At 38.8% G+C, this 72,089-nt stretch overlaps 1 protein-coding gene across 3 annotated transcripts; it reads right to left on the bottom strand.

Annotated features, from left to right (window-relative positions):
- Nucleotides 1–434: 434 nt before the first annotated feature.
- Nucleotides 435–55,107, bottom strand: LOC136174796 (interferon-induced very large GTPase 1-like). Of its 3 annotated transcripts, none has more exons than XM_065945002.1 (3): nucleotides 54,985–55,107; nucleotides 42,809–42,878; nucleotides 435–9,578 (listed from the first exon to the last, which is right to left on the bottom strand). In XM_065945002.1, exon 3 carries the CDS (start codon nucleotides 9,293–9,295, stop codon nucleotides 2,297–2,299), a length of 6,999 nt encoding a protein of 2,332 aa, XP_065801074.1. In that variant the 5' UTR covers nucleotides 9,296–9,578; nucleotides 42,809–42,878; nucleotides 54,985–55,107; the 3' UTR covers nucleotides 435–2,296. The 3 variants fall into 3 exon arrangements, with proteins under 3 accessions (XP_065801074.1, XP_065801075.1, XP_065801076.1); XM_065945003.1 differs by having other exon boundaries at nucleotides 435–9,561; nucleotides 42,802–42,878; XM_065945004.1 differs by lacking the exons at nucleotides 42,809–42,878; nucleotides 54,985–55,107 and adding an exon at nucleotides 15,835–15,863.
- Nucleotides 55,108–72,089: the final 16,982 nt, after the last annotated feature.

Raw genomic sequence — 72,089 nt, forward strand, 5'->3', positions numbered from 1 at the left:
TGATCCACATTTTCAGTGACTCTGAGACACTCTACTGATCAGGTGAACCTTACCTCCAGTGACCTTACAATGCTGGCCATCTCTAATCCCTGTGACCTACACTGACCCCAGCATCTCCCACTTTTGATGACTATATAATTCTCACCCCTATGAACTCTATCACCCTACTCCAGTGTTCCTAAGATCTCCCTCACTGACCTCAACCCATTGACACTTTGATCCTGACCCCACCTTGATGGTACTTTACTCTCCACTACTATCATAGAAAACCACTTTCATATGTTTCCGTCTACCTTCATTCCCAACTTATGTCTATGCCATTTTGTAGGGAACACTTGACACCGTCTCTGAATTGCATTTAGTAATCACTCTCCTTAAATGCCTGAGGAATTGATAAAAAATTTGTTGTTTATACATAAGAATTTTGCCTGAAAATCAAAGTTAATCATGATGCTTCTTAGTTAAAGGTTTTAATGGGCTTATTGAACAAATATGAAAAGCATTGAACAAATGTTAACATTGCACAGTTATCAAGGATGCAGTGATGTCAGAGACAGGGGCTATATTGTGCATGGGTTCTGTTTTTGTCACTATTTCAACTTTTTCCTATTCGGAGGCTCCTCCAACTCTCAGTGAGACTATTTTTAAAGAACAAAAGGAAAATCCATCTATTCAAGAACATCTGCTTTCTGTATAGTTTTTCTGTTTCATGATTTCTTCTGGAGACATGGTCATTTGACCTGAAACTGAAGAGTATGCTTGGGGCACAAAGATAGAGTGAGCACTCTTGTCTCCCAGCTCCGAAGATCCAAGTTCTGTGATTGTTCTTCTTTGTACTGTATGTTTTCATACAGGCTGTGGAGGGGTAGAGAGTATGACCTTAAATGGAAGCCAATGAATGGCCCTATGTCAGACATGAGTAACTTTTTTCTTTGCTTCAGGGTTCCTTCAGATCCTCAGCTTTGAGAACCTAGCATAAGTCATTGTTTCAGAAGGTATAGGTTTGCAGAGTAGAGATTTCTCCCCTCTCAGGTCCTTGGTTGGCTTCAGTGTGTTTTCCTTTTTTATTTCTGATCATGACTCTATGGCTCAAATAGTGTGAAAAGTCACAAAGGTGCTGGATTTGGAGATAAGCATTTTATTACATTTTAATATACAGAAACATTTCTTATTGAATTATCACTATGGTTTAGTCACTAAGATGTATCTGACTCTTGTGACCCCATGGACTGTAGCTAGCCAGGCTCCTCTGCCCATGGGATTCTCTAGGCAAGAATACTGGAGTGGGTTGCTATTTCCTTCTCCAGGGAATCTTCCTGACTCTGGACTCGAACCCAGGTCTCCTGCATTGCAGGCAGACTCTTTATGACTGAGCTACGAGGGAAGCCCCGACCTGGTCCACAGCCTTGATTAAAATGGCCCTTTTTCCCTGGTCATAAATCTTGTTCTATAAATGGGTCCTTGTCAGACCTGTACAGAGCTCTAGGTCATGAATACCTAAACTCTTGTGAATTTTTTCTTAACCTTTTTAAAAAAACATGCGTAGGCCAGTGCCAAAGTGCCCAGGAAGAAGAGAAAAGTGGTTAAATTAGAAAAAATTATTTAACTTCTATTTTTCATATTTGTTTAATATTGTTTCCCAAATTGATGCAGGCTCTATCCTGGCCAAGTTTCTGGTTTTTGTTTTTTTTTTTTTTTTATTCCTATAATAGAATAGCTGTAAATGGCATTATATTTGAGAATTGGAAATCTTGAATTTCCTATGAATTTTTTTGCATTCAAGCATTAATACTCTTCCTCACAATTTAAGAGAGTGAAAAAAATACACTTACAAATGAAAAGTATTTGTAACTTCCAGTCAATAACTGTATATTGATAAAAATATTTGTATAGTTATTCTATAGATTTTGTAGCAGCCTGCAATGATTTTAATCTTCCTTTATGAAAATGACTTTCTTGAAGCTTTATATAACATTACATATTTAAAAATAAAAATATTCAGAATAATAATATAAAATATGCAGTCGGTATATTGAATGGGCTTTATTGGATTTTATCATGTACGCATGTATATCAGTTATCTGTTTTTAAAAAAGAAGGAGTTGAGGCAATGAAAAATAAGGTTCTTACTCAAGAAATCTTCAACTCTTGCTATCATTGATTTAGTTTTAGATGTTTCACTTGAGAAAAATTGATACAAGGAAGGTTTTCATTCTGAGTGGGTGGTATTTTAGGCTTGTTCTGGTAATGTGCCTTCTTTGTTTAGATACTGGACCTCTTATCTGGTCATTGAGTATTATTTTGTTTTCAAGTCATCAAGCACCTCCTGCTTTGTGATTTTCTTCCAGGCATCAGGAATTTCACCTTTATTGATAAACTTTTTGTGATATATTTCTTCTAGCTTTGATCTGAAGTGACAGACAAACCATTTCCAGTATGGCTGGATGGATGTGTCTGGGGTGATGCTCCATGTGGCATACTCCCCTCCTGCCTGTCGATAGGTCTTATATGGGATTCTACTGCCATCATTCAAAATAAAATTGCATTCACTTGCTACTAAACTAGTGCAGTAATCAATGACAAAATAGTCTGTTTGAGACCACCGCCATCCATCGAGAGCCTGTGGACGGTGGAAGGGAACACTGTGGTCTCCTTCATGGGTAGGGATTGTGTTCGTACAAATTGCTTTACAGAAGGGACACTGTTTCCAGCAGCCACAGAGATGTTCAGAGAGCATTTTCTGGATTTCAGAAATCATTTCTACACATCTAGACAAACAGTTCTGTTCTACCTTCTTCATTTCAGGATCTAAAGCTTTACTCATGGCCTCTTTGATAAACTCGATATCTTTTATCTCCTGGTGTTCAATGCTTATCAAGTCTTTTCGTGGAAAGATCAAGGTACTCCCCAGGTGATCACAGAACAAATCTAACCACCCAGACACTGTGCTGCTTTTATCTTTGGCTTTTGCTGTAGATTCATGCACAGCTGAGAGGATGGCATTCTTGATGTCATCTAAACTGATTTGTAGAAAAGTCTTTATTTTTTTACTTCCTGTGTCAGAAAAATATCTTTTAACATGGTTTTCAATGTAATTCTTAAAAAATGATTCTGGATGATGAAGGTACTGCCAGTAGTTATCAAAATTTTCCTCTTCTGCCAGAGAGATGAGAATGTGTTTCTCCAGGTTAGCTCTGTTTTCATTGAATGCCCGGCAGGTGGTTCGAATGTCCCCAGCAATTTTGAGGACCATGTTTTTCCTTATGGTGCTGGAGACAGCAGGTGTGAGTTTGTTCCAGAGAAAATCAACAAATGTTTTAATTGAAGTTGCTCCTTGACAAGAGATCTTAAAGCTCATGAAGAAATCATCTTTCTTGCTTTGCAGATAGTTTACAGGATCATTTGCCCTCTTGAATGCCTTGTGCATCTCCTTAAACTTCACTGATGCTCTTTGGAATAAACACAATGATAAGTCTATTTCATATCTTCTTGTAAATGTGTATCTTTTCTGAGTGGATGCAGACTTCACCTCCTCATCTATTATTCTCAGGATTTCATAGAAATAAGTTGGATTGTAATCATGCTTTTGCTGAGATATTTTGTTAACAGTTTCATTAACTTTTGAAAGAATGCAGTCAGTAGTCATATTTATGGAGTGTATATCCTGGGTCTCTACTGTGATTGTAGAGAGTCCCAAATAATTCCTGTTCATCTTAACATGTTTGTCATAGTTGATTTCAAACTTTTCTCCAGAATAGTTCTCAAGTATGCTTGCCATGTTTTTTACCTTTTTGAAATACTCCAAAAGGATGCTTTCAGAATCCACTTCAATTTCAGGCTCTTTGACTGGAGGGAGATTTGAGGACACATAATAGACCCATTTTTCCCAAAGTGGGTTGAATTTCTCATGGAGCTCTTCCTCACTCAATTCGGTGCCATTTAGCAATAAAGCCAAATTCCTGCTTTTTTCTAATAATTCCTTTTCATAACCTGACTTTTTGTTATCTAGTTTTTCTTGATTTTTTTTGAAACTAATAAGTTCTTTGGCTTTTCTTTGGTTATCTAAAATTAGTGCTTCTTTAAGGGTTATTAGTTTATTTTCAAAATTTCCTTTCCACTGAACCAGCACTTCACTATCTGGGTCTTCATTAAAATATTTTTCAAGTTTTTGCTTGATGGCTTCATATATCTCTGTAACTGGAGCCTCCAGGGCATATGTTTTAAGTGTCTGGATTTTTCCGTTCTGAATCTGGTTAATCAGCTGGTCCTGTAATTTCTGCACATGACTCCTCAGCTCCCACGTCCAGGAGTTATACATGGTTTCCAGTTTGCTCATGGCCATGACTTCTTGAGTGTTCCTGAAGCTGAAAATAAAGTTCTCATTCAGTAGGGCTCTCCACAAATCTTGAACTCGGAATTTTACATCTGATATCTTCATGATTCCTCCCCTACATTCCTGTTGGGCAGTCACAAGAATTCTGCTTTTTAGTTCCTGGACATTGTGGCTATAACGAGGATTGGGTGGGGCCATTGGGGGATTGCCATCCCAGAGGTGAGCAAAGTAGTAGACGTGGGTATTGGCATCAAACTTAATGACATCACTAAAGCAGGTTACATCGGAGCACTGCTCTTCTTCAGCTGCCGTTGCTGACGTTTTGTCCAATCTCTGCTCTAGCCGCCTTCTTCCGTCCATAATTTTGTCTTTAGCTGTAACTTCCCCCACATTCTGATGGACAAAGAGGCAACTGGGAGAGATTTTTACTTGTTTCATCCTCAGAAAAGCTTGGACAACTATTTGTAGAATATCTTGCATTTCTGATGGATTTTCCCCCATAATATTGATCAGAGTCAAGTTTCCAAGTCCGATGACAAAGGTTGCCAACTCATTGTCATGATTCTGGGACGTGTTGCTGAGTTCTGGGGCTCGAAGTCCCTCTGTGTCCAAAACAAGCACAAAGTCAAAGCCAAGTTCCTCTGTGAATGTGTCCTTCACTTTCAGAAGCTGCATGTAGGCCCCCCGGGTACACCTCCCAGCACTGACAGTGAACTGCAGCCCAAAAAGGGCATTCAGCAGGGTGGACTTCCCTGAACTCTGCAGGCCAAGGACAGAGACAAGAAAGAGCCGCTTGTTTCCAAGTTTCTCAGAGAGCCTGTCAAAAACAGCTGCCACCCACCTCAGGGGCACATATGAAACATCCCCATCCATCAGCTCAATGGGAACGCCAGATATCATCAGATCTGCAGCAATGTGGGGAAGGGAGAGAAATAGGGTATCTTTCATGGGTGAATCTTCTTCCAGAGCTTCATAGATCTGGCCAACTTCTCTGAGAATGTGCTCAATTCTCAAGGTACAGTCATTAATCTCTCTGGAAATAGCTTCTATCTCATGTTGCCTGACTTTCAGAGAGTTACTGTTTCTGGCCTCTTGCTTTTCTGTTTGAACCAATGCCTTTTTCTTCTCATTTAGGTTTTCCAAGTGTCCTGCAGTCAGGTTGTCCAAAGCTACTTTCAGCCATTGGAGGAAGTAGAGTTTGGTGTCAGTTTCTGAATGATTTTGCAGAATTTCAAGGACAGAACGCATTAAATCATTGAGAGGAAAGGCTTTTTTCAACTGTTTATGTCTTATCATTTGTTTCTCTGTCTCAGTCTCACTTTTGTGTTGTTCAATGCTGCGATTCCCCTTTTCTCTCAGATGATAGAGTTCTCTGTCCTTTTCACACCAATGTTGCCACAGTTTTCCCTGAAGAGGTAGTAAGTTTTCCTTGACCTGAGATATTTCCATTTCTCTCAGTAGGGTCATTAGATTCTCTGCCTTTTCTTTAGCTTCCTTGCAATCTCTCTGGTCTTCATCAATAAGCATTCCTTGCTTGCGAGCAACTTGGGCACAGCTCTCCAAGCTGAGTGCACTGTTAGAGAGCTTCAGTAAACGTCTGATTGTAGTTGTGAGCTCACCTATTAATTCTGCCTCATTTCTGTTCCTAATCCCAATTCTCACTCTTGGGCCAGATTTATTGACTGTGACTTTTCCTTTGTCATCAAGCAACAAGATTAAAGGTTTTGTTGACTGACACATGTCATGGACTATTTTTCGGTTTCCTTTATTGTCATCAGAAGTTGACATGAGGACCACAATTATGGAAGAGACCTCCTGCAAAAAGGCGAGTTGCTTCTCATGTTCTTTTGCATCTCCATGAAGATTGGTAAAGGTCAAGCACTTGTCAAATCTCTCCTGCTCTTCCCCCCCAGGACAGAACCAGGCAACCTCCACCACTCCTTCCATCAGGAGACAGTCTCTGCTGCTGCTTTTGCAATGTCGGTGAAAAAAGACATCATGTTTCCTTTCACTGAGAAGACAGTTCATGATCTGAGATTTGGAGGCAGAGAAACCAGTTCCAACTCTAATAAAGGACACAATGGGGACAGAAACATGACACATCCGTTGATTCGTGTAATTGTCCTTCTCCCCTTTTACTGATTTCCCTTCTTGCTGCCAGCTCCTTTGAATTTGACTGAGAGACCAGAGAGAGAATTCAATTTGAGCATTGCAAGGATTCGGTATGAGAAGGGGGAGGGCAAACTGACAAATGGAAAGTTTGTCCAAAATGTATTGTCTGGCAAAATCATCTGCACAGTGAAGAATTGCCATCTGAATATCCATAGGGTGAACATAGGGTCTGACATTGGTGGCTGCTGAAGGCTTAGTAGGACTAACACTTTCTTCAGGTAGATCTTCATATGGATCAAAAGTCTCCTTTTCTTGGTTCAAGGTGCTTGAATAGACTTGGTTCTCTGTGTATTCTTCATGTTTGATGATCAGGTATCTCAGCCCATAATCCAGCATCAATAGCTTCTGTAGGAAATAAAAGGGAAGTTCTGTTTCAGAGCAGGGCTGGGTGTTGTACACAGAAGTCTTGTGGATCAGTTGGAAGTTAGCTCTGCTCATTTTTCTTGGGTAGTAATGTTCTAGGCCTAGACGTTCGAGCAAGTCTCGGAAAGCTCCATTTTCTATGACTTCTTCCTTTTTATTTTCATTATGGTGTGGTTCATGGAGCTCTTTCTTTTCATGGAAAACACTTTGCAATTGTTTTCTCACCTCCTCCACTTGGAATGAAGAGACGGTGGCCTCATAATTCCCATCAATGAGCAGTCTCAAGTCTTTTTCTAAGTTTTCCCAATCATAATTTTCAGGTTTGGTGAGGACATATACAACTTCTTTAGTCAAAGATTGTCCCATGTGATGTTTGATCAATGCCAAGCGTTGTGTTTTCTCCTCTGGAGAAACAGCTTTGATGCCCACTGTTGCTGTCAGACCTGTGAGCACCAGGAATGCCTGAGCCCCGTAGTTGCAAATATTTTTGAGCTCTTGGTATTTATTTTGTGCAGTTTGCATTTTACCCAATAGGAAGTTTAACTCATCATGCCCCAGGAGATACTGAAATATATTGTCAACCACATGATATCCTGTACCAGACGCTATCAAAAGTAGCAAGATGTGTGTGTCTGGCTTCCCTGTTTCTCGGAGGTATTTCAAGAAGGAGCCAAGAGACACGCTGACCTCATAAGTCAGCTTTCTTTGAGCTTCCTCCACCAACTCTGTGGATTCGGAATTGGCCTTTACTTCCCTAAGGTTATTCTGTGTTTTTTTAAATATTTCAGTTAACTCAGAAAATTGGGTGATATGAACATTGTCTTCCCTTGGTTCTGACTGAAATATCCACTGCATAATGGAATGAGCCTGAGGAAAGTTTGTTACTGTATAGATGTGAGGATCCAAAAGACTTCTCAACTGAGATTTAATAAATTTAGTTCCATAATTGGAAGATTTTTTGCAAAAGTTAACAGTGTTTACCAGAAAATTCTGCAGACCCCAGTCTTTGAGGCATATATTAGTCCAAATGGTATAGCTTTCAGTTTTTTGACTCAATCTTTGCATGAAATTTATCAGCCTTTTAAGCTGTTCTTCAGGATCAAAAACTTTCCAGGATTTCACATCCTCTAGGAAAATCCTAACCTCCCTCTCAATACTCAGTAATTCTTCTCCCTCCTGGATCTGGGCAGTGAGTTCAGTCAGAACAGTATAGTTGTCTTTCAGGCAGTTAGCTACTTTAAGAGGATCCTTAAAATCACTTCTGTGGCTAGAGAGGACAATGTCCCAAATAGGTACCAGCTGAAGTCCACGGTCAATGACACACCAGGTTTGATTACTGGCAACTAGACCAGCTTTCCAGTCCAAAAAGTCATTTGCTTCTGGTGGGCCACCTGTCTGGGCCACAGATAATTGGACTTTGGTCTGGAGATTTTGGAAGGTTGTTCTCTGAGAGGCTTTTTTCGAATGAGAGTCTGACACATCCAAATCTGTACCAATGTTCACTCCAAAGCCCCTGTAACTGCCCCTTATGTAAATATCCAGGGCCTCTGCTGCTTGCTGTTTCACTTCTGCCAGCTGCTCTTTTTGGAAACCCTCTGAAATGGCTTTCCACCAGTAGATTCCTCCCAGGTGCAGAGGGCCCTGGTTAGCATGAGAGCCAAACCTCTGGAAGAAGGCTTCAGTCCTATGCCTCAGCAAGAGTAGTTTGTCTGGGTCTTCTGGCTGACTCAAAAGGTCTTCAATGTATTTTAAACCCTGGAGAGCAGCATTGGATAGTTGGAGTTGGTCAATGGGAAAGATGCAGGAGGCCAGTGGGATATAGATGAACTTGGTTGAGCAGAAATATGAGTGTTTAGAATGTGACTGTTGTATTTTCTTGGATTCTGAATGCATGCTCTGATCCATACCAGCTTCCAGGCTAATCCCCCAACCTCCACCCTTTGCTAAGGTAGTTACACTGAAGCCCAGCTTCTCTACAGTCTGAGTGAACATGGAGTCTTCTTGAGAAGATGTAAATTCCTTCACTTCCACCCGTGTACCCTGATTAGGGCCACGGAGTACAAACTCCTTGGGGACACAGAGTAGCTCTTCTTTCTTCTCTATAAGACACCTTTGGTCACTGGTTTTGTAAATTCCCTGTAGGGCTAGTCCTCCAGATGCGTATCTCACCAATTCTCTATCTGAGAGATCTTTCCTGTGAGAAAGTGCCCCTTGCATGAGGTTGAGTTGTCTCTGCATATCTTCCATGACTTCTCCTAGGGGCTTTTCCGGAGATGGCTTGAACTCTTTGATCTCCATTGTTTGCCTCAGTTCTGCTTCCTTTTTCCTCACTGCCTCTTCTTGTTGTTGCTTCCCTTCTGACAGCATTTCTCTTTGTTCCTGCAGAGCCTGTTCTGCCTCCTCCTTCTGTTTCTTTAATGATTCCATCCAAGACTCCTGTAACTCTGAAAGAGTATTTGAGTATGATAGGTTAAGCAGTTTCTCCAGGGCCCTTTTCTCCCAGGAATGTTGCACCTGGCATTTCAGTTTCTGGAGGTCTTTTTCTTCTAAGTGTTGTAAGGCATGGGCAGAAGTCACACCCAGGTGTTTCTGCAGCTTTGACAACTTGTACTCAACTGCCAGTCCTATTCTCTGAGCATCTCTTGGAGATCTTGTCTATTTTTGCCTCTAAACAGGGGTTAATTGGGCATAGACTCTGCTGTGTCCATGGCTGTGGGAAGAAAAGACACTCAGTTAGCCTGTGGCATGTTAATATGCGGAATACTGTGATTCATTTAGAGATATCTGTTGCTTTTGTATACACTAATAATGAACTATCAGAAAAAAAATTCAGGGAACAATTCCATTTATATCACACTAAAAAGAAAAAAATACCAGGTGAAAATCTTAACCAAGAAGGTGGAAGACCTATATTCTGAAAATTATAACCACTGATTAAGGAATATGAAAATGATAAAAAGGAATGGAAAGATATCCTGTGTTCCTTGATTAGAAGGATTAGTGTTGTTAAAAATGGCCATCTTATCCAAAGCAATCTATAGATTTAATGCAATCACTATCAAAATACCCAGGACACTTTCACAAAAGTAGGAGAAAATGATTCTAAAAAATTTTTTGGAACTGCAAAAGACTCAATTGCCAATGCTGACTGGAGAAAAAAAAAAAAATAGCTGGCTGTACCATGTTCCCTATTCAGACTATACTACAAAGCTACATTAATCAAAAGAGCATGACATTGGCATAAAAGAAAACACATACATCAATGTGTTAGGTAGTTAGAATAGGGAAAAAGAGCCCAAAATGGCGATGGCTAAAAGAGCTGGAAGAGAAAAGCCCACAAAAATAAAACAAAGGAAGGTCTGCGGACCGGAGTGAGGACCTCAGGTAAAACAAACAGCACTCCTGGCTGGCCCAATTTACATAGGACAGGCCCAGGGAGAGAAAAACATATAAAAAGAGGAGCCAAAGCTAGCTCTCTCTCTCTTTCTCTCTCTCCCTCCTGTGCGCTGGGGCGCTCTTCTCTTCACATCTTTGGGTCGACATGACCTCACGCCTCGAGGATGATTTTCCTGCTATTATCTAAATAAAATAGAGATGTAACACTGATTTGTCTAAGAGCTATAACATGGTCCATTCAAGACTTGAGAGCTATAACATGGTCTGTCCAAGACCTGAGAGCTATGACATTCCAAGGGGGCTTTAATCTCCATCACTCCAAATCTTTGTTGTGACGAGACAAAAACTGAGGAGCAAAAACTCGCCTGACAAATGAAACAGAGTAGAGAGCCCAGAAATAAACCTACACAGTTATGGTCAATGATATATGACAAAAGAGGTGAGAAAACAATGGAAAAAAGAAAATTCCAATAAGTGATGCTGGGAAAATTGGATAGCTACATTAAAAGAATATTAGGAATAAATAGGCAAAGAATAAATAGATGTTTCTCCAAAGAAGACATACAGATGACCAACAGGCACGTGAAAAGTCACTCAACATTGATAATTGTTGGGGAAATGCAAATCAAAACCATAATGAGGTATCACCTCAAGCCAATCATAATGACCATCATCATAAAGTCTACAAATAATAAATGATAGTGAGGGTGTGGAGAAAAAGGAACCCTTGTATACTGTTGCTGAGAATTTAAGTTGGTTTAGCCACTATGGAAAAGATTGTAGAGTTTCATCAAAAGTGAAAAATAGGATCACAATATTACCCAGCAATTCCACTCCTGGGTATATATGCAAAGGAAGTGAAGGCGGGATATTATATGCACCCCCATGTTTACTGCATTGTTATTCACAGTAGCCAAGATATGGAAACAGCCTAAGTGTCAGTCCATGGGTCAATGGATAAAGGATATGTGACACAGCATGCACAAGTGTGCACACAGACACAAACACACAATGGGATATTATATAGTCACGAGAAAGAGGGAAGTCCTGCCATTTGTCTGTGACAACACAGATGAACCTTAAGTGCATTATGCTAAGTGAGATAAGTCAGACCAAGAAAGAGAAATTCTGTATAATATTACTTACATGTGGAATCTAAAAAAGCCAAACTTGTGAAAACAAAGTTGTATGGTGGTTACCAGGGGATGGAAGGTGTAGGAATTAGGGAGATGCTGCTTAAAGGTACAAATGTGCCATCAGTAGATAAAAAGTCCTATATATCTAGGCTTCCCTGGTGGCTCAGGTGGTAAAGAATCCGCCCGCAATGCAGGAGACCTGGGTTTGATCCCTAGGTTGGGAAGATCCCTGGAAGAGGGCATGGCAGCCCACTCCAGTATTTTTGCCTGGATAATCCTTATGCACACAGGAGCCTGGTGGGCTACAATCCATGGGGTCACAAAGAGTTGGACACGACTGAGCGACTAAGCATAGCACATAGCACACATAGTGATTATAAACAATATACTGTATTATAAACTTCAAAGTTGCCAAGAGACTTTATCTTAATTGTTCTCATCGCAATAAAGAAATGGTACTGTGATGTGATAGAAGTGTTAGCTAACTCTATCTTGGTCATATGACAATATAAAAATGTATCATATGAGCACCTTGTATACCTTAGACTTATGCAAGGTTATATGTTAATTTATCTCAATAAATAAAATGCACTTCTTAGCTGATTTATACTTGACACCCACTACTCACTCTTCCTCTAACACTAGTTAATATCATTATATTATATATACTTATTTTATATTATAAAATATATATGTATAATCAAATTCTCTTTATCTATTGATGCCATCGTAATGTGGGTATATAGAATCAAATATGCTTATATTCAATGTTTTCTCGATGCTGTTTCTAACTCCACTGTCTTTGAGACATATTATATGAGATGAGATTTCACACGTTTCAACTTCACACATAATTCAGGTTTCCTTTCTTGTATTTCCTGTCCTACTGAATGTCACTATTATAAGCCTATGCATCCTCTTCCTCCTAATGTGAATGTTGTTTCATGTTCTTTCAAATTATCCTTTTCAATCTCTCCTAAATCTCAATTCTTTTTAATCCCCTACCAGCTCGCCCTTAGATTTTTCCTTCATTTTGTCCCTATCGAATCACTATAATTGTCATCTCATCTTACAGTCATTTTGATTTTGTGCTTTCCATCTTCACCAGTGTCACTAAAAGTTGAATCTAAATTACTGGGAGGACCCTGAGGAGTCGGGTGGGGAGGGAGGTGGGAGGGGGGATCGGGATGGGGAATACGTGTAACTGTATGGCTGATTCATGTCAATGTATGACAAAACCCACTGAAATGTTGTAAAGTGATTGGCCTCCAACTAATAAAATAATATTTAAAAAAAAAAAAAAAAAGAAAAAGAAAAATAAATAAATAAATAAATTTAATGGCAGACTCATTAATTAAAAAAACAACTTTTCTGGCCTTCTCTGGTGGACAGTGGTTAGGAATCTGCCTTGTAATGCAGGGAACACTGGTTTGATCCCTGGTCCAGGAAGATTCCACATGCCACAGAACAGCTAAGCCTGTTCACCACAACATCTGCACCTGTGCTTAGAGCCCGCAAACCACAACTACTGAGCCCATTTGCTGCCACCACTAAAACCCATGTGCCCTAGAGACTGTGCTCCACAATAATAGAAGCCAGCACAATGAGAAGCCCTGGGTATTTATGCAAAGGAAGTGAAGACTGGATATGGATGAGATATATGCAGTGTGCATGTGCACACTGCAACTAAAGTAGCCCCCACTTACTGCAGCTAGAGGAAGCCTGTGCACAGCAATAAGGACCCAGCGCAGCCAAAACATAAATTAATTAAAAAAGAGAACAACTTTTCCAACTGAGTTATCTAAAATATCTAGATAAATTTTAAGACATTCTTTGACGTCTCAAGGAATTTAATAGATAGTGAAATAATATCTGATGGAAGAGGTAAATAAATTTGAAGCAAGAGAAACACTTCCATTACAAATTAAAGACAACTTTTAGGATACCTTGGCATACACCTCGGAAGACAAGTAAAAGAAATTCACACTCAGACATATCATCGTGAAATTGCAGAAAATACAATAGGAAAAACAAAGCATTTGGAGAAAAGCAGATTTTTAAAAATTAATGTATTTTAACTGGAGAATGATTACTTTACAATATTGTGATGGTTTGCCGTACATCAACATGAATCAGCCACAGTTATATAGGTGTCCCCCACAAATCTGAACCCCCCCTTCCCACCTTTCTCCCCACCCTTTCCTGGGTTGTCCCAGAGAATCTACTTTGAATGCTCTGCTTCATGCATCGAACTTTCATTGGTCATCTGTTTTACATATGGTAATGTACATGTTTCAGTGGCATTCTCTCAAAGTCATCCCACCCTTACCTTCTTCTGCTGAGTTCGAAAGTCTGTTTTTTATATTTATGTCTCCCTTGGTGGCCTGCATGTAGGATCATTGGTACCGTCTTTCTAAATTCCATATATGTTATTATACAGTATTTGTCTTTCTCTTTCTGACTTACTTCACTCTGTATGATAGGCTCCAGGCTCATCCACCTCATTAGAATGGACTCAAATGCACTCTTTTTAATAGCTAGAAATATTTCATTGTGTATATGTACCATTGTGTATATGTACCACAACTTCCTCATCCATTCATCTGTCAGTGGACATCTAGGTTGCTTCCATGTCCCAGCTATTGTAAATAGTGCTACAGCAAACACTGGGGTACATGTGTCTCTTTTAATTCTGGTTTCGTTGGAGTGTATGCCCAGCAGTGGGATTACTGGGTGGTATGGTAGTTCTATTCCCAGTTTTTTAAGGAATCTCCACACTGTTCTCCATAGTGGCTGTACCAGTTTGCTTCCCTACCAACAGTGTAAGAGCATTCCCTTTTCTCCACACCCTCTCCAGCATTTATTGTTATAGACTTTGATGATGGCCATTCTGACTGATGTGAGATGATACCTCATTGTGTTTTTTTTCATTTGCTGTTACTTTCTCCATTCTGAGGACTGTCTGAGGTAAGGGATTTTATCTTCAAATAATAATTAGAGAGAATGATGACCTCAAGGCAGTAGGATGGAGTGTTAAACCTACCGAAAGAAAACAGCTGGTAAAGTAGGATTCTATAGAGAGTTAAAAATATCCTTAAAGAATTATGGTGGAAGAAAAACATAATTGAAAACAGCACAGTAACAGAATTTGTTACCTGGAAATGCACACTGAAGGAACTACTATAAGGCAGAAGAAGAAGGAGAAGGAAAATATCACCAATGAATAGTTAGAGTTGCAGGAAAAGATGGTGAGCAACAAATGAATAAGGTTATGGCAAAATCTAAATAAATGCATAAAACAGTGGGGTTTAAAATACATGATGGCAATTGCATTTAGGCTGGAGTGTGCAGCCAAATGGATTTAAAAGACCCTCAGTTCCTTGAGGTATTTGAGAGGAAGGTCAGAGATTCTACTGATTTTGTAGAATATATGTTGCAATTTCTAGAACAATCTCAAATATAAGAGTCAAGAATATATAACTGTCAAACTAACACAGGAAAATAAAATAAGAAACATTTGTGTATACATCTTATCAAAATTTGTGGGCTACAGTGAAAGCCGTGCTTAGAGGAAAATTTACATTGAATGCATACAAAACTAAAGAATAATTGTATGAAAACAATAATCTAAGTTTCCATCAGAGGAAATGAAGAGAAAGTTAAATCCAAATCAGCAAGAGAAAAGAAATAAGAACTAAACAAACCAATAAAATTGAAAACAGGAAATCAATAGAAAAAAATCAGTAAAAGTATAACATGATTCTTTGGAAATACCAACACGACTAATAATTCAGACTGTGAAAAGAGGGAAGATGCAAATTACTAATATCAAATAAAATATGGATTATGGATATGAATTCTATAGACATTGAGGATGAAATAAAGAGTAGTATGAAAAACTGTTTGCTCTCACATTTAATAGCCTAGATAAAAGGCATCAATTCCTTGGAAGACAAACTATTAAGCTTACATGAGAGGAAATAAATAATCTGAATAGGCCTGTGTCTGTTTAAAAAATTGAATCAATATTTTACAACCATTCAAAACAGAAAGCACCAGTCCCAGTGGGATTCACTGGTGAATTCCACCAAACATTTAAGGAAGAAACTGTACCAAATATCTACACTTTCTTTCAGAGGACTGAAGCAGAAGGAATACTTCCTAATTTAGTTTATGAGATCAGTATTAGCCTCATACCAAAACCAGTTAAGGACATTACAAGAAAGAAAACTGAAAAGCTACATCTCTGATGAAAAAAAATTAACAAATTAAATCTAATGATGTAAAAAGGAATTATATACCACAACCATTTGGGATTTACCTCAGGTAGGCAAAGTGGATTCAACATTCAGAATCAATGCATGTAATATACTACAATGATCTAAGAAGAAAAACCACATGGAGAGAACCCATTTGACAAAATCCAATACTTACTCATTATTAAAACTTCCAGCAAGCTAAGAAAAGAGGGAAACTTACTGAACTTGATAAAAGACATTAACAAAAGCCCTACTATTAACATTAAACTTAATGGTAAGAACCTAGAAGCTTTCCTCTTAAAGAAAAAAAGGTTAATGATATCCCCTCTCATCACTCCTATCACACATTCTATTGGAAGAGTTAGTTAATAAGATAAGGAAATAAAATATACTGATTGGGAAGAAATAAATAAAACATGTCTTTGTTTGTAGATGACACTATGTAAAAAATGTCAAAGAGTCAACAAAAAATCCCCTGGAAGTGATAAGTGACTACAACAAGGTTGTAGAATATAAGGGTTAGAATACAAAAACTATTGTTTTTTAATATGCTAACAATAAGCAATTGGAATTTGAGATTCAAAACAAAATACCATTTAAACTATCACCCTCTCAAAACAAATACTTAGATATAAACCTAATAAAATATGTGCAAGATCTATATAAGGAAAACTACAAAACTCTGATGAAGGAAATCAAGCAATATCTATATAAATGGAGAGATATTTATGTTTAATATTGTTAAGGCATCAGTTCTCCCCAACTTAATTAATAGAGACAATGTCTTCTTCAGCACCACAATTTGAAAGCATCAGTTCTTCAGCTTTCTTTATGGTCCAACCCTCGCATCTGTACATAACTGCTAGAAAACCTATAGCTTTGACTATATGGACCTGTGTTGACAAAGTGATGTCTCTGCTTTTCAATATGCTGTCTAGTTTATTATTACTGTCTAGCAAAAAAAACTAGAAAAGAATTGAGCTGTAAAGTTATGAAAGACACAGAAGAATCTTAAATCACATTGCTGTGTGAAAGAGAACAGTCTGATATGCTACAAACTTTATGATTCCAACTCTATGAAATAGTGGAAGTCAAAAATATGGAGACTGTAAAATAGATCAGTGGTTGCCAGGGATTTTGGAGAGAAACAAAAATTGGTGCCTATAGACTTGCTTAATGCAGGGTTGCCCCAAAACTTCAGTTTGTAAACAACACAATATCTACAATGCACAATAAAATGAGATATGCCTGTATAACTATTCAGTTCAGTCACTCAGTTGTGCCCAACTCTTTGTGATCCCATGGACTAGAGCACACCAGGCCTGCCTGTCCAACATCAACTCCCGGAGTTTACCCAAACTCATGTCCATTGAGTTGGTGATGCTATCCAACCATCTCATCCTCTGTCGTCCCCTTCTCCTCCCGCCTTCAATCCTTCTCAGCATCGGGGTCTTTTCCAGTGAGTCAACTCTTCACATGAGGTGGCCAAAGTATTGGAGTTTCAGCTTCAACATCAGTCCTTCCAATGAACACTCAGGACTGATCTCCTTTAGGATGGACCGATTGGATCTCCTTGCAGTCTAAGGGACTCTCAAGAGTCTTCTCCAACACCACAGTTTGAAAGCATCAATTCTTCCATGCTCAGCTTTCTTTACAGTCCAACTCTCACATCCATACATGACTACTGGAGAAACCATAGCTTTGATCGATGGACCTTTGTTGGCAAAGTAATGTCTCTGCTTTTTAATACGGTGTTTAGGTTGGTCATAACGTTCCTTCCAAGGAGTAAGTGTCTTTTACTTTGATGGCTGCAGTCACCATCTGCAGTGATTTTGGAGCCCCAAAAAATAAAGTCTGACACTATTTCCCCATCTATTTGCCATGAAGGGATGGGACCGGATGCCATGATCTTAATTTCTGAGTACTGAGCTTTAAGCCAACTTTTTCACTTTCCTCTTTCACTTTCATCAAGAGGCTCTTTAGTTCTTTTTCAGTTTCTGCCATAAAGGTGTTGTCATCTGCTTTTCTGAAGTTATTGATATTTCTCCTGGCAATCTTGATTCCAACTTGTGCTTCATCCAGCCAGTGTTTCTCATGATGTACTCTGCATATAAGTTAAATAAGCAGGGTGACAATATACAGCCTTGACGTACTCCTTTTCCTATTTGGAACTACTCTGTTGTTCCATGTCCAGTTCTAACTATTGCTTCCTGACCTGCATACAGGTTTCTCAAGAGGCAGGTCAGGTGGTCTGGTATTCCTATCTCTTTCAGAATTTTCCACAGTTTATTGTGATCCACACAGTCAAAGGCTTTGGCATACTCAATAAAGCAGAAATAGATGTTTTTCTGAAACTCTCTTGCTTTTTCAATGATCCAGCAGATGTTGGCAATTTGATCTCTGGTTCCTCTGCCTTCTCTAAAACCAGCTTGAACATCTGGAAGTTCACAGTTCACATATTGCTGAAGGTTGGCTTGGAGAATTTTGAGCATTACTTTACTAGTGTGTGAGATGAGTGCAACTGTGCAGTAGTTTGAGCATTCTTTGGCATTGGTATACCTATTAGAATGACTAAAATTCAGATCACTAGTAACGCATATTGCTGGCAAGGGTGTGGTGTGAAAGCAACTCTTATTCATTGCTTCTGGGAATGCAAATGAAATGGCTACTTTGAAAGACAGTTCGTTTCATTGTTACAAAGTTAAATGTTCTTTTTCCATATGACTAGCAATCATGCTCCTTGGTATTTATACCTAAATTATACTCACAAAAACTAGTACAAAGATATCTATAGCAACTTTATTTATAATTTCAAAAACTTGGAGACAACCAAGACATCCTTCAGTAGGTAAGTGGACATTTTTCAAAACCCACAGAATATGCAAGATATATATAAACTATATGCCCTGGCTGATATTGACATTTCAGTGTGGGTTCATCACTGTAACAAATGTGCCACTTTGTTTGTGGATATTGATAATGCAGGAGATCATGCATTTGTGGGGCGAAGAAGTATATGGGGAATCTCTGTAACTTTTGCTCTTTTTTGTCTAAACCTGAAACTGCTCTAAAAAATAAATTCAATAAAATTAAATCAAAGTTTACAGACTTGGTGAAATTGAATCTACAACTACTTTAGGAAAGATTTAGTGTTACCATATATTTTGTTCCTGATAAAACAGACCAAGAAAAAAATCAGTAAATACAAAGAGCACTCAAACAATATGATTAACAACTCAACCTAATGTCCTCATTTAAAACTGGTCACATGTTTGCATTGTGTCTCTAATGACTTTTGGGAAACTTCTAGGCTTGGCACAAACAGACTGCTTATCTGGACAGAGGACAGACACATATTTGGGTACTGTTTGTGGACAGTTGAAAGGAGAGAAGAAAGTTGAATACCTGGGTTGAGGGCATGAAGATATGTATTTGGAGAGCCAATCTAGAGATCTGCCTAAGACAGCAGTGTGGTCTTCAGCAGACAGGACTCCCCATGAAGGTGGATCAAAAAAGGATGTCCCAGTTTGCACTTATCACTAGACTTCCAGACCTCTTCCTCCTTTTGTTTTCCCATCACATTCATCCCACTCTAATTTTTCCAGTGTTTCAGTTTCAAAATAGTTCTCTTTGACTTCTGTGTCTCTTTAGCTCACTACAGTCAGACATCATATTCTCAAATTTTTCCATCCTGTTCAAACCCATGTACATATCATAGACTATGTATCAGATTGAAAATGGGGTTATAGGTATGAATAAGACATGGTCAGAGAAGGTTCTACATCAGTCTAGGAGGAAAGAAAATCATGAGTAGTCTAGGAGAAGGGCGAAACAGAGCTTTAACTGGAGCTCCTCTAATCCTCACTAGACTAATTTTAGTTCTTGATTCTCTAGAGAATGCATAAGGTTCATCCACCTTCTTTGAGCCTTGCTCTCTCAGTTCAGTTCCATTCAGTCGCTCAGTCATGTCCAACTCTTTGTGACCCCATGGACTGCAGCATGCCAAGCTTTCCTGTCCATCACCATCTCCCGGAGCTTGCTCAAACTCATGTCAATTGAGTCAGTGATGCCAACCAACCATCTCATCCTCTGTCGTCCCCTTCTGCTGAATCTTTCTCAGTGACAGGGGCTTTTCCAATGAGTCAGTTCTTTGCTTCAGGTGGCCCAAGTATTGGAGTTTCAGCTTCAGCATCAGTCCTTTCAATGAATATTCAGGAATGATTTCCTTTAGGATAGACTGGTTGGATCTCCTTGCAGTCCAAGGGACTCTCAAGAGTCTTCTCCAACACCACAGTTCAAAAGCCTCAATTCTTTGGCTCTCAGCTTTCTTTATAGTCCAACTCTCACATCCATACATGACTACTGGAAAAACCATAGCTCTGACTAGATGGACCTTTGTTGGCAAAGTAATGTCTCTGCTTTTTAATATGCTGTCTAGGTTGATCATAACTTTTCTTCCAAGAAGCATGTATCTTTTAATTTCAAGGATGCAGTCACCATCTGCAGTGATTTTGGAGCCCAAGAAAATAAAGTCTTTCACTATTTCCATTGTTTCCCCATCTATTTGCCATTAAGTGATGGGACTGAATGCAATGATCTTTATTTTTTGAATGTTGGGTTTTAAGCCAGCTTTTTCACTCTCCTATTTCACTTTCTTCAAGGAGCTCTTCAGTTCCTCTTTGCTTTCTGCCATAGGAGTAGTGTCATCTGCGTGTCTGAGATTATTGATAGTTGTCCCGGCAATCTTGATTCCAGCTTGTGCTTCATCTAGCCTGGCATTTTGCATGATGTACACTGCATATAAGTTAAATAAGCAGGGTGATGATATACAGCTTTGATGTGCTCCTTTCCCGATTTGGAACCAGTCTGTTGTTTCATGTCTGGTTCTAACTCTTGCTTCATAAGCTGCGTACAAATTTCTCAGGAGGCAAATAAAGTGGTCTAGTATTCCCATCTCTTTAAGAATTTTTCAGAGTTTGTTGCAATTCATACAAAGGCTTTAGTGTAGTCAATGAAGCAGAAATAGCTTTTTTTCCCTAGAATTCTGTTGCATTTTCTATGATCCAACGGATGTAGGCAGTTTGATCTCTGGTTCCTCTGCCTTTTCTGAATCTAACTTGAAGATCTGAAAGTTCGTGGTTCATGTACTGTAGAAGCCTGGCTTGGAGAGTTTTGAGCATTACTTTGTTAGCTTGTGAGTTGAGTGCAATTGTGTGGTAGTTTGAACATTCTTGGGCACTACCTTTCTTTGGGATTGGAATGAAAACTGACCTTTTCCAGTCCTGTGGCCACTGCTGACTTTTCCAAGTTTGCTGGCATATTGAGTGCAGCACTTTCACAACGTCATCTTTTAGGATTTGAAGTAGCTCAACTGGAATTCCATCACCTCCTCTAGCTTTGTTCGTAGTGATGCTTCCTAAGGCCCACTTGACTTTGTATTCCAAGATGTCTGATCTAGGTGAGTGATCACACCATCATGGTTTTCTGGGTCATGAAGGTCTTTTGTGTATAATTCTTCTGCGTATTTTTACCACCTCTTCTTAATATCTTCTGCTTCTGTTAGGTCCATACCATTTCTGTCCTTTATTTTGCCCATCTTTTCATGAAATGTTCCTTTGGTATCTTTAATTTTCTTGAAGAGATCTCTAGTCTTTCCCATTCTATTGTTTTTCTCTATTTCTTTGTATTAATCACTGAGGAAGGCTTTCTTATCTCTCCTTGCTATTTGGAACTCTGCATTCAAATGGGTATATCTTTCCTTTTCTCCATTGCCTTTAGCTTCTCTTCTTTCCTCAGCTATTTGTAAGGCCTCCTCAGAAAGCCATTTTGCCTTTTTACATTTCTTTTCCTTGGGGATGATCTTGATCACTGTCTCCTATACAGTGTCACGAACCTCCGTCCATAGTTCTTCAGGCACTCTTGTCTATCAGATCTAATCCCTTGCATCTATTTGTCACTTCCACTGTATAATCATAAGGGATTTGATTTAGATCATACCTGAATGGTCTAGTGGTTTTCCCTACTTTCTTCAATTGAAGTCTGAATTTGGCAATAAGGAGTTCATGATCTAAGCCATAGGCAGCTCCTAGTCTTGTTTTTGCTGACTGTGTAGAGCTTCTCCATCTTTGACTGCAAAGAATATAATCAACCTGATTTCATTATTGACCATCTAGTGATGTTCATGTGTACTCTTCTCTTGTATTGTTGGAAGAGGGTGTTTGCTATGACCAGGGCTTATTCTTGGCAAAACTCTGTTAGTCTTTGGCCTGCTTCATTTTGTACTCCAAGTCCAAATTTGTCTGTTCCTCCAGGTTATCTCTTGACTTCCTACTTTTGCATTCCAGTCCCCTATAATGAAAAGGACATCTTTTTGGGTGTTAGTTCTAGAAGGTCTTGCAGGTCTTCATAGAACTGTTGAGTTTCACCTTCTTCAGCATTACTGGTCAGGGCATAGACTTGGATTACTGTGATATCGAATGGTTTGCCTTGGAAACAAGCAAATTTCATTCTGTCATTCTTGAGTTTTCCCCTAAGTACTGCATTTAGGACTCCTGTTGACTATGAGGACTACTCCATTTCTTCTATTAGATTCTTGCCCACAGTAGTAGATAGAATGATCATCTGAATTAAATTCATGAATTCCAGTCCATTTTAGTTCACTGATTCCTAAAATGTTGATGTCCACTCTTGCCATCTCCTGCTTGATCACTTCTAATTTACCTTGGTTCATGAACCTAACATTCCAGGTTCCTATGCAATACTGCTCTTTACAGCATCGGACTTTACTTCCATCACCAGTCACATCCACAACTGGGCATTGTTTTCGCTTTGTCTCCGTCTCTTCATTCTTTCTGTAGTTATTTCTTCATTCTTCTCCAGTAGCCTATTTGGCACCTGCTGACCTGGGGAGTTCATCTTTCAGTATCATATCTTTTGCTTTTCATACTGTTCATGGGGTTCTCAAAGCAAGAATAGTGAAGTCATTTGCCATTCCCTACTCCAGAGAATGCATAAGGTTCATCCAACTTCTTTGAGCTTTGCTCTCTCATTTATCCTTTATTTCTTACTTTGCATCCGTCTTGTTCCCCTGATTGTTTCATATTAGCCTCCAGAGAAGCTCAGGCACTGCTATTCTAAATAAATGCAGGTTAGAGTTAGTTTGTCTCCTCTTTAAGTTCTCAGTCTCTTTATTCCTTTCACTATAGTATTTCCCAACACTTGAAACATTATCTTAGTAAGTGTGACTATGTGTGCTGTGCTGTGCTTAGTCAGTCAGTCATATCTGACTCTTTGCGACCCCATGGACTATATTCCCCCAAGGTCCTCTGTCCATGGAATTCTCCAGGCAGTTCTCCAGTGGGTAGTCATTTCCTTCTCCAGGGGACCTTCCCAACACAGGGATTGAACATGGGTTTCCGACACTGCAGGTGGATTCTTTCCTCTCTGAGTTATCAATATGAATGCGCTTAGTCGCTCCTGACTCTTTGTGACCCCATGGACTGTAGCCCACCAGGCTCCTTTGCCCGTGGGGATTCTCTAGACAAGAATACTGGAGAAGGGTTGCCATGCCTTCCTCCAGAGCATCTTCCCAACCCAGGGATCAAACCCAAGTCTCTCACACTGCAGATGGATACTTTATCATCTGAGCCATCAGGGAAGCCCTCAAATATAAATATATGATAGCTAAATAAGTTAATGAACATTCAGTTTACTATTTTTTCATAAGTTTAGGTTGTGCTATATGACTTTTAATAACACAATCCTGTCCTTCAGTCTTTGGTTGCTAAGTTAAATAACATATTTTTGTTCTCTCTCTTCATCTTACTGATTGCTAAGACCAATGAAACCCTTTTCTTCTTTCTTGTGTTTATCTAAGCTAGTTTAATCCAGTAAATATTATAGACCAGAGGGAGTAAAAATAAACCAAAGTGTGCTGTGCTGTGCTTGGTCACTCAGTCGTGTCCAACTCTTTGTGACCCCATGGCCTGTAGCCTGTCGGGCTCCTCTATCCATGGGGATTCTCCAGGCAAACAAAACTGGAGTGGGTTGCCATGCTTTCCTCCAGGAAATCTTCCCAACCCAGGGATTGAACCCAGGTCTCCCACATTGAAGGCAGATTTTTTTACCATCTGAACCACCAGGGCAACCCAAACCAAGAATGCCCCACATTGATTTCAGTGTTTACCAATACTGGTCTTTTGCCAGTAATGTTCTAGGTTCTATAGATTGCTCACTGAAGAAGACAGAGATGGCCTTGCTCACCCATGGTAAGGAGAAAGATAATTCATACATAAACTGATATAATATAATAAATAATAACAATGTAATGTTAATTATAGTATTATTACAATGTTATAATAAATACAATAGCATTATAAGAAGATGACTACTGATTATAAGGTGTGTTATCTTGTGTTTGTATGTGTGTGAGTGCCCCTGGGTGGAACATCACACATATAAGCCTTATTCATCACCCAGCTGTCAGGGTGAGCCCCTCCTTTACTTCTACCCACTGCTATGGAAATGCTTTCAGTTTTCTTTCTCTTTCTCTCACTTTCCAGAAACAATAGCTTTTCTTTTCTTTTTTTTTTTAATTCAGCAGTGCCTTGGCAAGGATAGAAAACTTTTCCACATAAGGAAATATTGTCATGTACTATAAACTTTGTCTCAACTTCATTCTTGCAACAGAAGTTTAGTTTAGAAATAAACATTTTAGTACTGTTTTTATATCCTATGACCCTAGTCATAACTATAATGTTTAAAATGATAACACTGCCTATGAAACTTTGGTTCATACATTTTCTTCTACAAAGCTTTGACTTAGAATATTATCTGACATTTATGTTATGATACTGCAATATTTTATTACTTTGCCTGCTGAAAGGAGCCTAAAATCTTCAGGAGTTTTGATAACTGAGAGCTAGAGCAGGTAAGGGTTTATGTTGTGAGAAAGTCTCATTGAGATTAGAAGTGGGGTATGTGCAGTGGACAAGAATAAGTGATAAATTCGTTAGAAAAGCATACAAGAGCATTTTCAGGGAGGAATAAAATCTCAGTCATATGCCTTCAATTCTTGACTGATTTGGGAAACTTTTCTTATAGATTCCCTTTTAGTGCCTTCTCAGAAACCTCTGTAAGCATCTGTTATGCCTTCAGTGACCATATTTCATGGTATCATGGAATCAGGTTATACTGTCTTATGAGAAAATTGGTAAATGTTCAAGATTTTGTAAGGCAGTTATTAAGCACAACCATTATGAAAATAAATTACAAGGGAGCACATCTACAAATATGAAGGGATAAATAACTCCAGGGATCCATCCTTCTACTGAAACAATAAATGAGGAAAAAACATCAGATTCTACTTTGTGAAAATCTGGAAAACAATTAAAGGTGTATGTGTGCTGACCAAGAAAAAGGCAACTTAAAAATGGGAGGGGAGTGTTGTGGCACTTTTACTTGCCTTTAGGCCACCTTTCTCCCCTACTTGAGAGAGTCGTGAAGGTATAGGCCACATTCCCATTGTGAGAACTTTGTCCCTGCTTTCAAAGGGAAAGGAGAAGATTCTGATCTCAAAGATTGTGTTTCTCTACTTGGAGCCCTCTGGGGTTATTGAAAGACTGAAGAAAGGCAATTTGGCTTTTATTTTGTGCAGCACAGAGCTCCATCAGAATGGAGCCAAGTGGAGGGCATTCCTTGCAAACAAGAAAGGTAAATAGACAGTCCCTCCTATCTGGGGGAAGATGTTAAGGTTGCGGTAAACAATAGACATGTTGAAAACTTGGTAAGAAAGACTGAGAAAAGACATTTTGTGGGGAAGTGGAACAGTAAAATGTTCCCTGTGTGTAGGATTTATACCTCTAAATGATCTTTAGGTTCAAGAGAAGCAGAAACTAAAGGCTAAAACGGAATTGTAAAGGACCTGGTTAAGCACTGAAGGATTTAGAAAAGGCACAGGAAGCAGCGATCAAATTGCCAAGATCATTGGATCATAGAAACAGCAAGAGAATTCCAGAAAAATAGCTACTTCCTCTTTACTGACTGCACTGAAGCCTTTGTGTGAATTGCAACAAACTGTGGAAAACTCTTTAAAGAGATGGGAACACCAGACCATCTTACCTGTCTCCTGAGAAACTTGTATGCGGTCAAGAAGCAACAGTTAGAACTGGTCATGGCAAGTGCTCGGGCCTGGTGCACTGGGACGACCGAGAGGAATCGGGTGGAAAGGGAGGTGGGAGGGGGGTTTGGGATGGGGAATACATGTAACTCCATGGCTGATTCATGTCAATATATGACAAAACCCACTACAATGTTGTGAAGTAATTAGCCTCCAACTAATAAAAATAATTGGAAGAAAAAAAAAAGTGGTCATGGAACAATGGACTGGTTACAAATTGGGAAAGGAGTATGTCAAGTTTGTATAGTGTCACCTTGCTTATTTAACTTATATGCAGAGTACATCTTGTGACATGCCAGGCTGGATGAAGCACAAGCTGGAGTCAAGATGGGCACAATAAAGGACAGAAATGGTATGGACCTAAGAGAAGCAGAAGATATTAAGAAGAGGTGGCAAGAATACACATACAAAAAAGATCTCCGTGACCCAGATAATCACGATAGTGTGATCACTCACCTAAAGCCAGAGATCCTGAAATGAGAAGTCAAGTGGGCCTTAGGAAGCACCACTACGAACAAAGCTAGTGGAGGTGATGGAATTCCAGTAAAGCTATTTCAAATCCTGAAAGATGATGCTGTTAAAGTGCTGCACTCAATATGCCAGCAAATTTGGAAAGCTCAGTAGTGGTCATAGGACTGGAAAAGGTAAGTTTTCATTCCAATCCCAAAGAAAGGTAATGTCATAGAATGGGTGTGAGAGTTGGACCATAAAGAAGCATGAACTCCAAAGAATTAATGCTTTTGAACTGTAGTGTTGGAGAAGACTCTTGAGAGTCTCTTGGACTGCAAGGAGATCCAACCAGTCCATCCTAAGGGAAATCAGTCCTTAATATTCATTGGAAGGACTGATGCTGAAGCTGAAGTTCCATTACTTGGGCCATGTGCTGCGAAGAACCAGCTCATTAGAAAAGACCCTGATTCTGGGAAGGATTGAAGGCAGGAGGAGAAGGGGACGACAGAGGATGAGATGGTTGGATGGCATCACTGACTCAATGGACATGAGTTTGAGCAAGCTCTCGGAGATGTGATGGACAGGAAAGCCTGGCATGCTGCAGTCCATGGGGTCTCAAAGAGTTGGACATGACTGAGTGACTGAACAACAAGGCATTGAAGGCATGCTGAACACTGAGCTAGTATGCAGAGAGGCGGTTTTTTTCTTGCTGTTTGGGTATGTTTTTGTTTTGTCTCCAGGCAAAAAAATTCAGTTCAGTTCAGTCACTCAGTCGTGTCTGACTCTCTACGACCCCATGAACTGCACCATGCCAGGACTCCCTGTCCATCACCAACTCCCGGAGTCTACCCAAACCTATGTCCATTGAGTTGGTGATGCCATCTAACCATCTCGTCCTCTATCGTCTGCTTCTCCACCTGCCCTCAATCTTTCCCAGCATCAGGGTCTTTTCCAACGAGCCAGCTCTTTGCATTAGGTGGCCAAAGTATTGGAGTTTCAGCTTCAACATCAGTCCTTCCAATGAACACCCAAGACTGATGTCCTTTAGGACAGACTGGTTGGATCTCCTTGCAGTCCAAGGGACTCTCAAGAGTCTTCTCCAATACCACAGTTCAAAAGCATCAATTCTTCGGTGCTCAGCCTTCTTTATAGTCCAGCTCTCACATCCATTGGGCTTCCCTGGCGGCTCAGAGGTTAAAGCGTCTGCCTGGAATGTGGGAGTCCCCGGTTCGATCCCTAAGTTGGGAAGATCCCCTGGAGAAGGAAACAGCAACTTACTCCAGTACTCTTGCCTGGAGAATCCCATGGAGGGAGGAGCCTGGTAGGCTACAGTCCATGGGGTCGCAAAGAGTCGGACACGACTGAGCGACTTCTTTCTCTTTCACTTTCTTTCACTTTCTCACATCCATACATGACCACTGGAAAAACCATAGCCTTGACTAGATGGACCTTTGTTGGCACATTAATGTCTCTGATTTTTAGTATGGTGTCTAGGTTCATCATAACTTCCCTTCCAAGGAGTAAGTGTCTTTTAATTTCATGGCTGCAATCACAATCTGCAGTGATTTTGGAGCCCAGAAAAATAAACTCAGCCATTGTTTCCACTGTTTCTCCATCTATTTTCCATGAAGTGATGGAACCAGATGCCATGATCTTAGTTTTCTGAATGTTGAGCTTTAAGCCAACTTTTTCACTCTCCTCTTTCACTTTCATCAAGAACAACGCATAAACTTACTAGAAGATAAAGGACACATTTCTGAGAGCACATACCACTAATACTTTTACAGAAAAAGGTAGAAAAGTGCTAGACATATAACCAAAACTCACAGGAACCAACCAAATCAAGCCCTGAGCATGAGAAAGTATATGATTTCAAAAGTTATCTTATTAGAACATTCAAAATGTCCAGTTTTCCACAAAAAATTTTTAAAAACTTGCAAAGAAACAATAAAATATGACCCCTTCACAGAAAAATTAATAGAAACTATCTATGAAGAATCAAATCATAGAAGTTATTCAGCAAGGCCTTTAATTCAACTGGCTTAAATATGCTCAAAATACTAAAGGAAATCATGGACAAAAATTGTGTAACTCCAGGGGAATGATATTCCTGAAACAGTGTACACCACTAAAGAGATGCAGATTATAAAAATGGACCAAACTAAGTCTAGGTTAAAAATTACAATATAGGAAATGAATTCACTAAGAATTTCAATATCAGATTTGAGAAGTCAGACTTGAAAATCAGAGAACTTGAAAACAAATCATTTAAAATTTTCCAGTCTGAGGAACATAAAGACAAGGGAATGAATAAAAATGAAGAGAGCCTATGAGATCTGTGAGACACCTTCCTTCAATAATAGAACATACAAATTATGGTAGTTTCTTAAGGAGAGAATAGAGAGAAAGGGATGTAAAAGAATTTTGAAGAAACTATGACAAACATGACCAATACATGAATCTATATATTCAAGAAGCTCAATGAACTTTAGAAAGGAAAAACACAAGAGATACACACTGAGACATGTTATAATAAAACTTTTAAAGGCAGAGACAAAGGAAGAACCTTGAAAGCAGCTAAAGAGAAATGACTGTCGTATATAAGGGAGACTCATGAAGCAAAGGACTGTACATCTTAGCAGAAACCATGGAGGCCAGAAGGCAGTGAGGTGACATATTTAAAGTACCTAAAGAAAGAGAAAGCCCATAACTCTATACCTGGCAAAACTATCATTCAAAAATAAAGGAGATGTTAAGACATTCCCAGATTAACAAATGCTGAGGGAATTCATCATTAGTAGATGAGTCCTATTTATCAAGTCACTGAGTTGTGTCCAACTCTTTGTGACCCTGTGGACTGTTACATGTCAGGCTTCTATGTCCTTCACTATTTCCTGGAGTTTGCTCAGATTCATGTTCATTGAGTTGGTGATGCTAGATGTGTCCTATAGGAAATGCTAAAAAGAGCCCTTCAGGCAGAAATGAAAGGACACTAGACAGTAAACTTAAAGCCATGTGAAGAAATAGCACAGATAAAGGAATATATAAGCCAGTATTATGTATTTTTCATTTCTGACTCCTTTTTCTTTCCCAGTTTGATCACAAAGACAAATCATAAAATGATAATGATAAGGCTATGTTAAATGGGCACACAAAGTATAAAGATGTAATTTGTGACACAGTAACATAAAGGGGGGAGGGATGGAGAAGCATAGGATCAGAATTGTTACATACCTAGGGAAGTTAATATGATATTAATTCAAAATAGATTATTACATGTTTGTGAGGTTAATTGTAAGCTCCAGCACAACCAATGCTAAAATAACTTTTAAATATACAGAAAAATAAATTAGAAAGGGATCAAAATCATACACTACAAAAATACCAAACACAAAAGAAGGCAGTTAATGGTGACATTGAGGAACAAACAAGATATGAAACATACAAAAGACAAAGCAAAATTGCAGAAATAAATGTTTCATTATCTTTAATTATAAATGGATTAAACTTTTCTATTAGAAGGTAAATATTCTCCAAATAGATTAAAAAGCAATATTCTATTATATGCTGTCTAGAAAAGACTCATTTCATATCCAAGACAAGTAGGTAAAAGTAAAAGAATGGAAAAGGACATTCCAGGCAAGTAGTTACTAAAAGAGAACTGAGATATCAGTGCCAAGATCAGATAAAATAGACTCAGTCAAAATTGTTACAAGAGGCAAGGAGGAACACTAAATGTTGATTAAAATGTGAACCCATAAGGAAGATATAAACCTAGGAACCTAACAACAGAATTCTAACAAATAGGAAGCAAAAATTGAGACGTGAAAGCAGAAATAGACAGTTCTAAAATAATAATTGGAGATTTCAGTATATGTGCTGCCGAAGCGAGCACTAGTTGGAGATTTCTATGCTGTACTTTCCAAATGGACAAACAGTTAGAAGATCAGTAGCAAATGGGGGAATTGAACAATATTCTAAATCAGCTGACAGACATAAACATACACTCTCTCCAACCTCAGCTTAGTAGTGTTTCTGCTGAACAGATTTTCTCAAGTACTTTGTGGATCTTCTGTAATTGTCAATGGGATTCACTGCTCTAGGCAGTAGCCACATTTATAGATCTTTTCCAGACAAACCCTTCTAAGCCTTGTCCTCCTGCTGAAATAGTAGGAAACAGTACCCTTAAGCTTCCTAGAGGACTTCTAGTTTGGTTGATATCTGTAAGGCAAACCCAAATCCTCTTTTTTGGGGAGGGTGTGGTTAAAATGATTTTTACTTATTTATTATTATTTTTAATTGGAGGATAATTGCTTTACAGTATTGTGTTGGTTTCTGCCATATATCAACATGAATCAGCCAAGTAACAATATATCTCCTACCTCTTGAACCTCCCTCCAACCTACCATCCCACCCCTCTAGATTGTCACAAAGCACTGGGTTGAGCTCCCTGCATCATATAGAAAATTCCCACTGGCTATCTATTTTACATATGGTAATGTGTGTTTCCATGCTACTCTCTGAATTCATCTCAACCTCTCCTTCCCCTACTGTGTCCACAAATCTGTTTCTATTCAGTTCAGTACAGTTGCTCAGACATGTCTGACTGCAGCCCCAGAGCTTACTCAAGCGCATGTCCATTGAGTTGGTGATGCCAACCAACTATCTCATCCTTTGTCGTCCCCTTCTCCTCCCGCCTTCAATCTTTCCCAGCATCAGGGTCTTTTCCAATGGATCAGTTGTTTGCATCAGGTGGCCAAAGTATTGGAATTTCAGCTTCAACATCAGTCCTTCTAATGAATATTCAGGACTGATTTCCTTTAGGATGGGCTGGTTGAATCTCCTTGCAGTCCAAGGGACTTTCAAGAGTCTTCCCTAAAACCACAGTTCAAAAATCAATTCTTCAGGGCTCAGCTTTCTTGATAATCCAACTCTCATTTACATACATGACTACTGGAAGAACCATAGCTCTGACAAGATGGAACTTTGTTGGCAAAGTAATGTCTCTGCTTTTCAATATGCTGTCTAGGTTGGTCATAACTTTTCTTCCAAGGAATACGCGTCTTTTTTTCATGGCTGCAGTCACCATCTGCACTAATTTTGGAACCCCGCAAAATAAAAGTCTGTCAGTGTTTCCACTGTTTCCCCATATGTTTGCCATGAAGTGATAGGACCAGATGCCATGATGTTAGCTTTCTGAACGTTAAGTTTTAAGCCAACTTTTTCACTCTCCTCAACTTTTTCACTTTCATCAAGATGTTCTTTCATTCTTCTTCACTTTCTGCCATAAGGGTGGTGTCATATGCATATCTGAGGTTATGATATTTCTCTCAACAATCTTGATTCCAGCTTGTGCTTCATTCAACCTGGCATTTCACATGATGTACTCTGCACATAATTTAAAAAAGCAGGGTGACAATATACAGCCTTGATGTTCTCCTTTGCCAATTTTGAACCAGTCCACTGTCTATGTCCAGTTCTAACTGTTTCTTCTTGACCTGCATACAGGTTTATCAGGAGGCAGGTCAGATGGTCTGGTATTCCCATCTCTTTCAGAATTTTCCACAGTTTGTTGTCATCCACACAGTCAAAGGCTTTGGCATAGTCAATAAAGCAGAAGTAGATGTTTTTCTGGAACTCTCTTGCTGTTATGATGATCCAGTGGATGTTGGCGATTTGATCTCTGGTTCCTCTGCCTTTTCTAAAACCAGCTTGAACATCTGGAAGTCCATGGTTCATGTACTGTTGAAGCCTAGCTTGGAGGATTTTGAGCATTACTTTGCTAGCATGTGAGATGAGTGCAATTGTATGGTAGTTTGAGCATTCTTTGGCGCTAACTTTTTTTGGGATTGGAATGAAAACTGACCTTTTCCAGCCCTGTGGCCACTGCTGAGTTTTCCAAATTTGCTGGCATATTGAGTGAAGCACTTTCATAGCATCATCTTTTAGGATTGTTTCCATTGCTACCCTGTAAATAGGTTCATCAATACTGTCTTTCTAGATTCCATATATATGTGTTAATATACCATATTTGTTTTTATCTTTCTGACTTAGTTTACTCTGTATAATAGGCTCTAAGTTCATCCACCTCATTAGAACTGGCTCAAATGCATTCCTTTTTATGGCTGAGTAATATTCTGTTGTGTGTATATATATATATATATATATACATATATATATATGTATATATATATATATACACCACAGCTTCTCTATCCATTCATGTGTCAATAGACATCTAGTTTGATTCTATGTCCTAGCCATTATAAATAGTAGTGGAGTGAGCACTGGGGTATGGGTTTCTCTTTCAATTCCAGTTTTCTTAACGTATATATAGCCCACTAGTAGGATGGCTGGGTCATATGGTAGTTTTATTTCTAGTTTTCTAAGGAACCTTTATCCTTAAAATGATAGGAAGGCCTATTTTTGTGCCTGATTCTTTCACCTTTTAATCTTTCTGAAATTTTAGGGAAAAGTTGTACAATCATGCTAAACAGAGATTAAGACTGTGAATCTCTTAATTCTTACAGATGGTGAGAAATTTCAAACTCGTATGGTCTTGATTTCTTTTTGTTTAATAGTTCTTTCCTCAATTTATCATTCTCCTCTCCCATATTATCATAAATAGAAAAAAGAATTCAAGAGTCAATTTTAACACTTTACTTGGAAATCTCCCTATGTAGAAAACCAGCTTTTAAGTATTTTCTTGAACATAACTCCAGGATATAATTTTGCTAAGTTTTTTTTTTTTAAATCACTTTGTAACAAGAATCTTCCTCCTTCTGTTTCTAATAACATGTTCCTCAATTTCCTCTGACTCTCACTGTGGCACACTTAAAGATTAGATTTCTACCAACAGTCTGTTGAAAACATAGGCTTTCTCTCAAAGATCTTCTAGTCCCTGCTCAATTGACTGATTTCAGAGCTATTTCCAAGTTTTTAGGTACCACTTCTAGGCATCAAAATCTGTATTATTTTTATATTGTTTTATAATGGATTACCACAGACTTAGTATCTCAAAACACAGACATATCCCAGTTTCTGTCAGTAGTCTGGCATGACTTAGCTGGGTGCAGTACTTGAGGTTTTGTAAGGCAGCACTCCAGGTGTTGACTGAACTGTATTTTCATCTAGAGTTTCAACTAGAAAAGCTACTCTTAGCTTATACATATTGACAGAATTAATTTACTTGTGATTTTAGGACTGTTCACAGTTCCTGGCCACCTTATCTTTTTCATAGGCCTTCCTTCACCATAATAGCTTACTTCTGTAAGTCAGCAGGAGGGAAAATTATCTCTAAAGAAGGGCTGAGTCTCTCTTTAAGGCCATTTGCTTGATTAAGTTGAGCCTATCCAGGATAAACTTCCTTTTGGTTAAAGCAAAACCAATTGGTTTGGGTCCTTCATTTTATCTGAAAATTTCTACATCTATGCTACATTCTATTGTTTAGCAGCAAAAGGAGGTCATTAGGTAGGCCTGGAATCATGGAGCTAACCTCATCTGCATGCCAAATTGTTAAGTATGTGAATTGCTCAGTCCAGTGTTTGACATAGACTAAGAGCTATGTTATGTGTTATGTTATATGTTATGTGTTATGTTATATGTTATGTGTTAGCAATAAATGTTAACACCTCCTATCTTTTATTTTTCTAAAGTCTCTGTTGGAACCACAGTGTCAGTGCCCAGAGGGATGTGGGACTCAATGAGGTAAATCCCACTGAAGGGGAAGAGGATCTGAAGGAGATTGCCACCACCTAGCCAAGGGAGAATCAGATTCTTTTACTTATAAGAGCATGCTTCACAGCTTAGGAAAATCTGGAGAGAGGAACTGTTAGTGGAGACTTGAAGACCTAAACCAGAGAACTTGGAAGGAATACTTATGCAGATTAGGCTTCAGGAAATTTTTCAGTGCATCAGGGTAGAGTATAGAAAGGAGTTAAGAGAGAAGAATAGCAGGGGGAGTATATGCCACCCAAACAAGTAAGATGGCTATTATATGGAGATGCATATAAACTTCAAGATATCCTTTTAGTTGACCAAAGGGACTTGGAGTTTAGGTGGTTTAGGATTATAACTGAGCTGTTCTGTACATGGAATTCATTTGGTGCTTATACCTATTCCAGGTGGTAGAGGCAAATTTTAAGAGATGATATTCAGTTAAGATTGGCCTATGAACTTAAGTAACCTGAAAAGTGGCAAGTGTATCAGGGAAAACATGAAAAGAGACAAAGGCTGTTTGAATGGGATGAATAAAGCCTAAGGACTAGAGGACTCTATGGGACCAAGAATGGAAATGTAGGAAAAAGAGAAGCTCCCCAAGGTAGAAGCAGATTCCCATCTCCAGGAGACCATGAAAACTGAAAGTAGAATGTCAGATCCACCACTCCAGGGAGAATAAATAAAGGGTTTAATGATAATATGTCAAGTCCAATAAAGATTGGGAAGCTTACATACATTTGAGAATGAAAGGAAAGATCAAGACTTAAGGGTCGGGAGGAGGAGCTAAGATGGCGGAGGAATAGGACGGGGAGCTAAGATGGTAGAGGAATAGGACTGGGAGACCACAAATTCATCGAAAGATCATTTGAACGCTGAGCAAACTCCACAAAACAACTTCTGATCGCTAGCAGAGGACATCAGGCACCCAGAAAAGCAGCCCATTGTCTTCAAAAAGAGGTAGGACCAAATATAAAAGATAAAAGAGAGACAATAGAGTTAGGGATGGAGATCAGTCCTGGGAAGGGAGTCTTAATAGAGGAAGTTTCCAAACACCAGGAAACCCTCTCTCTGGCAGGTCTGGGGAAAGCCTTCGAATCTTGGAGGGCAACCTAACTGGGAGGAAAAATAAAAAACCCACAGATTATATGTCTAAAAGCAACTCCCAGCAGAAAAGTACCCCAAACGATCGCATCCACCACCAGCAAGTGGAGGTTGAACGGAGAGGAGCGGGCGGCATAGCTTAGGGTAAGGACTGGGCCTGAATGCCCTGAGGGCAATCTGAGGGAGCTAAGGTGAGACAGCAACTAAACTGTGGGATAGCAAGAGAGAGAGAATTAATCTGGGAAAAGCCCTAAATTAAGGCACTCCCCTCCCATTTCCAGAACAAAGGACTGAGCAAATACCAGAGAAGAGCTAGCCAGCTGCAGACCGGCCCATCCTCCACTGGAGTCAGGAGGAAGGGAGGAGGGGAAAGGGGCAAACTCAGCCCCAAAGCCGGGATCCCCTGCCAAACTGCAAACAGGCTTCCAGTCTCTAACCAAAGACTTCCTGATATTCTGGATGGTTGACATCTGCCAGGAGGGTCGCAGCCAGAGATCAGCTCCCCAGAAGAGACACAAGCTGCACTGGACCAGCGTGCCCGGGAAACTGAGGCTGGGACCGCGGAGGGAATAAGGCGCACTGCACCTGGGGAGAGTGCGCTTGTCAAGCTCCTGGTTGCCTGGGCTGCATAGATGGGAAGGCACAAAACTAAGGCCCAACCAAGTCTGTGCCTTTGTGGATTACCCGAAAAACTGAACCTGAGCAGCTTGGGCCTAGGAAGTGCATGCAACTCAGGGCCCGCTCCCTGTAGAGCAGCGTGGAGCCTGAGCAGTGTAGACGGGGAAAGCACACACACCGCGAGCGGGGGCAAACCCAGTGTGGCCAGAACATTGTGAGCACTCCCCACACACACCAGTGATATTTGTTTGCAGTGCCCCTCCCTCCCCACAGCACGACCAAACAAGCGAACCTAAACAAGAGACCACCTCTGCCCACTTGTGTCAGGGCAGAAATTAGACACTGAAGAGACTGGCAAACAGAAGCCAAATAAAGAGGGAACCGCTTTAGACGGGACAGGTGCAACAGATTAAAATCCCTGTAGTTAACACTGACAACACTGGAAAGGGCCTATAGATATTGAGAAGTGTAAGCTGGAACAAGGAGTTATCTGAAACTGAACCGAACCCACACTGCCCGAAACAGCTCCAGAGAAATTCCTAGATATATTTTTACTATCATTATTTTTCTTTTTAATTAAAATAAAAACTTTTTTTTTTCTGTCTTTCTTTCTTTCTTTTTCTTGAAAGTCCTCTATCACTCCTCTACTACTCCTTAATTTTCATTTTTATAACCCACTATAACCTGGCCAAAAAAGGGGGGGGGCCCAATTTTTAAAGCAAACTTCATATATATTTCTTAAATTTTTTCTTTTTGTTCTTTTAATGTTGTATTTTTAAGAGTCTAACCTCTACTCTAGATTTTTAATCTTTGTTTTTCAGTATTTGATATCAACTTTGGACATTTAAGAACCAAATCTTCATTACCCATTTTTACTCAGGAGTGTGATTACTGGTTTGATTACTCTATCCCTCTTTCGCTCTCCTTTTTTTCTCCCAGATCACCTCTATTTCCCCCTCCCCCTTCTCTTCTCAATCGAATTCTGTGAATGTCTGTGGGTGTTCTGGGCTGCGGAGAACACTTAGGGAACAGAGTACTGCCTAGATCTGTGTCTCTTCTCTTGAATCCCCCCTTTTCTCCTCCTGCTTACCTCTATCTCCTTCCTCCCTCTCCTCTTCTTCATGTAACTCTGTGAACCTCTCTGGGTGTCCCTCACTGTGGAGAATCCTTTGACTATTAACCTAGAAGTTTTATTATCAGTGCTATATAGTTGGAAAAGTCTTGAGGCTACTGGAAGAATAAGACTGAAATCCAGAGGCAAGAGGCTTAAACCCAAAACCAGAGAACACCAGAGAACTCCTGACTATAGGCAACATTAATTAATAAGAGATCATCCAAAAGCCTCCATACCTACACTGAAACCAACCACCACCCAAGAGCCAATAAGTTCCAGAGCAAGACATACCATGCAAATTCTCCAGCAACACGGGAACATAGCCCTGAACGTCAACATACAGGCTGCCCAAAATCACACCTAACACATCGACCCATCTCAAAACTCATTACTGAACACTCCATTGCACTCCAGAGAGAAGAAATCCAGCTCCATCCACCAGAACACCGACACAAGCTTCCCTAACCAGCAAACCTTGAGAAGCCAATCCTCCAACCCCACCCACTGGGTGAAACCTCCACAATAAAAAGGAACCACAGACTACCAGAATACAGAAAGTCCACCCGAAACACACAAATCTAAATAAGATGAAAAGGCAGAGAAATACACAGCAGGTAAAGGAATATGAAAAATGCCCACCAAGTCAAACAAAAGAGAAGGAGATAGGGAATCTACCTGAAAAAGAATTTAGAATAATGATAATAAATATGATCCAAAATCTTGAAAACAAAATAGAGTTACAGATAAATAGCCTGGTGACAAAGATTGAGAAGATGCAAGAAAAGTTTTAGAAGAAATAAAAAAGAGTCAATTAAAAATGAATAATGCAATAAATGAGATAAAAAAGACTCTAGAGGGAACCAATAGTAGAATAACAGAGGCAGAATATAGGATAAGTGAGGTAGAAGATAGAATGGTGGAAATAAATGAAGCAGAGAGGAAAAAAAGAATCAAAAGAAATGAGGACAACCTCAGGGACATCTGGGACAGCATCAAATGCCCCAACATTCGAATCATAGGAGTTTCAGAAGAAGAAGAGAAAAAGAAAGGCCATGAGAAAATACTCGAGGAGATAATAGCTGAAAACTTCCCTAAAATGGGGAAGGAAATAATCACACAAGTCCAAGAAACCCAGAGAGTCCCAAACAGGATAAACCTAAGGTGAAACACCCCAAGACACATATTAACCAAATTAACAAAGATCAAACACAAAGAACAAATATTAAAAGCAGCAAGGGAGAAACAACATATAGCACACAAGGGGATTCCCATAAGGATAACAGCTGATCTTTCAACAGATACCCTTCAGAACAGAAGGGAGTGACAGGACATACTTAAAGTAATGAAAGAGAATAATCTACAACCCAGATTACTGTACCCAGCAAGGACCTCATTCAGATATGAAGGAGAATTCAAAAGCTTTACAGACAAGCAAAAGCTGAGAGAATTCAGCACCACCAAACCATATCTTCAATAAATGCTAAGGGATCTTCTCTAGACAGGAAACACAGAAAGGTTGTATGAACGCGAACCCAAAACAACAAAGCAAATGGCAACGGGACCATTCTTATTAATAATTACCTTAAATGTAAATGGGTTGAATGCCCCAGCCAAAAGACAAAGACTGGCTGAATGGATACAAAAGCAAAACCCCTATATATGCTGTCTACAAGAGACCCACCTCAAAACAGGGACACATACAGACTGAAAGTGAAGGGCTGGTAAAAATATTCCTCACCAATGGAGACCAAAAGGAAGCAGGAGTCGCAATACTCATATCAAATAAAATAGACTTTAAAATAAAGGCTGTGAAAAGAGACAAAGAAGGACACTACATAATGATCAAAGGATAAATCCAAGAAGAAGACACAGCAATTATAAATATATATGCACCCAACATAGGAGCACCACAGTATGTAAGGCAAGTGCTAACAAAAATGAAAAGGGAAATTGACAATAACACAATAATAGTGGGAGACCTTAATACCCAACTCACATCTATGGATAGATCAACTAAACAGAAAATTAACAAGGAAACACAAACTTTAAATGACACAATGGACCAGCTAGACCTAATTGACATCTATAGGACATTCCACCCCAAAACAATCATTATCACCTTTTTCTCAAGTGCACACGGAGAATAGATCTTCAGAACAGATCACATCCTGGGCCATAAATCTAGCCTTGGGAAATTAAAAAAAAAAAATGAAATAATTCCAGTCATCTTTTCTGACCACAATGCAGTAAGATTAGATCTCAATTACAGGAAAAAAAACTATTAAAAATTCCAACATATGGAGGTTAAATAACACGCTTCTGAATAACCAACAAATCATAGAAGAAGTCAAAAAAGAAATCAAAATATGCATAGAAATGAATGAAAGTGAAAACACAACAACCTAAAACCTATTGGACACTGTAAAAGCAGTGCTAAGAGGAAAGTTCATAGCAATACAGGCTTACCTCAAGAAACAAGAAAAAAGTCAAATAAATAACCTAACTCTACACCTAAAGCAACTAGAGAAGGAAGAAATGAAGAACCCCAGGGTTAGCAGAAGGAAAGAAATCTTAAAAATTAGGGCAGAAATAAATGCAAAAGAAACAAAAGAGACCATAGCAAAAATCAACAAAGCTAAAAGCTGGTTTTTTGAAAAGGTAAATAAAATTGACAAACCATTAGCCAGACTCATTAAGAAACAAAGGGAGAAGAACCAAATCAACAAAATTAGAAATGAAAATGGAGAGATCACAACAGATAACACTGAAATACAAAGGATCATAAGAGACTACTACCAGCAGCTATATGCCAATAAAATGAATAACTTGGAAGAAATGGACAAATTCTTAGAAAAGTATAACTTCCCAAAACTGAACCAGGAAGAAATAAAAGATCTTAAGAGACTGATCACAAGCAAGGAAATCGAAACTATAATCAGAAATCTCCGAGCAAACAAAAGCCCAGGATCAGATGACTTCACAGCTGAATTCTACCAAAAATTTAGAGAAGAGCTAACACCTATCTTATTCAAACTGTTCCAGAAAATTGCAGAAGGCAAACTTCCAAACTCATTCTATGAGGCCACCATGACCCTCATACCAAAACCAGACAAAGATGCCACACAAAAAAAGAAAACTAGAGGCCAATATCAATGATGAACATTGATGCAAAAATCTTTAACAAAATTCGAGCAAACAGAATCCAACAACATTTTAAAAAGCTCATACATCATGACCAAGTGGGCTTTATCCCAGGAAAGCAAGGATTCTTTAATATTCACAAATCAACCAATGTAATACACCACATTAACAAATTGAAAGATAAAAATAATATGATTATCTCAATAGATGCAGAGAAAGCCTATGACAAAATTCAACATCCATTTGTGATAAGGACTCTCCAGAAAGCAGGACTAGAAGGAATGTACCTCAACATAATAAAAGCTACATATGACAAACCCACAGCAAACATTATCCTCAATGGTGAAAAATTGAAAGCATTTCCCTTAAAGTCAGGAACAAGACAAGGATGCCCACTCTCACCACTAATAGTCAACATAATTTTGGTGTGTTGGCCACAGCAATCAGAGCAGAAAAAGAAATAAAAGGAATCCAGGTAGGAAAAGAAGAAGTAAAACTCTCATGGTTTGCAGATGACATGATCCTCTACATAGAAAACCCTAAAGACTCTACCAGAAAATTACTAGAGCTAATCAATGAATATAGTAAAGTTGCAGGATATAAAATTAACACACAGAAATCCCTTGTATTCCTATACACTAACAATGAGAAAACAGAGAAATTAAGGAAATAATACCATTCACGATTGCAACAAAAAGAGTAAAACACTTAGGAGTATATCTACCTAAACAAACGATAGACCTATATATAGAAAACCATAAAACACTGATGAAAGAAATCAAAGAGGACACAAATAGATGGAGAAATATACCGTGTTCATGGATTGGCAGAGTCAATATTGTGAAAATGACTATACTACCCAAAGCAATCTACAGATTCAATGCAATCCCTATCAAGCTACCAACAGTATTTTTCAGAGAACTAGAACAAATAATTTCACAATTTGTATGGAAATACAAAAAAACCTCGAATAGCAAAAGCAATCTTGAGAAAGAAGAATGGAACTGGAGGAATCAACCTGCCTGACTTCAGACTCTACTACAAAGCCACAGTCATCAAGACAGTATGGTACTGGCACTAAGACAGAAATATAGATCAATGGAACAGAATAGAAAGCCTAGAGATAAATCCACGTACCTGTGGACACCTTATCTTTGACAAAGGAGGCAAGGGTATACAATGGAAAAAAGACAGCCTCTTTAACAAGTGGTGCTGGGAAAACTGGTCAACCATTTGTAAAAGAATGAAACTAGAACACTTTCTAATACCATACACAAAAATAAACTCAAAGTGGATTAAAGATCTCAATGTAAGACCAGAAACTATAAAACTCCTAGAGGAGAACATAGGCAAAACACTCTCCGACATAAACCACAGCAGGATCCTCTATGACCCACCTCCCAGAATATTGGAAATAAAAGCAAAAATAAACAAATGGGACCTAATGAAACTTAAAAGCTTTTTCACAACAAAGGAAACTATAAGCAAGGTGAAAAGACAGCCTACAGAATGGGAGAAAATAGTCGCAAATGAAGCAACAGACAAAGGATTAATCTCAAAAATATACAAGCAACTCCTGAAGCTCAATTCCAGAAAAATAAATGACCTAATCAAAAAATGGGCCAAAGAACTAAACAGACATTTCTCCAAAGAAGACATACAGATGGATAACAAACACATGAAGAGATGCTCAACATCACTCATTATCAGAGAAATGCAAATCAAAACCACAGTGAGGTACCATTACATGCCAGTCAGAATGGCTGCTATCCAAAAGTCTACAAGCAATTAATGCTGGAGAGGGTGTGGAGAAAAGGGAACCCTCTTACACTGTTGGTGGGAATGCAGACTAGTACAGCCACTATGGAGAACAGTGTGGAGATGTCTTAAAAAACTGGAAATAGAACTGCCATATGACCCAGCAATCCCACTCCTGGGCATACACACTGAGGAAACCAGATCTGAGAGATACATGCACCCAAATGTTCATTGCAGCACTGTTTGTAATAGCCAAGACATGGAAGCAACCTAGATGTCCATCAGCAGACGAATGGATAAGGAAGCTGTGGTACATATACACAATGGAATATTACTTAGCCATTAAAAAGAATTCATTTGAATCAGTTCTAATGAGATGGATGAAACTGGAGCCCATTATACAGAGTGAAGTAAGCCAGAAAGGTAAACACCAATAGAGTATACTAACGCATATATATTGAATTTTAAAAGATGGTAACAATAACCTTATATGCAAAACAGAAAAAGAGACACAGATGAACAGAACAGACTTTTGGACTCTGTGGAAGAAAGCGAGGTTGGGATATTCTGAGAGAATAGCAGTGAAACAAGTATACGCTCATGGGTGAAACAGATCACCAGCCCAGGTTGGATACATGAGACAAGTGCTCAGGGCTGGTGCACTGGGAAGACCCAGAGGGATGGGATGCGGAGGGAGATGGGAGGGGGGATCGGGTGTGCAACACATGTAAATCCATGGCTGATTCATGTCAATGTATGGCAAAAACCACTACAATATTGTAAAGCAATTAGCCTCCAACTAATAAAAATAAATGAAAAAAGAAAAAAAAGGTAAAGTAACAAGGCATATCCTCTGTACCTTGTCTTGGATATCATTCAGTATAAAATAAAATTGAAAATGTTACAGAATAATATGGATATACATATTGTTATTTATCTTATGAAAAGTATAAAGTAAATAATAAATATATGTGCATATGATTATTTTTAAAAAAAGACTCAACGGTCTAAATTAAGGCCAAGGTTTTATTTTTGTTTGTTTGATTTTTATTTTAACTAGAAACTACATACCACAACTGCAGTCAGGAATGCTGATCCTGTAGGTTTTCTTTCAGAAGTGACTTCCCATCCCCTGGAGCTTCTGTCAGGAGATAATAGGCAATGTTAGGAAATAGCAATTTGGAAATTTCCAATTTCCAGTTAGGAAATAATAGGAAATAGCAATATGGAAATTGCTGCAACATGGAAAATAACTTTCAACTTATTGGTATAGACTGAAAGTTAATGGAGATGCTGTGTGTCTTTTCTGCTAATGTTTTAGCAATTCTATTATTTTCTTGTTGTCTCAAAATGGGGAGATGATTTCCTTCAGGAAATGTGTGAGATTGTAACCCAAAGAAGGCCTCTTCAGCATTTGAAATCCCATGGTCATTGACCTCCATATAGGTTAGGAAGGAACAAAAAATGTGGGACAGTAGCGGTAGCTGCGTTTTCCTTCTAAGACTTTAAGCCTACTGACCTAGAATTCTCAGAGCTGTCAGTTCGAGGGCACAGACAAAGACACATAGAGAGGAGGGTAGACTTCTCAATGATTGTCTCCACTGGATGGTCTGGTTCAGATGTGGACAAATATTGTTGTGACACTGGAAAGCTGGAGAGTCCGTCCTGTTACACTGTCAGGCTCCTGGTAATTCTTCATTCTGCATGAGTGACTGTGCTGAGTGTTGGGTAGGGGTTGAATGTGTCAGAAGATATTTTTCAAGATTACCTTCCCTGAAGGGAACTGGCACACTATGGATATAGCCCCACATTAGGAGATGATCTGCCTGTGATTTGAGAGCATTGGTTTATACCCCAATGGACACAGGCTTTGATCACCAAGCAGCATGGTAAAAGTAAGATTTTAGATTGACTACAGAAAGTGTCATGTGGAAATCAATCCATATATTTAATTCTTGCTAAAGACTGAATCCTTGGTATCTGTTGTAACCTAACAAAATGATCTCTGCTGAAGATAAATGCCGAGGCCTTAACTAGGTGTATGTAGGTCCAGAACACACTAGTATTTTCCTCAAGAATAAATCAGTTTTATAGTTAAGTTGTATACCAGGATCCCTCCTTTCCACCTCTGACTAGACTGTCTGGGAAGAAATCCTTTGAAGTCACATAAAAATCAAGTTTGTCAGTTCCAGCAAGGATCTAGTAATAGTAATAGTCATAAAACTATATCATTGTTGAAGATCCTGTTTTGTCTTTCACTGACTTATTCTTTAAGGAAAATACATATAAAATGGTGTGTATATTTGAGCACTTGTGTATAAGGCACTTGTTCTAATAGTTTCCAATGTCAATGAGTCATTCTTTGTAGCTTTGTGTGCCTCAGAGCTAGTACTGGTGTTATGTCAATGAAAGAAAAGTAGAGCTATGTGTAGTAGGAAGAAGGATGAGGAGAAGAAAAGATTCTTTTAGTTCCTGTCTACTTTGCTTTTGCTTACAGTGAAGGACTTTTGGGCTAGAGGTAGATTATTTACCCATTCTTCGTGGTGCTGGAAAGATTTTATCAATGATTTCTCTACGTTGCTTATCATATGAAAATTAAGTGAAAGTGTTAGTCTCTTACTTGTGTCCAACTCTTAGTGACCCCATGGATTGTAGCCCGCCAGGCTCCCATGTCCATGGAATTCTCCAGGTAAGAATACTGGAGTGGGTTGCTATTCCCTTCTCCAAGAAGTCTTCCAAACCCAGGGATCAAACCCAGGTCTCCTGCAATTTCAGGCAGTTTCTTTACCGTTTGTGTCACCAGGGAAGTGTATAGTTTTGGTCTATGTGAGTGCCAAACCATAGAGATAGATTTAAAGAAGGCAGAAATCTATTCCAAAAACTCAGAAATTGCAGCAAATTAATGCAGGTGTTAAAGATTGTAATGTCCTCGCTCTTCTGACTGATTGAACTTGACTTGGTTTTAAACCCATTTAAAGTTAAAAACATGAGTTAATATTTCAAAGTAGTTGTCCTCAGACTTTATATTGTGTAATGATTACCTGAGCACATCTTAAAAACGTGGATTCCCAGCCCCACTCACAGAGAATCTGACATGGAGGGTCTAGCTTGCTGCTCAGGAACTATGGTTTTTATAAACACCTCAACTTTCATTGTGCAAATGCTGCCAAGTGGTAAATCACACTTTGAAAAAAACTCTATTCTAAGAAAACATTTTCTAGTGGAGAAAAGGTGGGAGTGTAAAAAATGAATTTGCCATTTCTGTTGGCCTGAACACGATGATGTATCATTTGACTGTCTTTACTTCTTAGTTTCCAGTTGAAGTACTTTTTCTGTCTCAGTACTGGAATGAATACACATGAAAATTCAACTACTGTGCTGGAATGTTCAACTGAGTTAAATTTTTTAAGACTTTAACTTCAAAGGATAAAGAAACGGAAATGTCTGTGCAGAGTTGTAAAGCTTTTTAAGGAGACAGGTAGGCTAGATCCAGGAGTGCTGTTGACATATGACTAAGTCTAATATGGTCAGAAAAATTACCTGAAATTTCTGATAATTTCCGAAATTATCAAAGAAAAAAAATAGGCTATTTCCCAGAGCTATAATAGGCCTAATTGTCCATATTGAAAATGTAGATCAAATGTTGTGTGAAGTTAACAACAACAACAGAAACAACTCTGTTTAATAGATCCTGGGAATCCTCTCCTATTCATAGAATAGATAGTAAGGAGTTTGAATATTAAACAAATCAACAAACTTGGTTATTTACAGATATCTTATTAATCAAAGCAGACCGATGTCAGAGTTCCCAGTAGCAGCATGCTATTGCTACATGATATTATAGCATTATTTTTAATATTCTTAAGGTATATGATTTGGATCCTAAGATCCAAATTAGTAACCAAGTTAGTAAAGGAAAAAGTAACGCTACTATTGTAAATGATTTTTATTGTATAAGGTAAAAGTTAAAAACAGTTATAATGAAAATTCTCACTAGTTCATACAAACAATGAATGCTTGAGAGGGTGTGGAGAAAAGGGAAACCCCTTGCACTGTTGGTGGGATTGTACATTGATTCAGCCATTAAGGAGAACAGTATAAATATTCCTTAAAAAAATAAAAATAGAACTAAAATGTGACCCAGCAACCCCACTATTGGGCAGTTACCCAAAGAAAACCATATTTCAAAAAGACACATGCACCCCTATGTTCATTGCAGCATGACTTAACAATAACCAGGATATGGAAACAACCTAAATGTCCATCAACAGAGAAATGGATAAAGAAGGTGTGGTTCATACACACAATGGAATATTACTCAGTCATAAAAAGGAACAAGATGGGGTCATTTGTAGAGATGTGGATGGACCTTGAGACTGTTACACAGGGTGAATTAAGTCACAAAAAAGAAAAACAAATATCATATATTAATGTATATATGTGGAACTTGAAGAATTGCCATAGATGATCTTATTTATAAAGCAGAAATAGTGACAACAGATGTAGAGAACAAATACATAGGTATCAAGGGGGAAAGGGGGATGGGATGAATTGGGAGGTTGACACTGACATATACATGCTATGTATAAAATAGATAACAAATGAGAGCCTACTGTATAGCACAGGAAACTGTACTCAGTGCTTTGTGGTAAACTAAACAGGAAGGAAATCTAAAAAAGAGAGGACATATGTATTTGTATAGCTGATTCACTTTGCTGTGCAGTAGCAACTAACACAATATTATAAAGCAACTATACATCAATAAAAACTTTAAAATTTCCAGTTAGCTCAATACAGGATGAGGTGGTATAGGCGAGGATATTGTGTGTGTGTGTATGTGTGTGTGTGTGTTTGGTGGTAATGAGAGTGAAAATGTACCAAGCTGGTAAAAATTTAATTTTGAATGTGACAGATAAGAATGAAAGTTAGTGATGACATAAAAGGGTGATTCCTTTCTCTCTATGTGTGCGCATGCTCAGTCATGTCCAACTTTTTGTGACCACATGGAATGTAGTCCCCAGGCTTCTCTGTCCATCATCTTAACTAATGAAATAATAAAATGAAATAAAGAAATCTTCATTGGTATCAAAAAAGTATACAAGAAAAAATTCAAAGGAAGAAATTATGGGTACATGTAAATAAGTGACAGGAATAAGTCAAGTTTTTCATCCTTATGTATATGCCAGTAGAACTGTGTGTAAACATACATCAAGATGTGTCCACCAGAATGTTCACAGCATCACTATTCATAAAAGTAAAAAATTGGAAACAATCCTGATGTCCTTTCACAGTCTCATGGTAAATAAAAAGTGACATATTCGTACAATCATAAAAACAATATCACGGTGATACACAACAATATGGGTAAATTTCACAATTTTAAGTCTTGAAACAAGCCAAATACAAAAGGATACATATAATACGAATCCATATACAGAAAGATAAATACCTGCCAAAATGTATTTGTAATATCACAAGTCTGAGTAATGACTAGTGTAAAATGTTAGGAAGTAGCGAGATTAATGATAAGAAGTAGCTAAGACTATGAGAGATTGTTCTAGAATATGGGCAGTGTTCTAATTCTCCACCTGGGCATGCTTTATGTAGTCAATGTGTGATACTTCATTAAACTATAGATACTGGTAGACTTTAATCTCATGGCATGATATTCTCTATGGGTTGAGAAATCATTGATCAGTGGAGGAAGGATCAAACAGACCAGGAGAAAAGACCAAAGCAGTCTTTGTTCCATCCCAGGAGGACTGTCAAGTTAATCTGTATTGTTCCTAATCAGAATAAAGTCACAGGCACATGTTTTATGGTTATTGGGCTCAAGTCTTTCATAGTCACATAAACAGAAAGCAAAAAATCTCAGACCTTATATGGAAAACCCCTGAGAACCTGTTTGTTATTTCCTGAGCTAAAAAACCTGAACATGGTAGGTGTGAGAGAGACTTGAGGGTACAGTTGGACAGGAATAGAGAAAGACTTGTAGTTCTTTAGGGTAAGGGTCAGGCCACTGAGAAATGGAGATTTTCAGAGACTAGCAGGTAAACTTAGGCTTATTATTAAATGACTTGTCCTCTGTAAAAAAGGAGAGCATAATTCTTTGTTTAATTTCCTGTTGTCAAAGAAAAACACAGATAAAGTTGTGTGGACATCTATGTGACAGAAAAATAACATCAGATAACTTGTATCCAGGGATCTTCTCTGACATCCGCTAACTCAAAGTTTCCTTTCTATTATACCTCAGGTTCTAAAGAGGAAGACTGTGGAGAATAGGCCTCTCAGCCATATTTAGCAGAAATTCAGTAGAAGGGATATAGTTGATGATATAGATGTTATAAAAGTTTAGATAATTGTTCACTTTTCTAATCTATATTGATCTCTACCTTGTTAAAGTTCATGAATACTATTAACCCCAACTTGCTGAGATTATCAAGAAGCTTTGAGGTATTCAAACTCAAGATGTCTTCTCTCAGAAATAGGGATTCTTTTGACTTTTTTGACCTAAGTAAATTGCACATGTATATGTGGTTTGGGTGTGTATGTAAAACAGAAGGAGGTCATTACATTGTCTCATTTTAAGACTTACATAAGAGCTACCAAGAACAAGATGGTATTAATGAAGACAGATATAGGTCAATGGAAATGGAAGAGTACAGAGGATCTAGAAATACACTCATACATATGTGCTACACCAGTTTGCAAAGAGGAATGGAAAATCTATCCAACAAATGGTGCTGGGACAATTGGATATCCATGTGGAAAACACCTGATCATTGACCCCGCTTTATACCACACCCAAAATAGCTCATCACACCACAGCCAAAATAACTCAAAAGAGACCAAAACTTAAATGTAAAAATTAACCTATTAAACTTCTGGATGAAAGAAGAGTGAAAAATATTAATATTCCTGGCCTTGCAGTGGGCAAAGCTTTCTTAGGACACTAAAATCATGAGCCATAAAAAAACTGATCAATTAGACAATCAAAATGAAAAATTCGGCTCTCTGAAAATTACGTTAAGACAATTAAAGGTCAAACTAAAGAATGGAAGAAGATATTTTCAATGAATATATCTGACAAAAAACTGGTATCCAAATTATATAAAGACTCTTACAGTTCAATAATATGTAAGAGAATGCAGTAAGAATAGGGCAAAGTGTTTGAATAGCTGATTTCATAAAAGAAGGTATTGAGTAGTCAGTAAGTGCATTGAAAAGATGGTCAACATCATTAGTCATTAGGGAAATTCAAATTAAAACTGCAATGAAAAAACAGAACAAACTCATTAGAAAGGCTAAAATTAAGAAGACTGAGAATATCAAGTGTCAGAGTATGTAGAGAAGCTAGAACATGCCTCACTAATGGTAGTAACCATTGCAGAAACTTGTTAGGCACTTGTGAAACATGCACACACCATATGACTCAGACATTTCACTTCTAGATATCTATCCAAGAGAATGAAAAATTTTTGTCCACACAATGATTTGTGTATAGATGTTCATAGGATATTTTTGCATAATAGCTAAAAACTGGAAATACTCAAAATGTCCAAAATTAGGTAGATACCAGGTTGGCCAGAAAGTTCTTTTGGGTTTTTGTGTAACATCCCTGAATGAACTTTCTGGCTAATCCAATAGCTAAACAAAATACACTACACAATAAAATACCGGTTAATAATAGAAATGGATAACTACTCATACAAACCACAACATGATTGAACTGAAAATTTATTATGCTGTGTGAAAGAAGCCATCAATGAAAGAATGTTTCATGTATTATTCCATTTGTATAAAATGCAAACTAATTTATAGTAACCCAAAGCATATCAGTGGTTGCCTGGGACTGGAGCAGAGGAAGGGGCAAAGACTGCAAAGGGGCACTGTAATATTTTGGGGGTCATGAAAATATTTTATGTCTTGATTGTGGGAATAGTTTCAAGGGTTTAGTAGTTTCAACTTGGCAAAATTCATCAAAATGTAAACCTTAAGTGGATGCATTTTTTGTGCTAGGTTTTTTCTCAATAAAATTGACATAAAAATAAGAAAATAATTTTAAACTAGCATAGAGGAAGCCACATGATTCCATCTTCTGTGGGACCTTTCAAGTGCGAGAACATAGGGCCCGTATAGGTGAGAGTGTATGCTTACACGTAGACATGACTTCCTTGAGACCATTTTATTCCCATATTCTAATTTGCTTTTAGACTAGTGAGGCTTCTGGGAGCATTCTAAAACCACATAGCAAGAGAAGATCTTTTCCCTTTCCTTAGTTTTTACATTTTTGTCTTCATGTACTTAGCGATTAGTAGCAAATGCCTTAGCGACAGTTGAAACATGAGGCATTGTCTTGAGGACAGAAAGAAACTGAACTGGGACCTGAACCAAGATCAGCCAAGTGTGTAGAGGATGTTTTTGGATAACTGAGGAGACTGATGAAAAAAGGTGAATCCCTGGGGTCCCAAGGGAATGTGAAACCAGCATGGGAACAGCCTAGGACAGAGTTGTACTTCTTACCAGCAGATGAGACCCTTGAGGTGGAATATAAGTGCATCCTAGCTTGCACCCAGTTACTTGTTTAAACCTCTCTCTGCCTTTTGTTTTCTCAATGCATCTACTATGTTGCCATCTTCCCAGGGTCTCGGGCCCCAAAAGAGTCTAGCTTGACTCTTCATTCTCTTCTTCACTTCCCACAATCAAACAATTCATCTTCATAATTTTACATATAGTTTACACTTACTGGTCTAGTCCTAAATGCCAGCCACTTTTTGAAACAATGGGGTTAGAGAGATAAATATGAAAAAGCCTGAGAAGTTTCTTTGAACTGATAGTCCAGAAGCATTGAGAGGGGTCTATGAATACAGGAAAGATTACATCAAAGAGAGCATTATTTGAGGCTCTTCTCACATTTGGTGACCTCCCTTTCCATTTCTACAGGGTGTAGAAGCTATGTGGTCAAACCTTCCTCATCTTCAAAGGTTGTCACCTTCAAATTAAGACTCTATTATCCATTCTTGTGTTCTTCCCTCTGGTCCCCAAGGAAGAGGCATCCCTAAACTCTTTGCAATATTAACTCTGTTCTTTAAATCCTGCTGCTACTCACCTCCCATTGGCCTTTTTCTTCTTTTTTTTCTTTATCTTAGTTCTATAATATTTGGGGTAATTTTACTTTTGTGGTTGCTTCACTTTGAATAAAAAAATACATCTTCCCATTTTGTTTGAATATAGAGTGGATATTGCCTCCTCCATAAGCTTTTCTCTATATTTCTTTTATTGTTAGATTTCTCAAAAAGGAATTTCAAATTTAGCACTTCTGGCTCAGTAAATGTTGGTTGATGAAATAAATTGCTGAATGCATCCTATCCACTTATTATTATTTAGTTTCACTTCTGACTTCATCTTTTTCTAGAAAAAGTTCTCCTCAAGTCTGATATTCACATTCTAATTATCCAGTCCAGGGAGCCTTTCCAGCTTTCTATCCTGTTAAATCTGGGAGCTCCTCTTTGTTGACCATCTCTCCTCTCTTGTACCCATGATGATAATGTGCCTTTGAGTGAATGAGATCATACAAGTACCGCTGATTGGAAGTTTGGTAAAGAAGTTTTAAATGTCAGCATCTTTTTCACACATATTTATTGAGGGCTTTCAGCACGCTGGGAAACGATTTAGGTACTGAGTGTTGACTAATGAATAAGGCAGGTTAGCTCCCCGCCTCTACAGTGTTTACCTCTACCTGAGGGAAGCAGACCATAAACTTCAAAATATTTGGAGAAGGAAAATAATTTCAGGTTAAGTGTTAGCAAAGAAACAGTCAGATAATTGGATGGAGAGTAACCTGAGACTGCTTTTGATCATGTAGTTAGAGAATAAGTGTTCAAAGACTTTGCTGCTAATCATGAGCTGCTTTAGGCTCTTTATGCAGCGCCTAGCCTTTACCAGTTATCAAATATCATGATTCACCAGTGACACCACTGGGTGTTTATCTAAAGGAAAAGAAAATACTAATTTGAAAAGATCCTCCCCATCCCTGACCAGGTCCATTCCAGCATTATTTACAATAACCAAATTTGAAAGCAACAGAAATGTCCATTGATGGATGGATGGATAAAGAAAGTGTGCTACATTTCTAATATATTCAGAAAAAAAAAGAGAGAGAAATCCTGCCATTTGTGACAACATGGTTTGACCTTGAGGGCATTATGTTAAGTAAAATGTCAGACAAAGATAAATACCATATGATCTCACTTACATATGGAAGCTAAAACAAACATAACATAACCAAAAACAAGCTAAATGATAGAGAGAACAGATTGGTGGTTGCCAGAATTTGGGGGAGAAGGATGGAAAATGGGTGAAGGAGGTACAAAGGCTGAAATTTCCAGTTATAAAAGGAATGAGTCCCGGGAATATTATGTGCAGCATGATGACTATAATTGATAATACAGTATTGTGATTTGAAAGTTGCTAAGAAGACCTTAAAATTTTTCATCATAAGGAAAATAAACTATAACTGTGTGGTGATGGATGTTTACACAGGCTTGCTGTGTGTTATCATTTTGCAATGTATACACATATGGAATCATGTTACACAGTTTAACTAATATTATATGTGAATTATATCTCAATAAAAAAGAAAAAAGTAACAACATGTTAGCTTATCTTTTAATCTCTACCTCCTATTGTAGATTTTACTGTTTCTGTAGCTCCTCTTGGACTTGGATTTACGGTGTTGAATGGCTTTTCCAGTTAGAAACTTATTTTGAATTCCTAACTCTGGCCCTTTGGGGGTATTATTCCATTTTGATGGGCAAATGGTGATGTAGGCACATTTTATTTCTTGGAAGCCATTTTTTCCTACTTCTTCACCTAAATTATGTTCTTGTTAGTTACCTACTAAATGCTGGGCATTAGTTTGTGCTATTTGACTGCTCTGTATAAGCAGCTCTCGAATCCTTATCTCTATCCTTGTATGGTCCACCTTTCACAGTGCATCCTGAAACGCATAGGTAAGTCATTTACTTGTTTACAAAACTCGAAAAGTCCTCATTGGTTTATGCCATGATCAAATTACTTGGCACTAGCATTCAATCCCTCTCACAGTCTGGCAATAATCAGCCCAGTCCCCCACTCTTTTTCTTTGAAGTGAAGTGAAGTCGCTTAGTTGTGTCCAACTCTTTGTGACCCCATGGACTGTAGCCTAGTACTGGAGTGGGTTGCCATTTCCTTCTCCAGGGGATCTTCCTGACCCAGGGATTGAACCCAGGTATCCAGCATTGTAGGCAGACACTAAACCATCAGCCTTCTGTTATAATACTACTTCTCTTTTGTGGTTTGGTTTCCTGGCTGCAAGGCAGGTGGCATCTTAGCTCCCCCACTGGGGGTCAGACCTCAAAAAGCAGTCTTAACCACTGGACTGCCAGGGAAATCGTAACCCAATTCTTTTTACAACCACTCTTTTTCCTTTTCTGAACTTCTAGTTCCCTTTCTTCCCTTAAAAGCTGTACTCTATCATCTTTCCTTGATCTCATAGTTTTTTTTTAACCCTGTGTGTTGAGGTGGACCAGAATATGCCACCTCCAAATCTGTCACATTGACATGTGGATTGTTCTGTGCAGAAGGCAATTAAGACCCAGCAGACTCAGGAAAAGCCTTTTTACCTCTCCTTGAACTTCCTAAAAGAATTATATAGAGGGCCTGTACCAGTAAGTATCAGAAAAGGAAATGATAACCCACTCCAGTATTCTTGCCTGGAGAACTCCATGGACAGAGGAGCCTGGTGGGCTACAATCCATGGGGTAGCAAAAAGTTGGAGGGACTGAGCGACTAACACTGTACCAGAAAGAGCTATTACCAGAGACAGCTTTTTTATCAGAAAGACACATTTGCACGGTATCTCAAACATTTGCTTACCAATCATTTGCTCTTCCCATGTTAACTGTGTTCCTCCTCTTTGAAGCCCCAGACCCCTACTGCCTTCTCCTTAGCTTAAGATGGTTTATATGCCTCAAATCCCAGGCCATCTTTGAGTCTTGGTGGGGATTCTGTAAGTATGTAATTAAACTTAACTTTGTCCTGTTAGTCTGTTTTATATTAATTCAAATATTAGATCAGCAAAATATTATATTAGATGAGTATTTTCCAGGACACTATACTCCTAATCCAATTCTCCTTATTTGTGAAGCCTTCCTTTATTCTTCCAGGTCCAGTTAGTTCCCTTCTTCTCTGTATTTACCATAGAACCTCTTACTTACATGAGTCATAGTAAAGTTAAACTTTTCATGAGGCCTTTTCTCTTAGAATGCAGTGATGGTTAAAAGAAATTCACTCAATCTTTTGTGTTCTGAGAATTAACTTACTGCAAAGAGCCACCTTTTTGCATACGACTTAGGTAAGACTCATTTGTGTGTTTCCCTATTACTATTACTTATAAGGAGGCCAGACACAGGCCCCCTTTTTAAAAATTAACTGCTTTTCTTTCCCTATTTCTTTATTGCTATACAGTAGATCTTTCTTGGTTACTTGTTTTAAATATAGCATCAGACAAAGACCCTTTAAATTCCATTCTTTGCCTCATGAAACTTTCACTGAGCTGTTTGTCCCCCTGATCAATTGGAGCGTTTGAAATTAAAGTTAATTAAACTTCTCTCCTTTTTAGCCCCTCAAGGATGGCCCATCCTCAATCTGATCCAGCATACAACCTGCCTTAATGATCCCTCCTAAGAATAAAAATATTTCCTTTTATACACACCCTCTATTCTCTGTTCTTTCTAGCCTGTTGACCCTTCCCTACAAAAGAAAATTCCTTTCTGCCTGTCCTTTGCAGTTCTGTTTGAATTGTTTTCTCTATTACAGTAGTTTCTTTTGCTTTATTGCAATAATCTTTTCAAATGAAATCTCTTTTTATGTTACTGTAGATTTATTTTTATTTGATGATAGAAGTTACCAAATTGATTGTCTGTTTTGATAATGTACTCCCTTTCCCTGAGATTTGGAGCTGTTTATTGGAACAATGAGAATGTTAGATTCATATTTGTGTTCTCATCATGCCTTAAACTGCCTTGATTTCTGACTGTCCCTATTGCCGTTTCCATCCATTTCTGTTTTTATTTTAGTCTCTGAGTGTGTTCTCTCTCTCTGTCTACCCATTTTGTATTTTAGTTTGTATTTTGTTTGTAGTTTAGTCTCTGAGTATGTTGTTGTATCTCCCTGTCTACCCATTTCCCTCCTTCTCCTTCACTTACCTGTCTCCTTGAGGCCAAGCTCCTGTCTTCAGTTTGCTCCAGAGAGATGAGCGAGAAAGCAGAGCAGGTTCCTTCCCCGAGTCTAGCAGTTTGCTTATTGAAATCTCTAGCCTAGACTTCAGCTCCTTCTGTGGTAAAAGGGCAAGCAGGAAGTGAAAAACTGGTTTCACTTTAGTTTCCGCCCCCCCCGCCCCTTTTAAAAGATCAGCTGATTTTAAGGAATCCTTCTCATTTATTTATTTATTTATTCGTTCATTCATTCATTTATAATTGTGATTTATATTTATTTATATTATTATGATTAGATAAGTGTGTTTTATAATTGTGTTTACATTGTGATTCCTGGGTGTTAAGGTTTTTCCAAATGGAAGACTAATATTCAGGGGGAGCGGTGTGTGTGCATGTTTATTTATGGTGGCCTGGGGTGAGCACCAGATAAAGAACATGGGAGAAACAGGATAGGGAAAGAATTTCAGAAAAGAGACAAGGGCACAATCGAATGTCTTCCTCAGGGAACTTGCTTTAACTGCTTTACTGTTCTAGCTGTGTGATTGATTTGAACATTAACAAAGTTTCAAAATTGTCTTAGCTGATGTGGATGATTCAACACTACCATGAGCTAAATTCTTAAAAGCATACTGTATGTTTATAGTGAGAAAGAGAATTTTACTGTTCTCTAATTTTATATTAGAGCTTTTGTAGTAGTTTAGTTGCTAAGCTGTATCCGATTTTTGCAACCCCATGGACTGTAGCCTCCCAGACTCCTCTGTCCATGGGGTTCTCCAGGCAAGAATACGGGAGTGGGTTGTCATTTCCATTTCCAGGGAACCTTCCCAACAAAGGAATTGAGCCCAGATTCTTCTGCATTGCAGACAGATTCTTTGACTGACTTACAAGGGAAGCAGAGTTTTTGAGTAATGTTAAAAATCTGTTTTCCCTTACATATCTCATGTAAAGCATTTTGTTTCATTGATTATCATCTTACCCCATGATTTAATTCATTATGATTTTGCTTATAAACAGTACTGCCTGCTTCATTGTTCCTCTGTTTCAAGCTGTATATGTCTGCACATGTCTTCTTGGAGGAGAACCTCATACTCATTTTCCCAGGACCTCTAGAAAGTCTCCCCACATCATCTCACATTTCCCCTTCCACCCCCAGTGCGCCTGTGCGTCTCCCCTGCAGGGACCTTACTGAGCTGGCTGGGAGTGCTCCCAGAGCACTGACTCCACTGCCGATGCTCCTGCCACAGTGCGCTGCTCTCTAACTGTGCTTGTCCACTCATGCCTCCCCCAACCTCAAACCTCCCCCCTCCTTGTCTTCCTCCCAGTTGTGGGCAATCTGTCTTATTCATCTTTGTATCCCACACGTAGTGCGTGAACCATATAGATGAACAAAATGCCATGATTGAATAAGAAAATGATTGGTCTGTTTGAGCCTGTGTCTCCAGTTATATGTGAGAATATTAACAGCTATTTCAGTGAGTGACATGAGACACAAGGAAGGGATAAGAAGGGCTGGAATGGTACCCTTCCCGTAAGACTTCCCTTTTCCTACTCTTAGAATAGGAATGAAAGTGCTTTCTAGCAGGCCAGAGTTTCAATGTCAGCCATTAGTTGGAGTCCAGGATCCAGCAGTTCCTAGCTATATTTGCTTATGAGTGTGAAGAGGGTGACCTAAGTAATGAGGAGCCGTAGAGTAGTGGAATCAATTTGTGTCAGTAGCACCATCCACTCGCATATTATTAATGAGGATAAAATGAGGTAGGTTAATCTCACCCAGTGCTTGGCCTGAAGTGGACGTTCACGTATGAATTCTTTTCCTCAGCACACAATTGCTTTGATGATCAAATCTGTCAGAACAAGAAATATCAACGGACGTGTCTTTAGCGGCAGAGTTCCTTCCACTGTTCAATCTGCACCTCTGAGTACTTCTGTTATCTGCGTGTCTTTGCGATTCTTGTGCTGGGCTTTGCATCAGTGCCCGTGTCTTCTCTGTTGCTATGCTTTGGGTCTAGAGGTCACAGAGTCTTCCTGATGTACCTCAGATTCTCTCACGGAGTGAGTAAATTTTCTGTACATGGTAAGATTTCAGTAAATGTATAAATCAACGAAGGAGTAAAGGCAATCCCTTAGAATAAAATCAGGTTTGAAAGCAAGTTTATTTCACCACATATTTACCTCCTATTACTCCACATCAATACCCAAAACAGAAGACAGACTTCTGCTTTCTCTTTCACTTTTCTCTCAATTCCAGGAAATGTTTGTTTTTAACATGAACTTCAGTTAAATGACTAGTGACTGTTGTTTGAAAGATGTTTTCTCCGGGCTTTTTTGTTTCTTTCCTTATTGCTAGTTTTTAACTTATATTCTCTTTGAAAAATTATAGCCTTATTCTGAATAAACTGTGCAAAAAGGAAATCACCCAGTCCTCCACAGTGATACTAGAGAGAACCAAGCATCCGGGGCTGGAATTAGGGTGAAGCAAGAGAAATTTAGGGTACAAGGGAACTTGTGAGTGAGAGAGATTTAAATATTGTGGTTTGGGTGCCTGACTTGCTTCACCCGAATTTCAGCCCTTCTTTTAGCTTCAGCTAAACATCCTGGCATGAACCAATCCATCTGTAACCCACTGATTACAGAGAAAAGGGCAGCTGAGATCACTGGGTCTCTCTTGTCTGACATTTTCCCCTGATTCTTTCCTTCTAATTGGCTCTTCTTTGACTAAGAGAATATGTCCATTAAGGGACTCTGTTGGCTTCTTCTGAAATCAGGTGGGTGATACTTGCCAACAAAAAAGGGGGGTGGTAGTATTTTCCTTTTCCCCCTTTTATTTCTTTTGGCTAGTCAGATAATTAAAATGACATAAGACATTCACAGTAGAAAATAAGTTTAATACATATGTCTGGAGAATTAACATAGGCATGAGAAATTTGAAAAATAGTAAGGCAGCAGCCATCCTGACTGGCATGTAATGGTACCTCATTGGGGTTTTGATTTGCATTTCTCTGATGATGAGTGATGTTGAGCATCTTTTCATGTGTTTGTTAGCCATCTGTATGTCTTTGGAGAAACGACTGCTATCCAAAAGTCTACAAGCAATAAATGCTGGAGAGGGTGTGGAGAAAAGGGAACCCTCTTACACTGTTGGTGGGACTGCAAGCTAGTACAGCCTCTATGGAGAACAGTGTGGAGATTTCTTAAAAAACTGGAAATAGAACTGCCATATGACCCAGCAATCCCACTTCTGGACATACACACCGAGGAAACCAGATCTGAAAGAGACACATGCACCCCAATGTTCATTGCAGCACTGTTTATAATAGCCAGGATATGGGAGCAACCAAGATGCCCATCAGCAGAAGAATGGATAAGGAAGCTGTGGTACATATACACCATGGAATATTACTCAGCCGTTAAAAAGAATTCATTTGAATCAGTTCTAATGAGATGGATGAAACTGGAGCCCATTATACAGAGTGAAATAAGCCAGAAAGCTAAAGACCATTACAGTATACTAACACAAATATATGGAATTTAGAAAGATGGTAATAATAACCCTATATGCAAAACAGAAAAAGAGACACAGATGTACAGAACAGACTTTTGGACTCTATGGGAGAAGGCGAGGGTGGGATGTTTCGAGAGAACAGCATCGAAACATGTATATTATCAATGGTGAAACAGATAACCAGCCCAGGTTGGATGCATGAGACAAGTGCTTGGGCCTGGTGCACTGAGAAGACTCAGAGGGATTGGGTAGAGAGGGAGGTGGGAGGGGGTATTGGGATGGGAAATACATGTAAATCCATGGCTGATTCATGTCAATGTATGACAAAACCCACTACAATATTGTAAAGTAATTAGCCTCCAACTAATAAAAATAAATGAAAAAAAATGAAAAATAGTAAGGCAGGGTAAGGTACATTTATAAGTCATAGTGGACTAAGGAGAAAGAGGTCAGAGTCTGGGACTTCTAAGGGAAGTAAAGTAATTCACAGGAAAACATAGAGATTTAATGTTTGTTAAACCAATGTTCGCTGCTCAATCTAGAGAGAATACGACTCAGAGAGGACTTCAATCAAACTGGTCTTGCTAAGTTCCTCCCTGTTTAGCACACCTAGTTCATAGTATACTATAGTTATATACAGTGTTGTATAGTTATCTATAGTGGTATCTCCCTCCTGGAACAGGCTCTATATTCTGTTCTTTTAGGCAGTTAGGCAGAAGTTCAAAATTTCTTTCTTAGTCTTTTGGACCTTCCTTACTCTCAGGTTGAAATAATCTACACCCCGAAGTGGGACATGTTGTGTCACCTGCACTGTGTCCCATCAAAAGAGTGGAAGAAGAGGAGGAAAAAATCAGACAACCTAGCTGTTTTAGAAAAAACAAAAAACAGTTTTCCTCTGTTTCATCACCAGATGTGTGTGGGGCTTTCCCCACAACAAGCAATTCTGCAGCACTAGCCTGGTGTCTTACAATTTAACTAGACTCTGACACTATGGATCTTTCTGGATGTACTGTCAGGTCCCACAGTTTAAGAGCTCCCAGGATACTGCCACTGGCTTCACATGTCAATTTCAGGCAGTAGACCCCCAGGTTACCCTCAACTTCTGTATGACTTGGCTATAAATCAGAAGTTCCCGAAAGCCGCCTTTTCAGGTTTGATGTACTTGCTAGAGAAACTTCTAAAACTCAGGGAAGACATGTTTGCTAGTTGAGTAAAGAATGTGATAAAGGATACAGATGAACAGACAGATGAAGAGATACATAGGTTGAGGTCTGGGTGGGTTCTGTCCCTGTGGGGTAGGGGTCCATCCCTCTTTTGATATATGTGGATGTGTTCACCAAACTGAAAGCTCTCCAACCCCCATGCTCTTGGGATTTTATGTAGGCTTTCTCACATAGGATTTATCTGTTATTAATTTTCAGTCCCTCTCTGGAGAATGGGAAGTAGATGCCTGAAAACATGAAACATCTAATCATGGCTTTGTCATTCTGGTGACCATTTACCATCCAGTGGCCCATCCAGACTTGCCTCATTAGAACAGAAGTGCTTCTATCATTCTTACTACTTAGGAATTTATAAGCATTTCAAGAATCTGTTTTATGAACTGGGACAAAGATTACTTGTATATTTCTTATTGAAAATAACAACATTTCACAGGGAAAGAGAGGCATCAGATCCTGCCTTGAGTGGGCTTCCCCCCTACCTCTCAGGGCAGTGCCCAGCTGAAAGCAGCAGGGCGTTGCTAGCCCTAGTAGAGGTAGAGAGGAAGAGCGTCCTCTTCTGTGAACCCTGAGATTTTCCTGCTTCTGCTGTCTGATCCTACTTCCAGTCTACTCCCTTTAGGAAACATGAATTTCTAAGTGAATATTTAGGTGGCATTATCCTTGCAGATGACAGGGATATAAAAATTTGGGCTGATTTGTCAAGTTTAGGAATGGCTATCAGTACTAGTCTCCTTAAAGGTATGTATTTACATGAAAGTGGACCTGAACTCCATTGTTGTTACTTTCTAATTATGCAGACTTTGGTCACTCATTTAATCTTTCTCTGTTTTTCAGTAACTAAGTTGGACCCTGTAGGGCTTTCCCAAAACCAAAGGGCTCACCCTGCCATGTGCTCCATCTGCCTCTTGTAGAAAAGCTTTAGTCTCCCAGGTCTCCCCTGAGTTACAAAAGCCTGGCTCAAGGCTTAATTTAAACACTGTGAATTTGTAGTAACTAAAAATACCAGCTGGGCCAGGATAACTAGTAACAATTTAAACAACAGATCAGCTATATAGCAAAGTTACAGGATCTCTAGTTCCTTCCTGAAGTACATAGATAATGGTGTCTGATACAACTTCCTGAGTTGTTTTGCAAATACTAGAAAACCTCCACCAGATGTAAGAAGTTAAATGCATTAGAACTATGAGAAGATGGCCCCCAGACTGATTGGAGTCTGAAGATTGATGGTATTGACCCCTATGACACAAACTTGTTATATCACCATCAGCTAATCAGAGAATTATGCAAAGCTGATCACACACCTGTGATTCTCTCCCTCACTTTGCTTTTTTTTTTTTTTTAAACAAAAAAAGTCTTTTCTGAAATCTACTGGGGACTCTGGACCTTTTGAGCCCATATGACTCCTTGTATGGCCCTGTAATAAATGCAGCATGTGCTGTAGTTCAGGTGGTGAAGAATCTGCCTAAAATGTAGGAGACCCCAGTTCAATCCTGGGTGGGAAAGATCCCCTGGAGAAGGGAAAGTTTACACACTCAGTATTCTTGGGCTTCCCTGGTGGCTCAGCTAGTAAAGAATCAGCCTGCAATGAGGGAGATCTGGGTTCAATTCCTGGGCTGGGAAAATCCCTGGGAGAAATGAACAGCTAGCCACGCCAGTATTCTGGCCTAGAGAAGTCCTTGGGTATATTCCACAAGGAGTGGGATAGGACTGAATGACTTTCTCTTTCACTTTCCTTCACCAAAACTTGGTGTCAGTAGATTGCCTTTACATGTGCTAGTGGACTCAGGTTTGTAAACGTTCAGTAACATTTCTTCTTGCTACTTTTCATTGTGTTAATGAAATGAGAATTCCAGGGCTTAACCTGAGGGAGGGGCTCAAAATATTAGTTCTTTGCATCTCTTCTTCCCATTTAAGTTCTGCTTAAAGGAATCTCCAGTGTAAACTCCATCTCAGTCTTAGATGGAGATACTGAAACTGCTTATGCAAAACTGAAGGTGTCTCAGAGAGTAAAGAATCCACTTGCAGTGCAGGAGTCCTAGGTTTGATCCCTGAGTCAGGAAGATTCCTGGAGAAGGGAATGGCTACCTACTTCAGTATTATTGCCTGGAGAATTCCATGGACAAAGGAGCCTGGCAAGCTACAGTCCATGGGTTGCAAAGAGTTGGACATGACTGAGCGACCTACTTTCACTTTCACACTGCACAAAGCAGAAGATGGAATTCAAGGAATCTTCCATCACCAAGCCAAGGGGAGAATTTACTATGCCTTTCTAGACATTAGAATAGGTTTTATAATTGATGATATTGAATACTTTAGAATCTAGAGTAAATATTTATCAATATGAATCTAGAAGAACATATGTAGAAAATTTATAGTGGTTGGGGATATAAGGTGGCCCCCATTTCAGAAGAATCTGAGGGATTTTCAGAATAACCAAGAAGAATGCAAAGGGAAATTAAGTCAGAAGCCTAATTCAGAGTGGCCACCATGGAAATGCTAAGAATGGACTTAGGGAAGTGCTCCCAATAATATGGGAGCAGTTGCGGATTTTGCTGGCTCTGAAAGGGATTCAGTTGCATTCTGGCACTACTCATGAATATTGAAATCTTTAGAAGAGATTACTAATTACTAAAGGTATCCCTCAGGTTTGGGGTCAGATAGGAGGGGGAAGCAGATCCAGGATTTTTGCTAATTTGGTCAAATAGAGACTTGGAGTTGATGTAATTTGGGATACAGTTTTAGGGGAATATTTGTGAACCCTAAAACTAATTATCCCAGACACGTTGGGATGTCTGGGATATTAATTCAATTCAAGCAAATCTTATTGGTTCTACTATTAAAATATATCCTGGATTAGGCCACAGACCATGTGTAGCACTAAGCTGTCCTAATACAAGCTGCTATCATCTCTTTCCTGAATTGTTGCAATAGTCTTCTAACTTATTCCCCTAAATTGTCATTGTCATTGTACTCTACCTCATTTTCTCTGTCTGTTCACACAGTATGAACATTTTAATAAGAGAATGACCCTTTTAAATAAAAAATAAGATGTCACTCCTCTCCTTAGAAATCTCCAAGAGCTTCCCCTCTCTCTCTTAGCAAAAGTAGCAAGTCCTACAATGTGCCACAATCACTTATATCAGTTTCCTCTCTGATGAGCACCAGAAAATGATTGTTCTTTTGTGCTACAACTATACTGGCTTCTTTGTTAGACCTTACCTGCTTCCATCTTTACAGTCTTTGCTCTTGCTCTGTCTGAAAAAAGTTTTGTTGCCATCCCTTTCTTCAGAATTCTGCTCATATTTCACTGTACCTGGGAAAGTGTTTCCTGATGACCCTATATTAAATAGCAGTCTTGTGTGCCCAGCACTCTTTACTTTCCTTATTTTCCTATATTTTTTCTTCTTAGCATTTGCCATCATCTGGCGTATCATTTATGACCTAACTCATATCTCTTATGATTATACAGTGAAAGTGACAAATAGATTCAAGGGATTATATCTGATAGAGTGCCTGAGAACTATGGACAGAGGTTTGTGACATTGTACAGAAGGCAGTGATCAGGACCATCCCCAAGGGAAAAAATGCAAAAAGGCAAAATGGTTGTCTGAGGAGGCCTTACAAATAGCTGAGAAAAGAAGAGAAGCCAAAGGCAAAGGAGAAAAGGAAAGATAGACCCATTTGAATGCAGAGTTCCAAAGAATATCAAGGAGAGATCAGAAAGCCTGCCTAAGTGATCAGGGCAAAGAAATAGAGGAAAACAATAGAATGGGAAAGACTAGAGATCTCTTCAAGAAAATTAGAGATGCCAAGGGAACATTTCATGCAAAGATAGGCACAATAAAGGACAGAAACAAAATGGACCTAACAGAAGCTGAAGATATTGAGAAGAGGTGACAAGAATACACAGAAGAACTATACAAAAAAGATCTTCATGACCCAGATAACCATGATGCTATGATCACTCACCTAGAGCCAGACATCTTGGAGTGCAAAGTCAAGTAGGCCTTAGGAAATATCACTACGAACACAACTAGTGGAGGTGATGAAATTCCAATTAAACTATTTCAAATCCTAAAAGACGATGCTATTAAAGTGCTGCACTCAATGTGTCAGCAAATTTGGAAAACTCAGCAGTGGCCGTAGGGCTGGAAAAGATCAGTTTTTCATTCTAATGCCAAAGAATGTTCAAGCTACACACAATTGCACTCATCTCACATGCTAGTAAAGTAATGCTCAAAATTCTCCAAGCTAGGCTTCCACAGTATATGAACTGAGACCTTCCAGATGTTCAAGCTGGATTTAGAAAAGGCAGAGGAACCAGAGATCAAATTGCCAACATCCATTGAATCAAAGAAAAAGCAAGAGAATTCCAAAAAACATCTACTTCTGCTTTATTTATGATGCCAAAGCCTTTGACTGTGTAGATCACAACAAACTGTGGAAAATTCTTTAAGAGATAGGAATAACAGACCACCTTACCTGCCTCCTGAGAAATCTGTATGCAGGTCAAAAGCAACAGCTAGAACTGGACATGGAACAATGAACAGGTTCTAAATTGGGAAAGGAGTATGTCAAGCCTGTATATTTTAACCCTGCTTATTTAACTTATGTGCAGAGTACATCATGTGAAATGCCAGGCTGGATGAAGCACAAGCTGGAATCACGATTGTTGGGAGAAATCTCACTAGCCTCAGATATGCAGATGACACCAACCTTATGCCAGAAAGCAAAGAGGAACTAAAGAGCCTCTTGATGAAAATGAAAGAGGTGAGTGAAAAAGTTGGTTTAAAATTCATCATTCAAAAAACTAAGATCATAGCATCTGGTCATATCACTTCATGGATATAGATGGAAACAGTGACGGACTTTATATTTTTGGGCTCCAAAATCACTGCAAATGGTGACTGCAGCCATGAAATTAAAAGACGCTTACTCCTTGGAATACCAGGCAGCACATTAAAAAGCAGAGACATTACTTTGCCAACAAAGGTCTATCTAGTCAAAGCTATGGTTTCTCCAGTAGTCATGTATGCATGTGAGAGTTGGACTCAAGCTCAGCTCAAGAAAGCTGAGCACCAAAGAACTGATGCTTTTGAACTGTGGTGTTGGAGGAGACTCTTGAGAGTCCCTTGAACTGCAGGGAGGTCAAATCAGTCAATCCTAAAGGAAATCAGTCCTGAATATTCATTGGAAGGACTGATGCTGAAGCTGAAGCTCCAGTACTTTGGACACCTGATGCAAAGAACTGACTCATTGGAAAAGACCCTGATGCTGGGAAACACAGGAGGAGAAGGCGACGACAGAAGATGAGATGGTTGCATGGCATCACCAACTCGATGGACATGAGTTTGAGCAAGATCTGGGAGTTGGTGATGGATGAATTGGGAAGCTGCAGTCCATGGGGTCAAAAAGAGTTGAACATGACTGGGCAACTGAGCTGAATTTAACATACTATTTATATCCTTGTTTATTTATTGTCTCTTTCCAATAGAAAGTTTATAAAAATAAGGACTTTATCTCTTTCTTTCTTTTAACACTTGAGTCACTAACTTTTGTAATAATATCTAGAGCACAGAATGTACCTCAATGATTATTGAACATATGTAACACTAATAGTTTCTTTATTTTACCAAAATTGGATCATATTATAGACAGTTATTTGTACCTTGCTTTGTCTATTTAATGTGTCTTCATATTTTTCTATGTAGATGTACAAGGAGTTGTCTCATTTTTCTTAATTTCTTTTTAAATCCTATTGAAGAGATAGAGTGTTTTTCTGCTTAGCATCTTCAAAATAATGGACCTTTAAACGATTTTCACATTTTGTTTTTATTTATGATTCTGTGACCAGTGCTTTTCCATAATTCAGTTCAGTTCAGTCGCTCAGTCATGTCCGACTCTTTGTGACCGCGTGAACAGCAGCACGCCAGGCCTCCCTGTGCATCGCCAACTCCCGGAGTCCACCCAAACCCATGTCTATCAAATCAGTGATGCCATCGAGCCATCTCATCCTCTGTCGTCCCCTTCTTCTCCTGCCCCAGCATCAGGGTCTTTTCCAATGAGTCAGCTCTTCGCATGAGGTGGCCAAAGTATTGGAGTTTCAGCTTCAACATCAGTCCTTCCAACAAACACCCAGAACTGATCTCCTTTAGGATGGACTGGTTGGATCTCCTTGCAGTCCAAGGGACTCTTAAGAGTCTTCTCCAACACCACAGTTCAAAAGCATCAATTCTTCGGTGCTCAGCTTTCTTCACCATCCAACTCTCACATACATACATGACCACTGGAAAAACCATAACCTTGACTAGACGGACCTTTGTTGACAAAATAATATCTCTGCTTTTAAATATGCTATCCAGGTTGGTCATAACTTTCCTTCCAAGGAGTAAGCGTCTTTTAATTTCGTGACTGCAATCACCATCTGCAGTGATTTTGGAGCCCCCCAAAATAAAGTCTGACACTGCTTCCACTGTTTCCATCTATTTCCCATGAAGTTATGGGACCAGATGCCATGATCTTAGTTTTCTGAATGTTGAACTTTAAGCCAACTTTTCCCCTGTCCTCCTTCACTTTCATCAAGAGGCTTTTTAGTTCCTCTTCAATTTCTGCCATAAGGGTGGTGTCATCTGCATATCTGAGGTTATTGATATTTCTCCTGGAAATCTTGATTCCAGCTTGTGCTTCTTTCAGCCCAGCGTTTCTCATGATGTACTCTGCATATATGTTAAATAAGCAGGGAGACAATATACAGCTTTGATGTACTCCTTTCCCTATTTGGAACCACTCTGTTGTTCCATGTTCAGTTCTAACTGTTCCTTCCTGACCTGCATACATGTTTCTCAAGAGACAGGTCAGATGGCCTGGTATTCCCATCTCTTTCAGAATTTTCCACAGTTTATTGTGATCCACACAGTCAAAGGCTTTGGCATAGTCAATAAAGCAGAAATAGATGTTTTTCTGGAACTCTCTTGCTTTTTTGATGATCCAGTGGATGTTGGCAATTTGATCTCTGGTTCCTTTGCCTTTTCTAAAACCAACTTGAACAACTGGAAGTTCACGGTTCATGTATTGCTGAAGCCTGGCTTGGAGAATTTTGAGCATTACTTTACTAGCGTGTGAGGTGAATGCAATTGTGCGGTAGTTCGAGCATTCTTTGACATTGCCTTTCTTTGGGATTGGAATGAAAGCTGACCTTTTCCAGTCCTGTGGCCACTGCGGAGTTTTCCAAATTTGCTGGCACATTGAGTGAAGCACTTTCACAGCATCATCTTTCAGGATTTGAAATAGCTCAACTGGAATTTCATCACGTCTACTAGCTTTGTTCATAGTGATGCTTTCTAAGGCCCACTTGACTTCACATTCCAGGATGTCTGGCTCTAGGTGAGTGATCACACCATAGTGATTATTTGGGTCATGAAGATCTTTTTTGTACAGTTCTTCTATGTGTTCTTGCCACCTCTTCTTCTGCTTCTGTTAGGTCCATGCCATTTCTGTCCTTTGTCAAGCCCATCTTTACATGAAATGTTCCCTTGGTATCTCTAATTTTCTTGAAGAGATCTCTAGTTTTTCCCATTCTGTTGTTTTCCTCTATTTCTTTGCATTGATCTCTGAGGAAGTCTTTTTTTTTTTTTTTTTAATCTCTCCTTGCTATTCTTTGGAACTCTGCATTCAGATGGGGATATCTTTCCTTTTCTCCTTTGCTTTTCGCTTCTCTTCTTTTCGTTGCTATATGTAAGGCCTCTTCGGACAGCCATTTTGCTTGTTTGCATTTCTTTTCCATGGGAATGGTCTTAATCCCTGTCTCCTGTACAATGTCACGAACCTCTGTCCATAGTTCATCAGGCACTCTGTCTATTAGATCTAGTCCCTTAAATCTATTTCTCACTTCCACTGTATAATCATAAGGGATTTGATTTAGGTCATACCTGAATGGTCTAGTGGTTTTCCCTACTTTTTTCAATTTCAGTTGAATTTGGCAATAAGGAATTCATGATCTGAGCCACAGTCAGCTCCCGGTCTTGTTTTTGCTGACTCTATAGAGCTTCTTCATCTTAAACTGCAAAGTATATAATCAATCTGATTTTGGTGTTGACCATCTGGTGATATCCATGTGTAGAGTCTTCTCTTGTGTTGTTGGAAGACGATGTTTGCTATGACCAGTGCATTCTCTTGGCAAAACTCTATTAGCCTTTGCCCTGCTTCATTCTGTACTCCAAGGCCAAATTTTCCTGTTACTCCAGGTGTTTCCTGACTTCCTACTTTTGCATTCCAGTCCCCTATAATGAAAAGGACATCTTTTTTGGGTGTTAGTTCTAAAAGGTCTTGTAGGTCTTCATAGAACCATTCAATTTCAGCTTCTTTAGTGTTACTGGTTGGGGCATAGGCTTGGATTACTGTGATATTGAATGGTTTGCCTTGGAAATGAACAGAGATCATTCTGTTGTTTTTGAGATTGTATCCAAATACTACATTTTGGACTCTTTTGTTGACCATGATGGATACTGCATTTCTTCTAAGGGATTCCTGCCCGCAGTATTAGATATCATGGTCGTCTGAGTTAAATTCACCCATTCCAGTCCATCTTAGTTAGCTGATTCCTAGAATGTCGACATTCACTCTTGCCATCTCCTGTTTGACCACTTCCAATTTGCCTTGATTCATGGACTTAACTTTCCAGGTTCGTATGCAATATTGCTCTTACAGCATCAGGCCTTGCTTCTATCACCCATCACATCCATAACTGAGTGTTGTTTTTGCTCTGGTTCTGTCTCTTCATTCTTTCCGGAGTTATTTCTCCACTGATCTCCAGTAGCATATTGGGCACCTACTGACCTGGGGAGTTCATCTTTCAGTGTCCTATCTTTTTGAGTTTTCATGCTGTTTATGGGGTTCTCAAGGCAAGAATACTGAAGTGGTTTGCCATTCCCCTCTCCAGTGGACCACATTCTGTCAGACCTCTCCACCATGAACCGTCTGTCTTGTGTGGCCCCACACGGCATGGCTTAGTTTCATTGAGTTAGACACGACTGTGGTCCTATGATCAGATGGGCTAGTTTTCTGTGACTATGGTTTCAGTGTGTCTGCCCTCTGATGCCCTCTCGCAACACCTACTGTCTTACTTGGGTTTCTCGTACCTTGGACGTGGGGTTTCTCTTCACGGCTGCTCCAGCAAAGCACAGCTTTGACATTCATGACTGAGCACTTTTCTAGTTTCCCTCCTTTGCAAACCTGAATGCACTTCTCTGTTGGCTTTGCAGACTCACCAAACCTTATACAGACTTGTATACTGTAATTCATTATGGCAATGTTGTATCACTCTCCTCATCTACTTAGTTCTCTCACTCTAAGTGACCCCTTGGCTTCACTGGTCAATTTGTATGTAAATTATTGTTTTGTCTATCAAGCACTGTATCAGAGTTCTATGTAAAAGAAAACTGTTGCTTTAAATAATTTGGAATATGGGATTTATTATAGGGGTTTGATTTCATGAAGCAGTATGACTATTGCCTCTGTGATTAGTGGGCCTAAGCCATGGGGACAGGCACTTGGGGAGAAAAGATAAATATGACATGGGGGAGGATAATGATAAACTGGAATCCATGAGGATGAGCTATAGACTGCTTTGGTCCTTTACAGCCTCCAATCATCTAATTACCTGACTTTGATAATTCAGGTAATCTACAAAAGAAGCTGGTGCCCTTGGTCACAATATTAAACTTCTACCTGGCTCATGAGTCAGTGAAGATGAAGCAGGGGAGCTGAATGGGAACTGATGGAGTTGTCAACTGAACCACTGCCCCACATCTACAAAGTGAGTCAGTGACAACATCTGTGAGTTGAGATAGTGTCCCTAATCAACTTCCTACATGGAAGAAGGATACAAAGAATATACCTACTGCTTCAGCTCTGCCTTCTAAATCTCACACAAAATATCTCTGTGGTTTATACTAACCTTTAACTATTAATGAAGATGGTGACTGCAGCCATGAAATTAAAAGACACTTGCTCATTGGAAGAAAAGCTATGACCAACCTAGACAGCTTATTAAAAAGCAGAGACATTAGCATGCCAACAAAGGCCCATCTAGTCAAAGATATGGTTTTTCCAGTAGTCATCCATGGATGTGAGAGTTGGACTATAAAGAAAGCTGATTGCCAAAGAATAGATGCTTTTGAACTGTGGTGTTGGAGAAGACTCTTGAGAGTCTCTTGGACTGCAAGGAGATCCAAAAGGGATCCTCCTACACTGTTGATGGGAATGTAAATTTGTGCAGCCACTATGGAAAACTGCGTGGTCATGCCTCCCTTTTAGGAGAAAGACAATAATTAAATGGAAAATTAAACTTGGCAATCTGCATAACTTTAAGTAAGTGAAAGTCACTTAGTCATGGACTATACAGTCCATGGAATTCTCCAGGCCAGAATACTGGAGTGGGTACCTGTTCCTTTCTCCAGGGGATCTTCCCAATGCAGGGATCGAACCTGGGTCTCCTGCATTGCAGGTGGATTCTTTACCAGCTGAGCCACAAGAGAAGCTACATGAACACAGGATCACAATTAAAAATTTTTTTTTTTTTAATTTTAATGTCTAAAGAAATCTTATTGATCATATTATCTAGCTAATGCTTTAATCTATGTAATTTTCTTAATTAACTCACACTGAGCTTTTTAAATAAAATGTCTGGGAGGTCTACATTCATTATCTTCTAGCCACACTGACTTTCTTTTCCTTTCTCAAAAATGAAAAGTGCATTCAACCTCCAGTCATTAGCACTGGATATTCCCTGCATCTGGAATGTTCTGCTAATCAGCCTTGGTGCACTTAACTCATACTCAACATTGACAGTTCATTCTCAACAAAACTGTCAGCTCACTAGGGCCTTCACCAAACATACAGTCTAAGACAACACCTTTTCCAGTCACTCCCTATCTCCATTATTGCTTGCTATTGTGCTTATGGGACTTCTAGCTCTGAAATTATTCATTTGGAAACATCCAGATTAAAACCAACTTGAAAGATGGAATGACAAAATTAATAAAAATCCAAGATCTGTAAAGGGAATCTGGCTATAGTGGTGTGTCATAAATATAAGAAGGAAAAAGACTGAAGAAATGAGAAGTACTCAATAGTGACAAATGCAAAAGGATAGTCAAAAGATTAGAACTGAAAGACTGCTCATCAAAGAAGAAGAGATATTGGATAGGTGCCTGCAGGCAGTGGTTTTGTTATTCATTTTTTATCCATGATCTAGTCATTTCCTGTTGGCAACAAGAATCCTATTATAAGTCCACTTATAAAATCAATATGGAATTAAATTATATGATATTTCAATTCCTTTCCAGTTCTTATATAATATGATTAAGTCCCAAATAATTAATAATAGTGTAATTCAGAAAATTAAAAAAGTATTAATATTGAATTATATACTTCAATAATTCAATACAGTATCCTTTCTGATTCCCTTCAGTGTAGTAACTGGTTATTCCAGATCTTATGTCCGTCATTCTCTTTTGTTCTATTCTATACAGTTTTAACTGAATCCACAAGTATTCCTCTAAAAAGATTTTATCTGAGTTTTTAACCTTATAAAAGTTATTCCTATTCCTTATAAAAGTGTTCTGTACTTTTTATTTAAAAAAAAAATCCCTGTTCACAGCACAGAAACAGGGACACAGACATACAGAACAGACTTATGGACACATTGGGGAAGGAAAGGGTGGGACTAATTAAGAAAGTAGTACTGACATATATACAGTATCATGTGTGGAATAGGTGACTAGTGGGAAGCCACTGTATAACGCAGGGAGCCCAGCCTGATGACACGGAGGGGTGGGATGAGAGCAGGGAGGGAGGCTCATATGTGTGTAATTACGACGAATTGCCATTGTTGTACAGCAGAAAGCAACACGACATTGTAAAACAATTATCCGCCAATTAAAAAAAAATTATCTGAGTTTTTAACCTTATAAATGCAGTGCCATGATACGTAATCTTTAGGGCTTTTTCTTCCACTTAATATTAAATTGCTGAATTATTTGTTCTGTTGTATGTCCTTCTGGTTCCTTTGTTTTGATTGCTGCATGATATTCTTTTGTGTGAATATTTATCTATTCCACTGTTGGTGGACATAAAGCTTGTTTCCAGTTTGTTTTTTTTTTAATTGTGAATAATGTGCTGTTACATTTCACATGTGTAAAACCTTCTTTTGGGTACATTCTTTTTATGAGAAAAATAAAAATTCTTGTATTTTATTTCTTTTGTTGTACTTCTGCAATAATTTTCTTGAGCATATTCTTTTTATAATCAGAACATTAAAAATGTATTTTTCATTTGCTTAAAATTGAAAGAAAAAAGATATGACTTCAGCA

This window comes from Muntiacus reevesi, chromosome 9, assembly GCF_963930625.1.
Source record: "Muntiacus reevesi chromosome 9, mMunRee1.1, whole genome shotgun sequence".
Taxonomy (NCBI): Eukaryota; Metazoa; Chordata; class Mammalia; order Artiodactyla; family Cervidae; genus Muntiacus; species Muntiacus reevesi.

Bases quoted from the DNA above. Each gene is read 5' to 3' on its own strand.
- LOC136174796 (XM_065945002.1), bottom strand. From the start codon at position 9,295: ATGGAATCATTAAAGAAACAGAAGGAGGAGGCAGAACAGGCTCTGCAG.